Source organism: Oncorhynchus clarkii, chromosome 5 (assembly GCF_045791955.1).
Source record: "Oncorhynchus clarkii lewisi isolate Uvic-CL-2024 chromosome 5, UVic_Ocla_1.0, whole genome shotgun sequence".
Taxonomy (NCBI): domain Eukaryota; kingdom Metazoa; phylum Chordata; class Actinopteri; order Salmoniformes; family Salmonidae; genus Oncorhynchus; species Oncorhynchus clarkii.
In genome coordinates, this window is record NC_092151.1 from 63,410,222 (window position 1) to 63,471,169 (window position 60,948).

At 41.6% G+C, this 60,948-nt stretch overlaps 2 protein-coding genes across 2 annotated transcripts; one reads left to right on the forward strand and one right to left on the reverse strand.

The window, feature by feature from the left end:
- Positions 1 to 33,226: 33,226 nt before the first annotated feature.
- On the reverse strand, positions 33,227 to 36,457 carry LOC139409737 (insulin gene enhancer protein ISL-2B-like). The gene is made up of 6 exons (XM_071155125.1): positions 36,328 to 36,457; positions 35,699 to 35,918; positions 35,254 to 35,486; positions 34,813 to 35,099; positions 34,507 to 34,668; positions 33,227 to 34,294 (listed from the first exon to the last, which is right to left on the reverse strand). Exons 1-6 carry the CDS (start codon positions 36,455 to 36,457, stop codon positions 34,217 to 34,219), a joined length of 1,110 nt encoding a protein of 369 aa, XP_071011226.1. The 3' UTR covers positions 33,227 to 34,216.
- A 5,181-nt stretch (positions 36,458 to 41,638) lies between these two features.
- Positions 41,639 to 60,239, forward strand: LOC139410160 (mesoderm induction early response protein 2-like). The gene is given in 13 exon segments (XM_071155611.1): positions 41,639 to 41,897; positions 43,011 to 43,130; positions 43,133 to 43,161; positions 44,808 to 44,933; positions 45,461 to 45,575; positions 47,203 to 47,306; positions 47,418 to 47,487; positions 47,610 to 47,761; positions 48,747 to 48,828; positions 49,749 to 49,843; positions 50,099 to 50,229; positions 55,810 to 55,907; positions 58,131 to 60,239. Coding segments are annotated over 12 exon segments (1,605 nt in total). The 5' UTR covers positions 41,639 to 41,897; positions 43,011 to 43,018; the 3' UTR covers positions 58,622 to 60,239.
- The last annotated feature ends 709 nt before the right edge of the window (positions 60,240 to 60,948 follow it).

The following is a 60,948-nucleotide window of genomic DNA, read 5'->3' on the forward strand; positions in this document are numbered from 1 at the left end:
AATTTTATTGTCACATGCTTCGTAAACAACAGGTGTAGACTAACAGTGAAATGCTTACTTACAGGCACTTCCAAACAATGCAGAGAGAAAAAAAATATAAATAATAGAAAAAATAATAACACAAGGAATATAATGAGTAATGATAATTTGGCTATATCCACAGAGTACCAGTACCTAGTCGAGGTAATCAGAGGGATAAAGTGACTAGACGACAGGATAGATAAAACAGTAGCAGCAGCGTATGTGATGAGTCAAAACAGTTCAAAAAGGATCCATGCAAATAGTTAATCAATAGCTACCAGGACAAACTATTTAGCAGTCTTATGGCTTGGGGGTAGAAGCTGTTCAGGATCCTGTTGGTTCCAGACTAGCTGCATCGTTACCGCATGCCATGCGGTCTATGACTTGGGTGTCTGGAGTCTTTGACAACTTGAAGGGCCTTCCTCTGACACTGCCTGGTATAGATGTCCTGGATGGCAGTGAGCTCGGCCCCAGTGATGTACTGTGCCCTACACACTACCATCTGTAGCGCCTTGCAGTCGGATGCCAAGCAATGGTGCACCTGTCGATGGTGCAGCTGTACAGTATTCACCTTTGGAAAACAACACTGCCTCCCAAAAACAAATCCAAGTCTCTCGATAGAGAGACTCTCTCAGTAAAGACTCTCTAAACGATCAAAACGGTATCATTTGTCATCTAGTCATCTCATCATTCATTACACACAGCAATGGCACAACAGATATGTATTGTAACCATCCATAGACATGATGCATTATCTGTTTGTCAAAGAGGAATTGGTACGAAATGGCAATCAAACATTTTATAGAAGTGAGTTGTATTCTTGTTCTCCGAATTACAGAAATCTCTCAAAAGCAGTAATCATTTTCTACTATTTATCATTGCAAAAGTGTTCCTGATTGATAGAAGGATGCATAATTAATGTTATAAACATTTACTATAGGCCTAGGGTAAACATTAATCAAATGAAGTCCATCAAAAGTACTCAGGTCCAAGAAGGTAGTTATTACAACACAAACTGTGACATACGCACAGTAGTTAGACCTACAATACGTTGTGAGGCTATACTTGGCTAACAAACCACTCCAAAAAATTATCGGGTCTCTGCAACAGGTCGAGAGCGGTTTGAACAGAGAGGCTGAGAATGGAGGTAGAGGTAGAGACTGAGCAAGGGGAATTGAGGAGGAGAGGACGGATGGGACTGAGCGCAGACAACTGAATAGGAGGAGAGGGGGATGGAGAGAAGAGGGGATAGAGACTGCGAGAATGTGTTTGAGGCTGTGAGAGAAAAGGATTGGGTAAGAGAGGGTAGAGGCGTGGAGGGGACTGTGAGATTTGGCTGTGTCAGTGAGTGTGAAGTGTTACAGGCAGTCTGGCCCTCTCACATGTCAGCCCCAAGCCCTGCAGATTAATGAATGGCACCCAGCACTGTTGACTTTACCCTGACCGACGAGATGTGCAGACACTCTGACAACTAATTTATAACCATATTAAAACACACCAGAGCTCTTGTTGTTGCAAGCATAGTGATTTCCTGGATATATAGTATGGCGCCGTGGGGAGAGGAAATACAGCTATGGGTCAAGAGAAAACATTTAGGGTTTTCAAGAGTCTAGGTTTACAATCGTGTGCTTGTGTGTGCACGCTTATGCTTTTGTTGTGTACGTGTGTGGCACTGTGAGTTAAGGCTGTCTGACGCACAGTTTGGCAGCAAGTTAGCTTGTTTGGAATTTAAAGTTTAGTGGGAACTGGGGGGGTGGTTCTATGGTGGAAAGGGAGGCCCTCTTGTGCCTTCACCTTTCTGCCCCAGACCCCCCCCCCCAAACTACCCTCTCTCCTTTCCTCCTCCGCTCCTCACTGAAACAGTTACACAAGAATGAAACATACTTCTCAACCAACCCTCACGTTCTCAATGTTTACCCTTTGAGTTTGGATTTCATCAGACTTGTACAGGATATCCTGGAACTCTGACAAACACAACATTAGCACAAAAGATAGGATTTTATCAGATAAGTATTATTTTAGATCACTGTGAGGCCATCACATTTCAGTCAGTCTGATATCCCTCTATAGGTGGTCTTGATTAGAGCTCTGAGAGCTGATAGTCTATCTGGACCTGTATACCTAACTGTTATCTGGACAGTATGTGGCCCCTACAGGGTCCAGATGGCAGACAGTCTGAGGAGCAGCCCTGCTTCACTCCTGAGATAGCTATTTATATTGGTTGGTTGAAAATAGTGACATCAAAGGTACATAATGGAGAGGTATGTGTACGTGACTGCAGGTTGAAGTTTCCTGTAGGCACTTAGCAGTAGGCAGTGGCACAGATCTAGGATCAGCTTTCCCTCCCTAGATTCTAACTGTAAGCCTGTACGCGTTTTTTTTGTATGGGTGCAGAATGTCACTGAGATTTTCTTCGAAAAATCAAATTTTCTTAGAGAAAGTGGGTTGTCGAGGTCACTTCCTGTTCCTGAAAAGAAGTAGTCAGTTAACAGGAAATCTGATGAGAGAAACAGATGACAAGATGGATGAAAGTTTACTCAACTGAGCTGTGTAGATTTCCATACTGAGCAAAACAATCAGACAGCAGTTAAAAAGCACAATCAAGGTGAGCAAAGACATTGATTGGTTGATGATCTTACGGTGACAATGCCTTGTTCATGTGCTAGTCAGAACTAGGAAACTCTGACATTTCCGACTGTCTAACTGGTTGTAGTTCTACACGTGCTGCGTTCAACCAGTTGGCAAGTCGAAAATCCCAGAGTTTCCTAGTTCCAACTAGCTCATAAACGTTGCACAATAGACGGAGGAATGAAGAAAAAAATAATAATTGAAAAGCAGAAAATAATGTACTGATGAGAGTTTACTATGTTGAGTTTAATGCGGTAAGAAACCAGTGGAAACTGAGCTTTAACTTTAATGACCCAGCAGGGAGGTTTTAATAGCAAACCAAACATAATAATAAAATGTCCTATTACTCAAAAATGGACATTAAAGTGCTGGTGAACATGGTGCCACAATACATCAAAATACGTTTTTTATTTTCACTGTCCCGTTGTTCACCCATCTTTATCTTCTTTCACATGTCATCTGTTGTCGGTTAGAACATACATTTTTTGTGGCCTTCATTTATTTTCCTTGTGATCATGGCCTTAAACACTAAATAAAGTTCTGGCCTTTGCCTTACCAAATAACTTAAAAATAACTTGGACCTCAGTCATGTAAACAAGCCTGCCCTTTGATTCTGCCCGATTCTCTCAGCACTGCTACGCTGATGCCTGGGAATGCTTGTATATCAAATCAAATCTTTATTTGTCACACTTGTCACATGCGCCGAATACAACAAGTGTAGACCTTACCGGGAATTGCTTACTTACAAGCCCATAATCAACAGTGCATTTCAAGAAAGAGTTAAGAAAATATTTACCAAAAGTGACACAATAAAGTAACAATAACGAGGGTCCAAGTGGGTACCGGTACGGATTCAGTGTGCGGGGGTACAGGTTAGTTGAAGTAATTTGTACATGTAGGCAGGGGGGATGTTCCTATGCATAGATAAGCAGTTCAGCAGTCTTATGGCTTGGGGGTAGAAGCTGTTTAGGAGCATTTTGGTCCTCCGGTACCGCTTGCCGTGCGGTAGCAGAGAAAGCAGAGAAAACAGTCTATGACTGGAGTCTCTGACAATTTTTGGGGCTTTCCTCTGACACTGCCTGGTATATAGGTCCTGGGTGGCAGAAAGCTTGGCCCCAGTGATGTACTAGGCCGTTCGCACTACCCTCTGTAGCGCCTTACAGTCAGATGCCGAGCAGTTGCCATACCAGGCGGTGATGCAACCGGTCAGGATGCTCTTGATGGTGCAGCTGTAGAACCTTTTGAGGATCTGGGGACCCATGCCAAATATTTTCAGTCTCCTGAGGGGGAAAAGGTGTTGTCATGCCCTCTTCACGATTGTCTTGTTGAGTTTGGACCATGATAGTTTGTTGGTGATGTGGACACCAAGGAACTTGAAACTCTTGACCCGCTCCACTACAGCCCCGTCGATGTTAATGGAGCAAGGTCTTGTGCGTTATCACACAGTCATCCAGAACAGCTGGTGCTCTCGTGCATGCTTCAGTTGCTTGCCTCGAAGTGAGCATAAAATACATTTTGCTGGTCTGGTAGGCTCGCGTTACTGGGCAGCTTGCGTCTGGGTTCCCATTTGTATAAGCCAGACTCCTGCGTGTGTATAATGTGCAGTATGTCTGAGGGTACTGTAACTCGGTTGACTCCAGTCTGTGCACAGAACTATAGCCGAAATGTGACTTCAGTGAGTCAATTATGGACAGAAAAGTAGTTCAACTGCGTCTCTCGGGGGGGGGGGGAAATATTTTGGCTGTCTGTACAATATCTAGTCTGCTGCCGCATAGGCTGAGGTCAGAGCATGATAGTCCCATGAGGCTATGGAATGCTCAAATGTTCCAGTGTGTGTCTCTCCAGACTCCTCTTTTCCATAAGGAGGAGAGCGGGACCAGAGGGCCCCCTCACCCTGGGCCTGACCAGCTGGGCCTCCTGGGAATTGCAGCTGGAGCCTGAGAAAGGGCTTGCCCACCAACTAGACCCAGGCCAAGCCCAATTGCACTCCTTACCTATTACTGTGCAGTGGCTGGTTTCAGGGAATGCGTCGCAAACTCGTACAACTTCCTCACTGCACATCAATGCAGCTGCTTTGTTTGTTTGGTTTGGTAAAGCAATGCTGGGTGGGTTGGACAAGCAAGCAATGCTTTTGAGGGAGTTGTTTGTTGAATGAGCCTTTGATTTGGTTTGAGTCTGTATTTAAAGAGGGAGTTGTGAGGGAGAGAGAGGTTAGGTGGTGTGGAGGGTGTCTATGCTTGGCTGTGTATATTTGTACATAGAGTGTGTGTGTTTGTGATTGCGGCAGGGGTCTCCCAGAACGTGACCCTGCTGTGTGTGACTGTGTGAATAGAGCAGACCCCTGGCCTCTGGCTGCTGACGTTAGCTTCTCTGACTGGGAGTCACAGTGAGTGATTCACCAAACAAAGAGCTCTGGAGACCTGCAGAGGTAGCAGGCAGTGGCTCTGCTGATCCAGCGACAAGAATAAGACAGACTGGGTATGGAGCAAGGTTGCCTGAACAGACTCCATGGATTTTCAGTCTTTACAAGCCAGGATGTTGAATAAAATGTTTACAATTCAGTTACTGGTTGTCCGTGCTGTTGGTACTTTTGGAGTTAGGAGGTGGAGATCCACAGGAAAGTGTTGTTACCCGACATTATTGCCGCACCGGTAGGTGTTGCCACTTGTATTTTCAATCTCGACACATTGCACAATATGTAAACTGTAGCCGAATGTAACCGAACATAGTTGACCGAAGCACACGTTTCCTTGCAATCAGCTGTAAGTGTTTGCCAATCGGTCTGGGGTTCGGTTAGGCTCAGCCATATTGTGCAAGTGTTTGTCACCTGCAAATTGCATCAGCATTGAACATTTAAAAAAAGGAAATACAAACCGATTGTCACGTGTGCTCCCTCTCCGGTCTCTAGGTCACCAGGCTGCTTGTTATGGCGCACACCTGTCACCATCGTTATGCGCATCAGCGCATTATGACACTCACCTGGACTCTATCACTTCCCTATATATATGTCACTCCCTTTGGTTCCTTCCCCAGGTGTTATTATGTCTGTTCCTATGTCATGTCTGTGCGTTGTTCGTGTTTCTTATTTTGTATTGTATTGTGTTTATTTATTAAAACACTCACTCTGTGAACTTGCTTCCTGACTCTCAGCGCACATCGTTAAACCAATATATAGAACAGTGTCCTGAAGGTCAGGTTGATAACACTTCCCTGTAGATATTTTGGATTAGATGACCTTTGACATGGGGACAAAACAGGCAGACAACAGGTAAAGTAAGTTGAAATGTTTGTTCAACATTTTGACTTGTAATGGGACTGTTCAGGAATGCTGAGCCTACATGTTAGAGACAAGTGTGTAAGTATTTCACTCTTGGATTCTAAAAGAGGCTAGGAGCAGGGCTCCCCAAAGCTCTCTGGCACCAGAGACAAGCCTCCAGAACACTAGGCTAAAAACACACTTCACATCTAATTACCCAGCACTACTCTGACATCTGATAGCCCCAAACTAAACCACACCACTTACAGCAATGTGACCCAATTTAGGAAGGTGAGCGTAAGACTCATTTTCCTACTTCACAGGAGAGACGTTTGATAGGGGGGGGGGGGGGGGGGGGGTTCCACATCTTCCCTCTGCGGTTCCCATCAGATAAGAAATGTACACTTTTTTCCCAGCAAGATATGTTGTTTTGAATTTTATTGGCTTGAGAATTCCAGAGATTTGTGAGAAAGGAACTGGCTGTGAGAAAAAAAATCAGCTTTTAATGATCCATGTCGTAACCTATCAGTTTGGTTAGATTTGTGGTGATTGACACATGATTTAATTGCATTAGAGAGAATGTTTTAAGTGTTTTAATTGAAAACTTAACATATCCCAGACAGCAGTCTAATGATGTTAGCTACTGACTCAGCTGCCATTCTTCCAGACCCTAGCTGTCCTTTTGATGACAATCACAACATTGCCATCCTTCGTAACATATTAGATTTGATCAGGCAGTGTTGCTTGTGTTAAGAAACCAATAACTAGCCTGCTAATATTGTTGCACTCGCTAAGTCTAGTGGTCTTAGGCCTAGTTAACTGTTCGCTAACCTGATTTGATGTGTGCAAAAATGTGAAAAGTAAGCGTCTCAACCAGGTGTTGAGACAGCCAGGGTCAGATGTTCAACATATGAGGCTGTATATGGAGCCAATTTCCTAAATGGTTTGAAAATACAACAACAGCCATTCTACAGTAGCCTACAGCGATTCATAAAACCTTATTGTAAATGTCAAGGCTTGTAACTATACTGTGTAACCAGGCTGTGTTTTATATGACCCATTTCACTGGTTCCTTGCCTTCCTGTGGGCCCATGTAGGAGTTGATGGCATGGATAAAGGCCCCGGGGCATCTTGGTGGCACATGTACCTCCAGGTGTGCCTGTCTGCGGCCCGGTATTGGCTCGGTGTGGCCCATCTGTGTTTATGAGAGTAGGACAGCATGACAGGCAATGGTTATTGTTGAAATTACAGTGCCCAGCAAGCACCCTGCAGCCAAGCATCTGTTGGTGTCTATAAATGTGGCCTGTGCACATGTGTCAGTACTCTAGGGGTACAGTGGGCATCATGCCACAGTGCTTGATGAAAAAGAGCTGCAGTGAGCACGGTGCTGCTCTGTTTATTCATGGAGGTGGACGGGGACAGGAGAGAGGAGGACTGCAGGCGGAATTTGGTGTGAAAATAAACGAGTCTGGCCGCAGACAGTGGAGGGAACAATGATGTTTCAGAGCCGGACCGGCCTGCTGGATGCCCTCTGTGTAAACACAGGCATTATCTTCATGAGCTCATCCTTTCCTATTAGACTGGACTAGAGCAGCTTTCACTGTTCCCTACATAACATTTCAGACTTAGCACCATACACAGCCACACCCGTGCTGTTGAGGAGAGCTAAGTGAAATGTTCCTACTGCCCTTCTCACAGTTGGAATAATACTTACAGTACATCGTACTTACACTATGCACAGAGGATGTGCTCATACTAACACAACACAAAATGATGAATAACTAAGTAATAATGTTTTGATGGTGTTGATATGGATTGTGAGTACTGGCATGGGAGATATGCATCATAAATCACTTTGAGGAATGGTCATACAGTATTTCTGAAATCTCAACTTGTCACACTAGAACACTCTCCAGTAGTATTTGCCTACACACATCATAACTTGGGCATTTTCTCATCAACCACACGGGTGATGTGGCCATCAGGAAAGAGTTCATCAGCACTGAATAGCCTCACATTAAATCACATTTGTGTTTCTAAATGGGTCATTGAACCTAATAGTTTCCATATTGCATCAGGCCTGAAGAATTGTTTTCCATGGATGAGATCCAAAAGATGAAGAAGTGATGTGAGTGAGCTGCTCTCAGTGGACTGTGTCTTACAAGACGGCCACCATAGTACTTACTTTGCATTGTTTTTGCCTTTGAATGTTTCACTTCAAAAATAGTCACCGATGCTTATATTAAAGGAAAGGGTGCACTTGAAGAGTGACGACTACCAAAAATAATAAAGGTCTTATAACATCACTACCTACTGTATGGAATACTTTATTTTGGATTCTAAAATTAATGAATGGCTTATATCACAAACATCATTTCACATGACAGTACATTATTTGATACCAGCAGTGATGTATCTGACAAAGTATGATTGGTTCAATGAGTTAGTTTGCTTGGATTTTGTGTCTGTTCTTGACCATGTCTGTTCTTGAACTGAGGTATCATTTGAAAAGGATAAGGTGATTAACCTTGCTTTAACAGAAAGAAAAAAACACTGTTGTGGTTGATTAGTTTACAGCTTACAAGATCTGACAATCATGTAATGATGCCATGACCTGACTTGACTTACTTGACAAGCAAACCCAGTTTGAGAACATTTACATCTATATGCCTTAACCAGTTTGATTATGTTGTCAAGTTGTCATGTAGTTAATAATGGCAAACACGTTTAAGAGCCGCTAGAAGAAGCTGCTGAGCAGTGAGAACTCTTAAAGAGAAAACCGTTGAGAAGTGACATTTCTAACTGCTCATTCCAACCTGGACAGACAGCAGGTCATGTTCGATTAGGCTGATCCGAACAGGGGTGTGATTGTGTGCAGTATCTATGCCACATGTGTATACACAAGTCCTCTAAACGTTTCTGAAAGCCCTGTGTGTGTCTGTGCGTCACTGACTTAATGACACTACTTACTCTCTAATTCACACTCGGGTCGGTGTGCTTGCTTGAAAAAACAACATAGACATTGAGCCAACACAGAATCCGTTGTGTCACTCAGAGTGGAAGTGGATACATTCACTGGCGTGTTTGAGCTTTTTTGATATGATAAAAATGGAATTCAGGTGATCCTTTTATCGCATCAAACTCATTTAGCCTGTTTTCATAGCAGGACTGTGAAAAGTGTTACACATTTAAATTGATTACTTTCAATCCAATTCAACCCACGACGTGTGGAGGGTTTTGGGGGTAGAAAAAAAACAGAGTGGATGTAAAATAAATATTGAAGAGGGAGGAGTGGACCTACCTCACAGAAAGGACAGGGAAGGAGAGAGGGAAAGGCCAAAACAGGGCAGAGCCGTACACGTCTTTCCCCTCCAGTGGTTTTATTTGAGCCGATTGCGTCTCACAGGAAATGCCCTCCAATGTTTCCGCAAGTGGTCCTTCTAATAGCAACAGCTTATTAATACAACACTGATACACTAAGTACTGCCAAGTAGCACCACCCTAATATCATCATTGGTCCTCATCATTGGTCCTCAATGATCCCATAACCACTTAATTTTATCGCCACCATGAATCATTAATGATGCCTCCTCAGGTTGTTGACTATTTGAGTCTACTGCATTTCATGGTGACATTGCTGTGGCACAGTGACTCAAAATCCACAAGCAGCTGATCTGGCGTATGACATGTGGTTACCAAAGAATGGGCATGACTGAGATGTCTAAAGGTTTAACCCCTTTGTCTCTTCGTCAACAGAATGATGGTGACCTGTCAAATCTCTTTCCCAGTTACACAAAGGATGTCTCAGTCCTAGAAGTGATTGTTACTGGTGATAGCCCTGATATTGGTGTGAGTGTTTCTACGTAGGCTATGTGTATCTTAGAGTCCCTGACCTGCTGTGACGCTGTTTGTAATAAACATGGGCTGAGCAATAATGATCGGGGGGGCTTGATCGTCACGGCAACAGAGGCCAGGCCAAAGGAAGGGTGAGCGTGCGGTTGGCTGGGTGACCTCCTGTGCTGTCTCAGGCTGTGTGTTGCTTTAGTGGCCAGCGGAATGAAACCTTTAAATCCCAGTTAATCTGCACTGGGAATGGGAGAGGAAGGGAACAGCGGGAGCTGAGCTCTCTACTCCTCTATGCTACTATCAGATCATCAGTGTTGTGCTCTTCTGACTGCGGCCCACAGAGGCATTAACATCCTGTTTATACTAACACAGTCAGAGCGAGAGAGGCTTGATGTGGGGAGAACAAGGGATGGGGGGACCTAAGAGGGGGGAGAGGGAATGGGGTAGAGGAGGAGAAAAATAGGAAGATGGGGGGACCTAAGAGAGGGAGAGGGAATGGGGTAGAGGAGGAGAACAATAGGAAGATGGGGACCTAAGAGGGGGAGAGGGAATGGAGGAGAGGAGAAAAATAGGAAGATGGGGGGGAAGTGTGATGAGAAATCTCATTAAATTTTATTTGTCACGTTTCGTAAACAACAGGTGTAGACTAACAATGAAATGCTTACTTACGGTTAAAGATACAACAAATAGTGACATAAGGAATAAATACATAGTAAGTAACGAATAACAATAATGAGTCAAAATAACATGGCTATATACAAGGAGTACCAGTACTGAGTCGATGTGCAGGGGTACGAGGTCATTGTGGTAGCTATATACATATAGCTAGGGGTAAAGTGACTAGGCAACAGGATAGATAATAGACAGTAGCAGCAGCGTATGTGGTGAGTGTGAAAACGTGTGTCTGGTGTCAGTATGCATGTGTGTGAGTGTTATGTGTGTGTGGGCATACAGTGCCTTCAGAAAGTATTCAGACCCCTTTACCTTTTCCACATTTTGTTAGGTTATGGTGCCAGGTTTCCTCCAGAAGTGACGCTTGGCATTCAGGCCAAAGAGTTCAATCTTGGTTTCATCAGACCAGAGAATCTTGTTTCTCATGGTCTGAGAGTCTTTAGGTGCCTTTTGGCAAACTCCAAGCGGGCTGTCATGTGCCTTTTACTGAGGAGTGGCTTCCGTCTGGCCACTCTACCATAAAGGCTCTTATCTTACCCTTATCTCAGCTCACTGGTCACCATAGCAACACCCACCCGTAGCACGCACTCCAGCAGGTATATCTCACTGGTCATCCCCAAAGCCAACACCTCCTTTGGCTGCCTTTCCTTTCAATTCTCTGCTGCCAATGACTGGAACGAATTGCAAAAATCACTGAAGTTGGAGACTTATATCTCCCTCACTAACTTTAAGCATCAGCTGTCAGAGCAGCTTACCGATAGCTGCAGCTGTGCACAGCCCATCTGTAAATAGCCCATCCAACCAACTACCTACCTCATCCCCATATTTTTTATTTTTTTTGCTCTTTTGCACACCAGTATTTCTACTTGCACATCCTCATCTGCACATCTATCACTCCAGTGTTAATTGCTAAATTGTACAGTGCCTTGCGAAAGTATTCGGCCCCCTTGAACTTTGCGACCTTTTGCCACATTTCAGGCTTCAAACATAAAGATATAAAACTGTATTTTTTTGTGAAGAATCAACAACAAGTGGGACACAATCATGAAGTGGAACGACATTTATTGGATATTTCAAACTTTTTTAACAAATCAAAAACTGAAAAATTGGGCGTGCAAAATTATTCAGCCCCCTTAAGTTAATACTTTGTAGCGCCACCTTTTGCTGCGATTACAGCTGTAAGTCGCTTGGGGTATGTCTCTATCAGTTTTGCACATCGAGAGACTGCATTTTTTTCCCATTCCTCCTTGCAAAACAGCTCGAGCTCAGTGAGGTTGGATGGAGAGCATTTGTGAACAGCAGTTTTCAGTTCTTTCCACAGATTCTCGATTGGATTCAGGTCTGGACTTTGACTTGGCCATTCTAACACCTGGATATGTTTATTTTTGAACCATTCCATTGTAGATTTTGCTTTATGTTTTGGATCATTGTCTTGTTGGAAGACAAATCTCCGTCCCAGTCTCAGGTCTTTTGCAGACTCCATCAGGTTTTCTTCCAGAATGGTCCTGTATTTGGCTCCATCCATCTTCCCATCAATTATAACCATCTTCCCTGTCCCTGCTGAAGAAAAGCAGGCCCAAACCATGATGCTGCCACCACCATGTTTGACAGTGGGGATGGTGTGTTCAGCTGTGTTGCTTTTACGCCAAACATAACGTTTTGCATTGTTGCCAAAAAGTTCAATTTTGGTTTCATCTGACCAGAGCACCTTCTTCCACATGTTTGGTGTGTCTCCCAGGTGGCTTGTGGCAAACTTTAAACAACACTTTTTATGGATATCTTTAAGAAATGGCTTTCTTCTTGCCACTCTTCCATAAAGGCCAGATTTGTGCAATATACGACTGATTGTTGTCCTATGGACAGAGTCTCCCACCTCAGCTGTAGATCTCTGCAGTTCATCCAGAGTGATCATGGGCCTCTTGGCTGCATCTCTGATCAGTCTTCTCATTGTATGAGCTGAAAGTTTAGAGGGACGGCCAGGTCTTGGTAGATTTGCAGTGGTCTGATACTTCTTCCATTTCAATATTATCGCTTGCACAGTGCTCCTTGGGATGTTTAAAGCTTGGGAAATCTTTTTGTATCCAAATCCGGCTTTAAACTTCTTCACAACAGTATCTCGGACCTGCCTGGTGTGTTCCTTGTTCTTCATGATGCTCTCTGCGCTTTTAACGGACCTCTGAGACTATCACAGTGCAGGTGCATTTATACGGAGACTTGATTACACACAGGTGGATTGTATTTATCATCATTAGTAAATTAGGTCAACATTGGATCATTCAGAGATCCTCACTGAACTTCTGGAGAGAGTTTGCTGCACTGAAAGTAAAGGGGCTGAATAATTTTGCACGCCCAATTTTTCAGTTTTTGATTTGTTAAAAAAGTTTGAAATATCCAATGAATGTCGTTCCACTTCATGATTGTGTCCCACTTGTTGTTGATTCTTCACAAAAAAATACAGTTTATATCTTTATGTTTGAAGCCTGAAATGTGGCAAAAGGTCGCAAAGTTCAAGGGGGCCGAATACTTTCGCAAGGCACTGTAATTACCTCTCCACTATGGCCTATTTATTGCCTTACCTCCTTACTTCATTTGCACACACTATTTACAGATTTTTCTATTGTGTTATTGACTGTATGTTTGTTTATCCCATGTGTAACTCTGTGTTGTTTTTGTCGCACTGCTTTGCTTTATCTTATCACAGTTGTAATTGAGAACTTGTTCTCAACTGGCCAACCCGTTTTTTTTAAAGTCCTGATTGGTGGAGTGCTGCAGAGATGATTGTCCTTCTGGAAGGTTTTCCCATCTCCACAGAAGAACTCTAGAGCTCTGTCATAGTGACCATCGGCTTCTTGGTCACCTCCCTGACCAAGGGCCTTCTCCCCCGATTGCTCAGTTTGGCCGGGAGGTCATCTCTAGGAAGAGTCTTGGGAGTTCCAAACTTCTTCCATTTAAAAATGATGGAGACCTTCAATGCTGCAGAATGTTTTGGTACCCTTCCCCAGATCTGTGCCTCGACACAATCCTGTCTCTGAGCTCTACGGACAATTCCTTCGATCTCATGGCTTGGTTTTTGCTCTGACATACACTCCCAACTGTGGGGCCTTATATAGACAGGTGTGTGTCTTATCAAACCATGTCCAATCAATTGCATTTACCACAGGTGGACTCCAATCAAATTGTAGAAACATCTCAAGGATGATCATTGAAGACAGGATGCACCTGAGCTTAACCTCGAGTCTCGTAGCAAAGGGTCTGAATACCCAGGTATTTGGGTGATTCTGCAACTTTGGGCACTTTGGCCCTGCAATAGTTTAGATTTAAAAAAAATTGAAACACCATTTTACCAGTATTATAATTATCTTTGATTTGTCAAGACATAATATCTGATCATGGCTGCGATCATATTTATATATTTTTGTTATTTTTCTCAGACAGCCATAGACAAATGTCATTTACATCACATCATTAAACATCCATTTTTGTTGAAAATTAAATATCATACAATTAATTTATAACACATTTCTTATACATTTGTACATTAACTTGCATCGAATATTATTTTTATGCTTTTTAAGGTTTTCCTAATATTAATAATTTAACACAACGCCTGTTTATATAAACTTGCCTTTGTGACACCTGAAAACATTTATTTATCATAAGAAAATAAGATATTTCCACCCAACCTTTCTGTGAGATTATGATAAAACCATATGATTTCCCTATCTAAAACAAATCAATCAATGTAAATTATACATAATTGTAATGCTCCGGGTGTCGTGGGTGTGGAGTCAAATGCAGGAGACAGAGAGTTCAATGCTGCGCGTCCTTTAATCGCACCAATGCACCACAGGGTGCTCACAAAAACGTTACGTTCCCAAAACACAGGGAATCAAAATGTACAAATGGGACACAACGTGCCTATACCACAGAGCCGAAGGTTTACAATGAAATAATCCCGCACAACAACCAGGCGGGCCGGCTGTCTAATAAAGACAAACTAATTACACATTCACAGGTGCTACCACTCAACATACAAGGAGGGGAAGGAAAAACAATCAGTGGCAGCTAATAGGCCGGTGACGACGACCGCCGAGCGCCACCTGCCCGGGAAAGGGAAACACCCTCGGTCGGACTCGTGACAATAATATACTAATTTACCAAAAACAACTTATGAAAACAATATTTTATTGCAAACATATGGAACAACAACCCCTGTTAAACATTTAATTAATTTAAGACAAAGTAAGATTCCAAAAGTAGCTGATGGGCAGAGCTCAAGAAAGTAGGCCAGTGTTTTTGAGAGATGAGCCCAGATGGGGTAATCTGCATAGAAGCAAAGTTTAACTGTACCGTTTGTGGTATACCCAACACAGGTGTGGAGGGTCACCTGCTTATGAGAATCACCAAAGTGAACTGCCTGGATTTCAATGGTGTATTTACACAGGTAGTTCTCTCAGGGGCGCAACTTTGGTTTTAGAAGTGGCAGATTCTCTTTTAATTCTCTGTTTGGAGTATTGGTGTTGAATGTTGTACACGTGTTTCCCTAACTTCTCTTTCAATCCTTTGGAGAAGTACTCCAGTAGAATATGCAGTTTTACTGTCAAATGTACAGTGAACTTCTCCATGTTTCCCTCTTTGTTTTTCTTCTCTCTCTCTTCAGCTTTGTTTTAGGGAGAACTCTGTCTACATGCACTCTTTCTTCAGGTTCTCATAGCACAAAGACTCAATAAGGTTGTCATTGTTGCTGCAGCTGATCACTTTGTGATGCTGTAGTTTGTCCTCCATGAATTGGAGGTTGGCGTGGGTTTTGCAGAGCCATGTGTCCCTATCCTGGACTGTTGACTTGACAACCCAAAAGGACGTCTTTTGCAGAATTCACAGTAGGACATTTACATTTCTGAATATTCCCTCTTAAAATTCAGATCAAGGTTCTGAATTGTGCCAATCAAGAAGCGCTTCTGCTTTTATTTCTTGTTCCTCGTTAGTGTGTCCTTTTTCCCTGTTTGCTCTACTGTTGACATCCCGTTCATAGAATCTAGTGATTTTCTCTTCTGTGGCAGTAGTTCTGTTCTGTAATTCTGTAATTCTGTTACACTGATTGTTCCTGCAGTATTGAAGACTTGATGGACTGTTTTCATTTGCCCTCATTTCTTTTGCTGAAAATCCAAATTGTCTGTTTGGGGCTTTGACCAGGCCATACTTTCTCAGGATGTTGCATCTGAGCTTTTTTGAAGCCACTTGTTTGTCTTTTGCACTGCGCATTTAAAAAAATACTTTTGCTTTAACTCTGCAATGATGACATTTTGAAACAATAAAATCCTTCTCAGGTTCTTCGGAGTTCCCTTCATCTGGTGTTTTGTCTTTGTCTTTGGGGAATCTTGTCTCTCCATTTTATTCATCCGTCGATCAGACCTTTTTTTGTATTTCTCAGCTTTCCGTAAAGATTTATCAAGTTTGACATTTGTCATACTAAGATCTCTGTATGCTTTTGAGCGACCTCTTCCAACCTTTTTCCTTCCAGCAAGTATTCGACTTCTCCTTCCTGTTGCAGACAATGAGGAAGGGGTATCAGGGTGTGCATCAGGGGCAGGTAAGTTAGGGGCAGGTATGGTGGCCTCATGTTCTGGCTGCAGGTCATCTGGTGACTGAGGTGATGTGTTGCCTGATAGGTAGGTCTCCATTGCAACTGTTCTCTTTAAAGTCTGTCTTCTATTCCGTTAGTTGCATTTCCATTGCCATCTCTTGCTTCTTTGTTCTCGCTTTGTAAGCTCAGAGATAGATTTCACTTCTCCCTTCTCTTTTTTCTTCCAGTATCTCTCCCTGTCTATCAAAAAGAAAGGAGGACCAAGGCACTCTTCATATAATTAATTAAAATACCTTTGTTTGTATAGCATGTTCAATGGAAACAAAGTTTTAAAAATCCGACATGTTTCGGCTGCATGGCTTTTGTCAGGGAGTACAAAGAAATTCTAATACAATGTCCTCTTTTGAATTTTTTTTCCCAATCAGATCTAATTTGAAGAAGGAGTGGTTACAAAGTTGATTGGACAACACCTAGTAAGCAATACTATACACATTACAATGTGAAATACTGTAGATATGTTATCAAAAAAGTCAACTCCAAGCTAGAAGCATCAGAACGCCTAGAAAGGTAGTTCTATTCTTGGCAAAGTGCCACGAATAGGAAAACAATCTATTCCACAGTACACTAGAACATAGCAAACATGGACAACAGCAGTCTTAACATAGCTGAGGGCAGCAATAGAGCAAAATGTCCACTAGATGACAGCAAATGGACCTATCACGACCCTACAGGAAAGGTGAGAAATCCATATTTTAATTTAAACCAGGGTACTTAGTGGCCTGTAGTTTGTAAATCCAAATCTTCATTTAAACCAGGGTACTTAGTGTCCTATAGTTTGTAAATCCAAATCTTCATTTAAACCAGGGTACTTAGTGTTCTGTAGTTTGTAAATCCAAATCTTCATTTAAACCAGGGTACTTAGTGTCCTGTAGTTTGTAAATCCAAATCTTCATTTAAACCAGGGTACTTAGTGGCCTGTAGTTTGTAAATCCAAATCTTCATTTAAACCAGGGTACTTAGTGGCCTGTAGTTTGTAAATCCAAATCTTCATTTAAACCAGGGTACTTAGTGTCCTGTAGTTTGTAAATCCAAATCTTCATTTAAACCAGGGTACTTAGTGTCCTGTAGTTTGTAAATCCAAATCTTCATTTAAACCAGGGTACTTAGTGTCCTGTAGCTTGTAAATCCAAATCTTCATTTAAACCAGGGTACTTAGTGTTCTGTAGTTTGTAAATCCAAATCTTCATTTAAACCAGGGTACTTAGTGTCCTGTAGTTTGTAAATCCAAATCTTCATTTAAACCAGGGTACTTAGTGTCCTGTAGTTTGTAAATCAAAATCTTCATTTAAACCAGGGTACTTAGTGTCCTGTAGTTTGTAAATCAAAATCTTCATTTAAACCAGGGTACTTAGTGTCCTGTAGTTTGTAAATCAAAATCTTAATTTAAACCAGGGTACTTAGTGTCCTGTAGTTTGTAAATCCAAATCTTCATTTAAACCAGGGAACTTAGTGTCCTGTAGTTTGTAAATCCAAATCTTCATTTAAACCAGGGTACTTAGTGGCCTGTAGTTTGTAAATCCACGAACTTTCCCTTTGGTTTAGCTGTTTAAGACGGTCCCCTTTTCTAATTGAGGCCGGAACATGATCAATACCCATAGCTTGTAGGGAGGCAGGGTTGCCATGGTGTAGGGACTTGTGGTGCTTCATTGTTCTTCATTGCCTACCCGTATGGCGTACTTGTGTTCCGCTAAGTGGTCTTGAGGCATCTCTTTGTTCGTCCAATGTAGAACACCTTGCACTGTGGACATTCCAATCTGTAGATGACATGAGTGGTTTTGCAGTTAATGAAATGCTTGATGTAATACTCCATTTTAGAAGCTTTGTCAACAATTTTTTTTTCTGTGCAATATTTCTGCACAGTTTGCATTTAAAAGAGCCTTTGGGTTTGTGGTCTAGCCAAGTTTTTTGAGAGTCACCAGGAAGATAGCTGTGGACTAATTTGTCATTTAGGGTCGGACATCTCTTAAAGCGTGGTGGCTCTGGGAAGACTTGGCGTGGTAGAGTATCACTTTGGATGATTCCCCAATTATTTGTAATGATTCTTTTAATGTTCTCTGCTTCAGTGCTGTATTTTGTAACAAAGTACACTCTCTCTGATGTATCACGAGGCACTCCCCTTCGCAACAAGTTCTCTCTGTCAAGTTTTCCTGCCCTTATACCTGCATCTTTCAGGGCCTGAGCTCTGTAGCCCCGATTCCAGAAGCGATTCTGCAGATTTGACACTGTAATCTGTTTCCTGATCGCAAATTCTGTGGACTCTTTGGAATTGGTCATATGGAATGTTCTCTTTTAGCCTTTTGAGGTAAAAGCGGTCTTTTTGCAGATGTTCCTGGTATCATATAGGATCACTTTTTATTTTGTTTCTATGTCTGTGAGCTCTGTGCTGTTTTTTATGGCATCTTCTAAGAACAAAGAAAAATACTACTTAAGTTTTCAAATTGTGCACAGCTTGGAGCATTTTCTAGATTAAATCAATTTAATGCATGATTAAATAAGACTAAAGTAATTAATAGTAATAATATAATGGATTTTTGTGATTTCCAACAAGTTCTGTTATTTCCTCCACAATTAAGTTTGTGATGGAAATGACTGTGATGGAAATGATGCTTCTACTGTTTTGGGAGAAAAATGACAGACTGCTTAGCATGCTTTGGCTAGTATTACTGCTAGCATATAGTTTACACTAAATACATAAAATATATATATATTTTTTTAGAATTCTACCACAAATTAAAGAATTTATAGTCTGTTTGCAAATGACTGACAATAAAAAAATATTCTCTACACAAGCGATATTTACCTAGATTTTTCATCATCTTCTGGAAATAACTGTCTGCTGCAGCCATCTGCTTTTGTCACAATACGTTTCCATGGTAACTAAATTAACATTCTCTTGACAAAACTTTATTAATGAGGAATTTGCCCTCAGTGGTGGAAATGACACCACTACCAAATGACAGGCATTTTTTGTGTAAATAACAATATAAAGGGCATACTCACAATAAATATTGATATAGATTTAATTGAATTGACTCTTTCTCTAGAATACAACATTATATAATGTGTAATTATTACTTTTTTCTTATAGAAAAACATAGTAGAAACTCAAAAGTCTGGGTCTGGGACAAGTGCAAAACAGTGAAATGTAGGTATAAAATGCATCTGAAAAGTAGCTAGAATACTTGATAGAGAGGTGTTAAAAGTCTGGGGTGATTGTAGTGTGAACCTATAAAGAATAAAACCTATTTTTAAATAAAATCCCAAAAATGGACCCTGAGTACATAGAAGTTCCCGTAGTTGCAGGATAACGGGTTCCAGGGGTCTGCCAACTTTCCCGAAGGCACTGTACATAGTGTGTGTGTGTGTGAAATCAGCCAAGGCCTCAGAAAAAACATTGTATACCCCCACAATTTCCAAATGCCTGAAGGTACCACGTTCATCTGTACAAACAATAGTACGCATGTATAAACACCATGGGACCACGCAGCCATCATACCGCTCAAGAAAGAGGCACGTTCTGTCTCCTAGAGATGAACGTACTTTGGTGCGAAAAGTACAAATCAATACCAGAACAACAACAAAGGACCTTGTGGAGATGCTGTAGGTAATGAAAATATCTATATCCATAGTAAAACGAGTCCTATATCGACATAACCTGAAAGGCCGCTCAGCATGGAAAACTCTAGAGCTCTGTCATAGTGACCATCGGCTTCTTGGTCACCTCCCTGACCAAGGGCCTTCTCCCCCGATTGCTCAGTTTGGCCGGGAGGTCATCTCTAGGAAGAGTCTTGGGAGTTCCAAACTTCTTCCATTTAAAAATGATGGAGACCTTCAATGCTGCAGAATGTTTTGGTACCCTTCCCCAGATCTGTGCCTCGACACAATCCTGTCTCTGAGCTCTACGGACAATTCCTTCGATCTCATGGCTTGGTTTTTGCTCTGACATACACTCCCAACTGTGGGGCCTTATATAGACAGGTGTGTGTCTTATCAAACCATGTCCAATCAATTGCATTTACCACAGGTGGACTCCAATCAAATTGTAGAAACATCTCAAGGATGATCATTGAAGACAGGATGCACCTGAGCTTAACCTCGAGTCTCGTAGCAAAGGGTCTGAATACCCAGGTATTTGGGTGATTCTGCAACTTTGGGCACTTTGGCCCTGCAATAGTTTAGATTTAAAAAAAATTGAAACACCATTTTACCAGTATTATAATTATCTTTGATTTGTCAAGACATAATATCTGATCATGGCTGCGATCATATTTATATATTTTTGTTATTTTTCTCAGACAGCCATAGACAAATGTCATTTACATCACATCATTAAACATCCATTTTTGTTGAAAATTAAATATCATACAATTAATTTATAACACATTTCTTATACATTTGTACATTAACTTGCATCGAATATTATTTTTATGCTTTTTAAGGTTTTCCTAATATTAATAATTTAACACAACGCCTGTTTATATAAACTTGCCTTTGTGACACCTGAAAACATTTATTTATCATAAGAAAATAAGATATTTCCACCCAACCTTTCTGTGAGATTATGATAAAACCATATGATTTCCCTATCTAAAACAAATCAATCAATGTAAATTATACATAATATACTAATTTACCAAAAACAACTTATGAAAACAATATTTTATTGCAAACATATGGAACAACAACCCCTGTTAAACATTTAATTAATTTAAGACAAAGTAAGATTCCAAAAGTAGCTGATGGGCAGAGCTCAAGAAAGTAGGCCAGTGTTTTTGAGAGATGAGCCCAGATGGGGTAATCTGCATAGAAGCAAAGTTTAACTGTACCGTTTGTGGTATACCCAACACAGGTGTGGAGGGTCACCTGCTTATGAGAATCACCAAAGTGAACTGCCTGGATTTCAATGGTGTATTTACACAGGTAGTTCTCTCAGGGGCGCAACTTTGGTTTTAGAAGTGGCAGATTCTCTTTTAATTCTCTGTTTGGAGTATTGGTGTTGAATGTTGTACACGTGTTTCCCTAACTTCTCTTTCAATCCTTTGGAGAAGTACTCCAGTAGAATATGCAGTTTTACTGTCAAATGTACAGTGAACTTCTCCATGTTTCCCTCTTTGTTTTTCTTCTCTCTCTCTTCAGCTTTGTTTTAGGGAGAACTCTGTCTACATGCACTCTTTCTTCAGGTTCTCATAGCACAAAGACTCAATAAGGTTGTCATTGTTGCTGCAGCTGATCACTTTGTGATGCTGTAGTTTGTCCTCCATGAATTGGAGGTTGGCGTGGGTTTTGCAGAGCCATGTGTCCCTATCCTGGACTGTTGACTTGACAACCCAAAAGGACGTCTTTTGCAGAATTCACAGTAGGACATTTACATTTCTGAATATTCCCTCTTAAAATTCAGATCAAGGTTCTGAATTGTGCCAATCAAGAAGCGCTTCTGCTTTTATTTTTTTGTTCCTCGTTAGTGTGTCCTTTTTCCCTGTTTGCTCTACTGTTGACATCCCGTTCATAGAATCTAGTGATTTTCTCTTCTGTGGCAGTAGTTCTGTTCTGTAATTCTGTAATTCTGTTACACTGATTGTTCCTGCAGTATTGAAGACTTGATGGACTGTTTTCATTTGACCTCATTTCTTTTGCTGAAAATCCAAATTGTCTGTTTGGGGCTTTGACCAGGCCATACTTTCTCAGGATGTTGCATCTGAGCTTTTTTGAAGCCACTTGTTTGTCTTTTGCACTGCGCATTTAAAAAAATACTTTTGCTTTAACTCTGCAATGATGACATTTTGAAACAATAAAATCCTTCTCAGGTTCTTCGGAGTTCCCTTCATCTGGTGTTTTGTCTTTGTCTTTGGGGAATCTTGTCTCTCCATTTTATTCATCCGTCGATCAGACCTTTTTTTGTATTTCTCAGCTTTCCGTAAAGATTTATCAAGTTTGACATTTGTCATACTAAGATCTCTGTATGCTTTTGAGCGACCTCTTCCAACCTTTTTCCTTCCAGCAAGTATTCGACTTCTCCTTCCTGTTGCAGACAATGAGGAAGGGGTATCAGGGTGTGCATCAGGGGCAGGTAAGTTAGGGGCAGGTATGGTGGCCTCATGTTCTGGCTGCAGGTCATCTGGTGACTGAGGTGATGTGTTGCCTGATAGGTAGGTCTCCATTGCAACTGTTCTCTTTAAAGTCTGTCTTCTATTCCGTTAGTTGCATTTCCATTGCCATCTCTTGCTTCTTTGTTCTCGCTTTGTAAGCTCAGAGATAGATTTCACTTCTCCCTTCTCTTTTTTCTTCCAGTATCTCTCCCTGTCTATCAAAAAGAAAGGAGGACCAAGGCACTCTTCATATAATTAATTAAAATGCCTTTGTTTGTATAGCATGTTCAATGGAAACAAAGTTTTAAAAATCCGACATGTTTCGGCTGCATAGCCTTTGTCAGGGAGTACAAAGAAATTCTAATACAATGTCCTCTTTTGAATTTTTTTTCCCAATCAGATCTAATTTGAAGAAGGAGTGGTTACAAAGTTGATTGGACAACACCTAGTAAGCAATACTATACACATTACAATGTGAAACACTGTAGATATGTTATCAAAAAAGTCAACTCCAAGCTAGAAGCATCAGAACGCCTAGAAAGGTAGTTCTATTCTTGGCAAAGTGCCACGAATAGGAAAGCAATCTATTCCACAGTACACTAGAACATAGCAAACATGGACAACAGCAGTCTTAACATAGCTGAGGGCAGCAATAGAGCAAAATGTCCACTAGATGACAGCAAATGGACCTATCACGACCCTACAGGAAAGGTGAGAAATCCATATTTTAATTTAAACCAGGGTACTTAGTGGCCTGTAGTTTGTAAATCCAAATCTTCATTTAAACCAGGGTACTTAGTGTCCTATAGTTTGTAAATCCAAATCTTCATTTAAACCAGGGTACTTAGTGTTCTGTAGTTTGTAAATCCAAATCTTCATTTAAACCAGGGTACTTAGTGTCCTGTAGTTTGTAAATCCAAATCTTCATTTAAACCAGGGTACTTAGTGGCCTGTAGTTTGTAAATCCAAATCTTCATTTAAACCAGGGTACTTAGTGTCCTGTAGTTTGTAAATCCAAATCTTCATTTAAACCAGGGTACTTAGTGTCCTGTAGCTTGTAAATCCAAATCTTCATTTAAACCAGGGTACTTAGTGTTCTGTAGTTTGTAAATCCAAATCTTCATTTAAACCAGGGTACTTAGTGTCCTGTAGTTTGTAAATCAAAATCTTCATTTAAACCAGGGTACTTAGTGTCCTGTAGTTTGTAAATCAAAATCTTCATTTAAACCAGGGTACTTAGTGTCCTGTAGTTTGTAAATCAAAATCTTCATTTAAACCAGGGTACTTAGTGTCCTGTAGTTTGTAAATCAAAATCTTAATTTAAACCAGGGTACTTAGTGTCCTGTAGTTTGTAAATCCAAATCTTCATTTAAACCAGGGAACTTAGTGTCCTGTAGTTTGTAAATCCAAATCTTCATTTAAACCAGGGTACTTAGTGGCCTGTAGTTTGTAAATCCAAGAACTTTCCCTTTGGTTTAGCTGTTTAAGACGGTCCCCTTTTCTAATTGAGGCCGGAACATGATCAATACCCATAGCTTGTAGGGAGGCAGGGTTGCCATGGTGTAGGGACTTGTGGTGCTTCATTGTTCTTCATTGCCTACCCGTATGGCGTACTTGTGTTCCGCTAAGTGGTCTTGAGGCATCTCTTTGTTCGTCCAATGTAGAACACCTTGCACTGTGGACATTCCAATCTGTAGATGACATGAGTGGTTTTGCAGTTAATGAAATGCTTGATGTAATACTCCATTTTAGAAGCTTTGTCAACAATTTTTTTTTCTGTGCAATATTTCTGCACAGTTTGCATTTAAAAGAGCCTTTGGGTTTGTGGTCTAGCCAAGTTTTTTGAGAGTCACCAGGAAGATAGCTGTGGACTAATTTGTCATTTAGGGTCGGACATCTCTTAAAGCGTATGACTGGTGGCTCTGGGAAGACTTGGCGTGGTAGAGTATCACTTTGGATGATTCCCCAATTATTTGTAATGATTCTTTTAATGTTCTCTGCTTCAGTGCTGTATTTTGTAACAAAGTACACTCTCTCTGATGTATCACGAGGCACTCCCCTTCGCAACAAGTTCTCTCTGTCAAGTTTTCCTGCCCTTATACCTGCATCTTTCAGGGCCTGAGCTCTGTAGCCCCGATTCCAGAAGCGATTCTGCAGATTTGACACTGTAATCTGTTTCCTGATCGCAAATTCTGTGGACTCTTTGGAATTGGTCATATGGAATGTTCTCTTTTAGCCTTTTGAGGTAAAAGCGGTCTTTTTGCAGATGTTCCTGGTATCATATAGGATCACTTTTTATTTTGTTTCTATGTCTGTGAGCTCTGTGCTGTTTTTTATGGCATCTTCTAAGAACAAAGAAAAATACTACTTAAGTTTTCAAATTGTGCACAGCTTGGAGCATTTTCTAGATTAAATCAATTTAATGCATGATTAAATAAGACTAAAGTAATTAATAGTAATAATATAATGGATTTTTGTGATTTCCAACAAGTTCTGTTATTTCCTCCACAATTAAGTTTGTGATGGAAATGACTGTGATGGAAATGATGCTTCTACTGTTTTGGGAGAAAAATGACAGACTGCTTAGCATGCTTTGGCTAGTATTACTGCTAGCATATAGTTTACACTAAATACATAAAATATATATATATTTTTTTAGAATTCTACCACAAATTAAAGAATTTATAGTCTGTTTGCAAATGACTGACAATAAAAAAATATTCTCTACACAAGCGATATTTACCTAGATTTTTCATCATCTTCTGGAAATAACTGTCTGCTGCAGCCATCTGCTTTTGTGTCACAATACGTTTCCATGGTAACTAAATTAACATTCTCTTGACAAAACTTTATTAATGAGGAATTTGCCCTCAGTGGTGGAAATGACACCACTACCAAATGACAGGCATTTTTTGTGTAAATAACAATATAAAGGGCATACTCACAATAAATATTGATATAGATTTAATTGAATTGACTCTTTCTCTAGAATACAACATTATATAATGTGTAATTATTACTTTTTTCTTATAGAAAAACATAGTAGAAACTCAAAAGTCTGGGTCTGGGACAAGTGCAAAACAGTGAAATGTAGGTATAAAATGCATCTGAAAAGTAGCTAGAATACTTGATAGAGAGGTGTTAAAAGTCTGGGGTGATTGTAGTGTGAACCTATAAAGAATAAAACCTATTTTTAAATAAAATCCCAAAAATGGACCCTGAGTACATAGAAGTTCCCGTAGTTGCAGGATAACGGGTTCCAGGGGTCTGCCAACTTTCCCGAAGGCACTGTACATAGTGTGTGTGTGTGTGAAATCAGCCAAGGCCTCAGAAAAAACATTGTATACCCCCACAATTTCCAAATGCCTGAAGGTACCACGTTCATCTGTACAAACAATAGTACGCATGTATAAACACCATGGGACCACGCAGCCATCATACCGCTCAAGAAAGAGGCACGTTCTGTCTCCTAGAGATGAACGTACTTTGGTGCGAAAAGTACAAATCAATACCAGAACAACAACAAAGGACCTTGTGGAGATGCTGTAGGTAATGAAAATATCTATATCCATAGTAAAACGAGTCCTATATCGACATAACCTGAAAGGCCGCTCAGCATGGAAAACTCTAGAGCTCTGTCATAGTGACCATCGGCTTCTTGGTCACCTCCCTGACCAAGGGCCTTCTCCCCCGATTGCTCAGTTTGGCCGGGAGGTCATCTCTAGGAAGAGTCTTGGGAGTTCCAAACTTCTTCCATTTAAAAATGATGGAGACCTTCAATGCTGCAGAATGTTTTGGTACCCTTCCCCAGATCTGTGCCTCGACACAATCCTGTCTCTGAGCTCTACGGACAATTCCTTCGATCTCATGGCTTGGTTTTTGCTCTGACATACACTCCCAACTGTGGGGCCTTATATAGACAGGTGTGTGTCTTATCAAACCATGTCCAATCAATTGCATTTACCACAGGTGGACTCCAATCAAATTGTAGAAACATCTCAAGGATGATCATTGAAGACAGGATGCACCTGAGCTTAACCTCGAGTCTCGTAGCAAAGGGTCTGAATACCCAGGTATTTGGGTGATTCTGCAACTTTGGGCACTTTGGCCCTGCAATAGTTTAGATTTAAAAAAAATTGAAACACCATTTTACCAGTATTATAATTATCTTTGATTTGTCAAGACATAATATCTGATCATGGCTGCGATCATATTTATATATTTTTGTTATTTTTCTCAGACAGCCATAGACAAATGTCATTTACATCACATCATTAAACATCCATTTTTGTTGAAAATTAAATATCATACAATTAATTTATAACACATTTCTTATACATTTGTACATTAACTTGCATCGAATATTATTTTTATGCTTTTTAAGGTTTTCCTAATATTAATAATTTAACACAACGCCTGTTTATATAAACTTGCCTTTGTGACACCTGAAAACATTTATTTATCATAAGAAAATAAGATATTTCCACCCAACCTTTCTGTGAGATTATGATAAAACCATATGATTTCCCTATCTAAAACAAATCAATCAATGTAAATTATACATAATATACTAATTTACCAAAAACAACTTATGAAAACAATATTTTATTGCAAACATATGGAACAACAACCCCTGTTAAACATTTAATTAATTTAAGACAAAGTAAGATTCCAAAAGTAGCTGATGGGCAGAGCTCAAGAAAGTAGGCCAGTGTTTTTGAGAGATGAGCCCAGATGGGGTAATCTGCATAGAAGCAAAGTTTAACTGTACCGTTTGTGGTATACCCAACACAGGTGTGGAGGGTCACCTGCTTATGAGAATCACCAAAGTGAACTGCCTGGATTTCAATGGTGTATTTACACAGGTAGTTCTCTCAGGGGCGCAACTTTGGTTTTAGAAGTGGCAGATTCTCTTTTAATTCTCTGTTTGGAGTATTGGTGTTGAATGTTGTACACGTGTTTCCCTAACTTCTCTTTCAATCCTTTGGAGAAGTACTCCAGTAGAATATGCAGTTTTACTGTCAAATGTACAGTGAACTTCTCCATGTTTCCCTCTTTGTTTTTCTTCTCTCTCTCTTCAGCTTTGTTTTAGGGAGAACTCTGTCTACATGCACTCTTTCTTCAGGTTCTCATAGCACAAAGACTCAATAAGGTTGTCATTGTTGCTGCAGCTGATCACTTTGTGATGCTGTAGTTTGTCCTCCATGAATTGGAGGTTGGCGTGGGTTTTGCAGAGCCATGTGTCCCTATCCTGGACTGTTGACTTGACAACCCAAAAGGACGTCTTTTGCAGAATTCACAGTAGGACATTTACATTTCTGAATATTCCCTCTTAAAATTCAGATCAAGGTTCTGAATTGTGCCAATCAAGAAGCGCTTCTGCTTTTATTTTTTTGTTCCTCGTTAGTGTGTCCTTTTTCCCTGTTTGCTCTACTGTTGACATCCCGTTCATAGAATCTAGTGATTTTCTCTTCTGTGGCAGTAGTTCTGTTCTGTAATTCTGTAATTCTGTTACACTGATTGTTCCTGCAGTATTGAAGACTTGATGGACTGTTTTCATTTGACCTCATTTCTTTTGCTGAAAATCCAAATTGTCTGTTTGGGGCTTTGACCAGGCCATACTTTCTCAGGATGTTGCATCTGAGCTTTTTTGAAGCCACTTGTTTGTCTTTTGCACTGCGCATTTAAAAAAATACTTTTGCTTTAACTCTGCAATGATGACATTTTGAAACAATAAAATCCTTCTCAGGTTCTTCGGAGTTCCCTTCATCTGGTGTTTTGTCTTTGTCTTTGGGGAATCTTGTCTCTCCATTTTATTCATCCGTCGATCAGACCTTTTTTTGTATTTCTCAGCTTTCCGTAAAGATTTATCAAGTTTGACATTTGTCATACTAAGATCTCTGTATGCTTTTGAGCGACCTCTTCCAACCTTTTTCCTTCCAGCAAGTATTCGACTTCTCCTTCCTGTTGCAGACAATGAGGAAGGGGTATCAGGGTGTGCATCAGGGGCAGGTAAGTTAGGGGCAGGTATGGTGGCCTCATGTTCTGGCTGCAGGTCATCTGGTGACTGAGGTGATGTGTTGCCTGATAGGTAGGTCTCCATTGCAACTGTTCTCTTTAAAGTCTGTCTTCTATTCCGTTAGTTGCATTTCCATTGCCATCTCTTGCTTCTTTGTTCTCGCTTTGTAAGCTCAGAGATAGATTTCACTTCTCCCTTCTCTTTTTTCTTCCAGTATCTCTCCCTGTCTATCAAAAAGAAAGGAGGACCAAGGCACTCTTCATATAATTAATTAAAATGCCTTTGTTTGTATAGCATGTTCAATGGAAACAAAGTTTTAAAAATCCGACATGTTTCGGCTGCATAGCCTTTGTCAGGGAGTACAAAGAAATTCTAATACAATGTCCTCTTTTGAATTTTTTTTCCCAATCAGATCTAATTTGAAGAAGGAGTGGTTACAAAGTTGATTGGACAACACCTAGTAAGCAATACTATACACATTACAATGTGAAACACTGTAGATATGTTATCAAAAAAGTCAACTCCAAGCTAGAAGCATCAGAACGCCTAGAAAGGTAGTTCTATTCTTGGCAAAGTGCCACGAATAGGAAAGCAATCTATTCCACAGTACACTAGAACATAGCAAACATGGACAACAGCAGTCTTAACATAGCTGAGGGCAGCAATAGAGCAAAATGTCCACTAGATGACAGCAAATGGACCTATCACGACCCTACAGGAAAGGTGAGAAATCCATATTTTAATTTAAACCAGGGTACTTAGTGGCCTGTAGTTTGTAAATCCAAATCTTCATTTAAACCAGGGTACTTAGTGTCCTATAGTTTGTAAATCCAAATCTTCATTTAAACCAGGGTACTTAGTGTTCTGTAGTTTGTAAATCCAAATCTTCATTTAAACCAGGGTACTTAGTGTCCTGTAGTTTGTAAATCCAAATCTTCATTTAAACCAGGGTACTTAGTGGCCTGTAGTTTGTAAATCCAAATCTTCATTTAAACCAGGGTACTTAGTGTCCTGTAGTTTGTAAATCCAAATCTTCATTTAAACCAGGGTACTTAGTGTCCTGTAGCTTGTAAATCCAAATCTTCATTTAAACCAGGGTACTTAGTGTTCTGTAGTTTGTAAATCCAAATCTTCATTTAAACCAGGGTACTTAGTGTCCTGTAGTTTGTAAATCAAAATCTTCATTTAAACCAGGGTACTTAGTGTCCTGTAGTTTGTAAATCAAAATCTTCATTTAAACCAGGGTACTTAGTGTCCTGTAGTTTGTAAATCAAAATCTTCATTTAAACCAGGGTACTTAGTGTCCTGTAGTTTGTAAATCAAAATCTTAATTTAAACCAGGGTACTTAGTGTCCTGTAGTTTGTAAATCCAAATCTTCATTTAAACCAGGGAACTTAGTGTCCTGTAGTTTGTAAATCCAAATCTTCATTTAAACCAGGGTACTTAGTGGCCTGTAGTTTGTAAATCCAAGAACTTTCCCTTTGGTTTAGCTGTTTAAGACGGTCCCCTTTTCTAATTGAGGCCGGAACATGATCAATACCCATAGCTTGTAGGGAGGCAGGGTTGCCATGGTGTAGGGACTTGTGGTGCTTCATTGTTCTTCATTGCCTACCCGTATGGCGTACTTGTGTTCCGCTAAGTGGTCTTGAGGCATCTCTTTGTTCGTCCAATGTAGAACACCTTGCACTGTGGACATTCCAATCTGTAGATGACATGAGTGGTTTTGCAGTTAATGAAATGCTTGATGTAATACTCCATTTTAGAAGCTTTGTCAACAATTTTTTTTTCTGTGCAATATTTCTGCACAGTTTGCATTTAAAAGAGCCTTTGGGTTTGTGGTCTAGCCAAGTTTTTTGAGAGTCACCAGGAAGATAGCTGTGGACTAATTTGTCATTTAGGGTCGGACATCTCTTAAAGCGTATGACTGGTGGCTCTGGGAAGACTTGGCGTGGTAGAGTATCACTTTGGATGATTCCCCAATTATTTGTAATGATTCTTTTAATGTTCTCTGCTTCAGTGCTGTATTTTGTAACAAAGTACACTCTCTCTGATGTATCACGAGGCACTCCCCTTCGCAACAAGTTCTCTCTGTCAAGTTTTCCTGCCCTTATACCTGCATCTTTCAGGGCCTGAGCTCTGTAGCCCCGATTCCAGAAGCGATTCTGCAGATTTGACACTGTAGTCTGTTTCCTGATCGCAAATTCTGTGGACTCTTTGGAATTGGTCATATGGAATGTTCTCTTTTAGCCTTTTGAGGTAAAAGCGGTCTTTTTGCAGATGTTCCTGGTATCATATAGGATCACTTTTTATTTTGTTTCTATGTCTGTGAGCTCTGTGCTGTTTTTTATGGCATCTTCTAAGAACAAAGAAAAATACTACTTAAGTTTTCAAATTGTGCACAGCTTGGAGCATTTTCTAGATTAAATCAATTTAATGCATGATTAAATAAGACTAAAGTAATTAATAGTAATAATATAATGGATTTTTGTGATTTCCAACAAGTTCTGTTATTTCCTCCACAATTAAGTTTGTGATGGAAATGACTGTGATGGAAATGATGCTTCTACTGTTTTGGGAGAAAAATGACAGACTGCTTAGCATGCTTTGGCTAGTATTACTGCTAGCATATAGTTTACACTAAATACATAAAATATATATATATTTTTTTTATAATTCTACCACAAATTAAAGAATTTATAGTCTGTTTGGAAATGACTGACAATAAAAATATTCTCTACACAAGCGATATTTACCTAGATTTTTCACCATCTTCTGGAAATAACTGTCTGCTGCAGCCATCTGCTTTTGTGTCACAATACGTTTCCATGGTAACTAAATTAACATTTTCTTGACAAAACTTTATTAATGAGGAATTTGCCCTCAGTGGTGGAAATGACACCACTACCAAATGACAGGCATTTTTTGTGTAAATAACAATATAAAGGGCATACTCACAATAAATATTGATATAGATTTAATTGAATTGACTCTTTCTCTAGAATACAACATTATATAATGTGTAATTATTACTTTTTTCTTATAGAAAAACATAGTAGAAACTCAAAAGTCTGGGTCTGGGACAAGGGCAAAACAGTGAAATGTAGGTATAAAATGCATCTGAAAAGTAGCTAGAATACTTGATAGAGAGGTGTTAAAAGTCTGGGGTGATTGTAGTGTGAACCTATAAAGAATAAAACCTATTTTTAAATAAAATCCCAAAAATGGACCCTGAGTACATAGAAGTTCCCGTAGTTGCAGGATAACGGGGTCCAGGGGTCTGCCAACTTTCCCGAAGGCACTGTACATAGTGTGTGTGTGTGTGAAATCAGCCAAGGCCTCAGAAAAAACATTGTATACCCCCACAATTTCCAAATGCCTGAAGGTACCACGTTCATCTGTACAAACAATAGTACGCATGAATAAACACCATGGGACCACGCAGCCATCATACCGCTCAAGAAAGAGGCACGTTCTGTCTCCTAGAGATGAACATACTTTGGTGCGAAAAGTACAAATCAATACCAGAACAACAACAAAGGACCTTGTGGAGATGCTGGAGGAAACAGGTACAAAAGTATCTATATCCACAGTAAAACGAGTCCTATATCGACATAACCTGAAATGCCACTCGGCAAGGAAGCCACTGCTCCAAAACCGGCATAAAAAGCCAGACTACGGTTTGCAACTGCACATGGGGACCAAGATTGTACTTTTTGGAGAAATGTCCTCTGGTCTGATGAAACAAAAATAGAACTGTTTGGCCATAGTGCCCATAGTTATGTTTGAAGGAAAAAGGGGGATGCTTGCAAGCCGAAGAACACCATCCCAACCATGAAGCACAGGGTTGGCAGCATCATGTTGTGGGGGTTATTTGCTGCAGGAGGGACTGGTGCACTTCACAAAATAGATGGCATCATGAGGATGGAAAATGATGTGGATATCTTGAAGCAACATCTCAAGACATCAGTCAGCAAGTTAAAGCTTGGTCGCAAATGGCTCTTCCAAATGGACAATGACCCCAAGCATACTTCCAAAGTTGGCAAAATGCCTTAAGGACAACAAAGTCAAGGTATTGGAGTGGCCATCACAAATAAAATGTAAAATTTGTGGGTAAAACTGAAAAAGCGTGTGCGAGCAAGGAGGCCTACAAACCTGACTCAGTTACGCTCTGTCAGGAGGAATGGGACAAAATTCACCCAACTTATTGTGGGAAGCTTGTGGAAGGCTACCCGAAACGTTTGACCCAAGTTAAACAATTTAAAGGCAGTGCTACCAAATACTAATTGAGTGTATGTAAACTTCTGACCCACTGAGAATGTGATGAAGGAAATAAAAGCTGAAATTAGTCGCTCTACTATTATTCTAACATTTCACATTCTTAAAATAAAGTGGTGATCCTAACTGACCTAAGACAGGGAATTTTTACCAGTACTAAATGTCAGGATTTGTGGAAAACGGAGTTTAAATGTATTTGGCTCAGGTGTATGTAAACTTCCGACTTCAACTGTATACATGTCTAGTTAGATACCTTGCTTTGAAGTAACCTACCTTATCCATTTCATCCCTGATTTAAAAAACTATTTGGTTGTAATGTTGAAAAAGCGTGCACACCCAGGAGCTCACATGTTGACATGTGAGCCTTGATCAAGGGCAAACCGGCAGGAGGTGTTAGGTCTACATGGGATCAGACACAGCAGCTTTCCGGTGTCAATATTGCTTACTTTTTCATGTAGGCTATAGTAATAGTCATGAAAATGTGGTTAAATGTCATGGAGAGTAACAGTGAACAATCAAAGGTCTCTATAGTTTTATGTGAATTTCGGTGAACATAGTCTAATGGACCGACTTGGAAAAAGACAGCTCCTGTACTTCTTCCATCCCAAGTCAAGCACTGCCAAGCAGTGATGCAGCTGGTCAAGATGCTCTCAATGGTGCAGCTGTAGAGTGACTTTTGGGATAAAGTGACAAAGAGAGATGAGGTAGCACTCTATTCTTCATACAAGAAGTGTATGAAAGAGTTAAAAAGTTATAGATGAAATTGAGTGAACATGTATTTGTTTGTTTTGAGTGGGAAGTGATATAATGTCTGAAAGACATTATGGGAGAACGCATGCAGTGGTAGTGGGAGCTGTGACGTTGAGAGGGCATGTGGACATGTAAAGCAGACAGACAGATTGTACTAACAGAGTCCCTCGAAGATGTCGGTCTGCAATTTTCACACAGCCTAGATGGATTTTAGGGTTATTGTGTCAACTTGTTGTTCAATCTTGCACCTTTGCCATTGAAGAACTGAAAAAAGTTGCCCCCTTGTGGGGTGAAATGGCCATTAACATTATCTGCCTGCAGCAGGATTTTTAAAACCTAAATGCCTTTTCAGTCAAACAGGAAGAAGGAACAAGTTGTTCAGATTTGCTTTCTACAATAATAGGTTTCACACTGGAGTTGTTGTAAAGTGGATGTAGACAGAATGAATAATCATGTCCAGGACAATCAATCAGAAAATATAAATCAGTTCAGAATACGAGTTTCACATTTAGGAATGAAATATGTTCCAATAGAGATGACATCTGGCGGCTTGGTTTTGTGGAGATTTAATTAATTCCCAAACGCAAACTCCCAGACTGTGACTATGCAAACAGACTGTGTTTAAATCACATGTTGACAGATCACACCATAGTCTGCCAGAAGTTAAGGCTTCATGTGATGACTGGCGGCCTGGATGAAACCTCATGGTCTAAAACCACTGTGTGCTGCATGGGCCATAGTATAGTGGTGCACATTTTGTTCTGTCTCATTGACCCATAACCTTTAATCCATTTACCCATACAGAAAACAGAACATGCAGAACTGGGACCCAAATGATGTAATCTTTTTTCCCCTAACACAACATTCTCCTGTTTGGGAACTATTTTAATAATTATAGCATACATTAAATAACTAATTACATGATTTAAAGCTGCTTGAAGCCCCTTCAGATTAGACACAGGGTCTTGATAACTCAGTTACAGTAACAGTTCAGTGAGGATGTTGGGATGGTGGCTGTCTAGATAGTCCGAATGGTGGCGGCGTACTCATCACCCTGCTGCGGTGGAGACCCCAGGTCTTCTGAAAAACACGTTCTCTGAGGGGAAGTGAAAGAGAAATGATGAGTGTTGGCCACCACAGTCAGGGCTGACAAATGAAACTGGATAAAGGAGTAGCTAATACCAATCAATTATAGTCTCAATCTACAGTATAAGGTGTAGGTCTAAGGTTAGCTTGTTGCAGTCATAATCAGGGTCTGATATGTCACACAAAGGGACATTACACTACCTGATACACACTCTGATTTACCTGGGAAATATGAGTGAGGGTCAGCTCGTCATGGTCAGCTGAGAGCTTGATTTGGCCGTCAAGTGGTTGCCATGATGACTCATAGACGTAAATCTGGAGGGCAAAGTCAGGGGGCTCAGGAGAGAGGACCACCATCGGTCTGGCTGCAGTACACAGCAAGGCCTGGAACATAGTGAGTGATGATCAACTGTGTTCACAGACAGACAGACAGACAGACAGACAGACAGACAGACAGACAGACAGACAGACAGACAGACAGACAGACAGAGAGAGAGACACACACACACACACACACACACTACTCACTGTAAAGTCCAAGTCTGACACTGGTCTGCCTCCTTTTTTGGCGTGGCTCTTCTTGTCCTTGCAGCGTTTGTTCTGGAACCACACCCTGATGACCCGCTTGTTTAGGCCAGTCAGCTGACTCAGCTGGAGTTTGACCTCTGCGTCAGGCCGGGGGGTCTGGGAGTAGCAGGTGCACAAGGCTTTCAGCTGGGTGTCACTGAGGATGGTACGCACCCGCACCCGCACCCCTCTACTCCTACCCCTGTCCAACCCCCTTCTCTCCCAAACTCCTCCTCTTCTCCCTGACCCTGACATAGGTGAGAATGGTTCAACTTAACTTAAAGAACATTAAACTTACCGATTACAGGGAAAGATGAGACAGACCTTTGAGACAGTTTCATAATTATCATTAACTCTAAAGGGAAAAACATCTATTTTATTATGCATATAAACTTCACAGACCTTTTCTTTTCTTTAGTGAGTCTGCTTTTTGGATCTGTTGCTCTGGCATCGTGTGCTCTGCCTGGCAGCATGGTCCTCCTGGTCCCAGGGTGAAGCTATCCCCAGGCATGAGTAATGCACCACAGAGCGAGCAGTGCAGACAGTCAGGGTGATAGTTCTGTCTTCCTGCCCTCACAACCAGGTCAGAGGACAGTACTGCCTCCCCGCAGCCTCCACACTTCTCTGCAAATAGTCTAACACACACACACACAATCAATAACAAAGACATTCACATGGTTAAAAATGACAGGTTGGAAGCTGTTCACAAACACACACACACACACCATCAACAAACACATTCAAAGAGTAAAAAAATAGAAACATAATATACACACAAAGTTGACCGTACAATGTTCATCTTTATCATTACAACTTCTCTACTGTCCCACCAAAGCTGCTGACTCACCGTGCATAATCTGTCCTACACAAGGTCCTCCCGTCCCTCAGGAAGCAGCTGACACTCTCTCCCAGGGGACAGTGGCACTCGTCACAGCACAGGCACCCTGTGTGCCACTGCTGGTTTGACCCAACCTGTAGCACCACAGGGTCTCTAATGGACTCTCCACAGCCAGCGCAGGGCCATACCGCCCCCTGTGGACATGACTCCTCATTGCACCCTGGCCCCACTGGAATTACAGGGAATGCTGTACTGAAAATTACCTTTCCATGGCATCAACATAAACATTGTGAAGTTTTAGTCTTTTTTACAGCATGTTCATGATAAGAGACTTAAATATTTTTTTCATAATCAACAGTAATCAAGAATAAGTCAATGAGGGAACATTAAACGTTTAATCTTTACATGTCTCAGCAAAAACGTTCTCATCTCACTGGTGTGTTTAGGTTACAGGTTTTATCTAGTAACATTATTTGTATCACAACGAATGATGAAAATACTGAATTTGATGTATTCAAAACCAACTATAGCAATCAAAACTTTAACCTCTACCATAAGACAATGATTATAATAAAACATAATTATGTGTACATAATACAATATAAACATGTAAATTACAACACGTTTATCAAACTCACATTTGCTGGTATTGCTGTGGTCCTCCAAGGTTTCCCCCGGTAACATCAGGGTGTATTCTGACAAGACATCAACTGTCCCCACTGAGTGGAATTCTGTCTGAGCTGGACTCAGTAGGCTCTCTCCTGACATTGGTCCGTCACAAAGCATGGCTCTGCACAAGTGTCTTGGAGCAACACTCAACCCTCTCAATTTTATAGAGATGTGCAACGCCCCCACAACCACCACATGTTGGCAAACACACACACACACTTACTCTTCAAAGCAATCTATTAAATTAACTCTCAACAAACACTCCTCCTCCCTATTAGTAAAACAATGCAACAGTTCCCTTCCCTTGGGTTATTAAAATCAGACCTAATTTGCTCTGGGCTCTGAGTAGAGGAGGCTGGTGGGCACAGATGGGCTGAGATGGGGGAGGGAAGGATGGGGGCATTCATACCACAGATAACATTGACACCAGTGCCAGACACCAGCCTGTGCACTGATGAAAATTCAAGGTCTTTATTTTTTTCCCTATTAATTAACTTTCGTTTGCCACCTGGATTTGCACCTTAACTAAAATGTATACTTTTTATTTTCAATATAAGTGTTGATTTTTGTACTCTCATTTTTTAAACTCTCATCAGGGGCAGGAGTTTTCTGACCATTTGACCTGTCTGGGTAAATCCCTACAGGAACGTGTATATCCTGTAAACTTCTGTGTCCTACCATTTGACATGTCTGGGTAAATCCCTACAGGAACGTGTATATCCTGTAAACTTCTGTGTCCTATCATTTGACCTGTCTGGGTAAATCCCCACAGGAACGTGTATATCCTGTAAACTTCTGTGTCCTATCATTTGACCTGTCTGGGTAAATCCCCACAGGAACGTATATATCCTGTAAACTTCTGTGTCCTATCATTTGACCTGTCTGGGTAAATCCCCACAGGAACGTATATATCCTGTAAACTTCTGTGTCCTACCATTTGACCTGTCTGGGTAAATCCCTACAGGAACGTGTATATCCTGTAAACTTCTGTGTCCTACCATTTGACCTGTCTGGGTAAATCCCTACAGGAACGTATATATCCTGTAAACTTCTGTGTCCTACCAAGCAAGCACCATTCAGTGCTGCAGTAGTTACACTGTCACACAGTCCTTCAGATAGGACTCCGCTCTCAGAGTTAATACAATAGGCCCCCTTTGCTGTTGCACCTCTGCTGTGCTACTGCAGGCATGGTCTCTATTGTTAGGGCAGTGCTTTGTCCTTGGATCCTCCCTCTCGTAATGAATCTGTCCCCATAGGTCAGGACCACTAAACTTGTTGCTGGTGTCTGTGGGCAATTTCTCTCCCAATTTGAGTCAACACATACACACGTAACACACCCCCAACAGTTGTGCATCTGCACCAAAAAAACTAAATTGACAGCTTGTCTCGCTCTCTCCCTCTCTCTCTCACACACACACACACACACAAGGCAAAGGAAGCCTCTCCATGTCCCACTCTGTAACGCCTCTTAAAGTTATTTTACCAGGAGCAATTAAAAGCATCCAGGGCGTGTGTAAGGGAGGAGCTGCCTCTTGATGAATACTCTACATACTGTACTGATCAAGCCCTGGGACACGCCCACTAATTTACACAGCCAGGCTGCCACCAGCGTCATCCCTAACCTGGTCCTCCCATTCCCCACACTCTGGCTAATGGAAACACGAAGCAGCGGAATGAAGTGGCCAGCTCTTTTAATTTGCCGGCCGTATAAAATAACAGAATTAGGTATGTATATTAATCAAGTCAGAAGACATTTGGCCGTGTCTCTGTTCCTCCTCCTTCATATCCTCCTGTGTCCTGCTCATTACTAATGAAAGTCATCTACAGGGGCAATGAGACTGAGTGGAAGGGAGGGAAGAGGGACCACATATACTTGTTGTGATTTACTCACGTTTGTATACATGGCAATTTGGCAGAGCTGGGTAATCTGTAGGTGTCCTGTACAGAACAAAGAAATGAATGAGAAACATGCAAATCTCTCACTCCTTCTGATTAATTAACCCTTTCTGTTGTTGGCTGGATTAATTGGACCGTGTGTGCGTGTGTCCGTCCTATGGGCAGTATAGTATCAGCAGCCCTATATTGCCCTACAAAGGCAAACTACGAATGTGGTCAAAAATCTTTGATCTGTTGTAATGGCCATGTATATTGTCTGATGAATGTGGTATTTCGTTTCCTGACACAAGAACAAGCCAGTTGATTAGAATATATCATGGAGTATCATGGGTCCGGTACTGTTCGGTTTATATATGTTACCCATTTGCACCATCATCAGAAAGCACAGAATTATTTTAACTGTTTACATAGACCATACACAAATTTACATTTCTGCGTCACCAGAGGATTTTAGCTCCACGGATAAATTATAACATTGTATTAGGGATTTAAATACTTGGATGGCTCACAACTTCCTCCAGCTAAATCAAGACAAGACAGAGGTACTTATTGTTGGAGTCAAAGCACAGAGAAAGAATCTAGCCGCACATTTTAATTCACGGGCAATAAAGATAAAACACCAGGTAAAAAGCCTAGGTGTTATTTTAGATTATGAACTAAATTTCAAATCACACATTAGGAATGTAACCAAAATATATTTTTACCACCTGAGGAATAGTGCGAAGGTGCAGTACGTTTCTCTCTCAGGCTGATACAGAGAAACTCATCCATGCTTTTCTTACAAGCAGACTTGACTACTGTAATACTCTCCTGTCTGGTCTACCCAAGAAAGGCATTGGTCAACTGCAAAGCATGCAGAATGCTGCAGCACAGGTACTGACGAAGACCAAACAGAGAAACACATTACACCGGTTTTAAGGTCTCTGTACTGGCTGACTGTGAGTTTTAGAATACATTTTAAGATTGTTTTTTAAATCAATCAGCGATTGTGCACCCCAATGCATGTCTGACATGTTTTTAGTTATGTACCCAGTAGGTCCCTCAGGTCCTCTGGCACTGGCCTTTTAACTATCACAAAGCCTAGGACCAAGAGGCATGGAGGGGCAGCCTTTAGTTACTATGCCACCAGCCTCTGTAATAGCCTGCCAGAGAACCTGAAGGGGGTTCAAACGGCCGGCGCCGACAGAGATGGCCGCCTCGCTTCACGTTCCTAGGAAATTATGCAGGATTTTGATTTTCACTGTGGACATTTTTAAAAGAGATCTTAAAACACTCATTTTTAGCTTTGCTTTTCCTTAGGGTGCTTTTTAGTTATTCAGTTTTTATTGTTATTCTTTAGTTTTTTTATCCTCTTATGTTTGATGAGTAGTAAATGTTTAATTTTGTTTTTTCCTGTGAAGCACATTGTGTTGCATTCCATATCTGAAATGTGCTGTATAAATGCAGCTTGATTTGTTCTGATTTGCTGAAACATTTCTGTCTGTCTAGACAGAAAAATACTTTGAAGTCCGATTTTGCAACAATAAAAAAAACAGTAGTCACTGCGTTTGCCTTTGTTAACCATTTTAACCTATCATGTCAGCACTTGTCACAGTGACAAAGGACAGCATGTGGCCCTCTACCATATACGCACACGCACACGCACACGCACACACACACACACACACACACACAAATACAGATTCATCACAGCCCCACACAGCACACTTACATAGAGGACATCAGGATACCTTATACCAGAGGCATTCAAAGAATGACAATCTGTGGCTGTCACAGAGTGCAAGACAATTTACTAAGTTATGATTGAAATGATAGAGTTATTACAGTACATGAAGAAAAACCTTGTCTCCTCCTTATCAACTGAATTCGTATCATACCTGCTGGAATTTTGCCCACACAAGGGAATTGAAGGAAAACAAAGAGGAGACAAATCAAGAATACATGCTCATGGTCACCTTTATTTCTCTTTGAAATTCCGTCCTTTCTCCCCCATTGCTCTTTGTTTAGTTTTGCCCCTTTACAGAGCATGTACAACACACTGTCTACCTCAGCATATTTATCTTCACGTTGCCTCTCGATTTTGGCGTGTAGCAAAGGTTTTGCCTGGTAATTTTTGACTTGCTGATTCCTGTCAGATCCCGACTGGTTAGTTGACACTTTGTGATAGGCTCTTCCTCCTTCCATTTATTATTGTTTGAAGTAGTCTACTTTCAGCCTTGTCATCCAGTTACTGTTGGCTCATCTTATTTAGTTGACTATGTCATTCTATATATACCACAATGCAGTTTTCACTTTCTAAGTTTGTGTAGTGTCACCATTTAGGACTTATAAATGGGTCATATTGCTATGTCATACATTCACATACATGTATTTGTCTTTCTCTATCTCATGGAAGCACTGGGGACTGGGGAAGCCCTCATATTCCCTCTTATACCTTTATCAGCTCTGACCATTTCTGCCCCCTCCCTTCATACAGTATCTATCTCCCATCCAATGAGATCAAGGCAGTGACTATGTAACATTGGGTCACACACACTCTAGCAAACATTTATGTGGGAGTCAAACAAAGTTTTATGTTGTCTGTTGTCTTTTTCTGCTATCTAGAGTGACCATGATGTTCCTTATAGCTTGTCTGTACAGCCTACTGGAGCCTACTCACATGGGTAGACCATCATTCTTTACTAAACTAGATGACTGTCAATTCAATTATTGGGAAAATATAGCCCATGATAATCAGATTGGCTACATTGGCTATTCAGGGTCATAGGTGAACAAACATGTGATATCAATTTCAAAGGACTACTTTACAAACATCTGAACTGCAATCATTGTGCTTTGTTCGTTATTTTCAGCAAGACTGATGTCAAGTTTATGAACGCTTGTAACAATACCAGACGTCTGTGTGAATAGTACACGGGGTACTGTCTCATTTCTTTATTTTTTCATGTAGTTGACTGTCATCGCGGTTGCTGAAATGTTGCAGCAATAAAATAGGGCTGCTGTTGCTGAGGCTCAGCGGCTGGCTGTACATAGGCTAGACTAGAGCCATAGCTCTACAACATCCGGGCATTCCTCAGCCTGCGCAGAAACGGAATGGCGGAGGTAAGTGAGCAAAAAGGCTTGGGGAGGAACATGAGGACTAATGATTTTGAAACAGCTCCGCATTTGAGAGCCTCTGTCATCCTAGACGGCAGATATCGATGTTGGCAATCGTATCAACGGGTTACGCAGGGTTGTGAGTTAGCTAGCCATGGGTTGATAACTAACGAAGTAAAATGGGGGTATTTTGTCCGTCTTGCCTCTCCGCGTTCTTCGCGTTAAAAAGCCATTCCCAATTTGCCAGATCGTGCGCTATAGAAAACAATGGGAGACCGGCTAGACGGTGGTGCTGAAGAAGTGGTCCAGGTGTGCTCCGTTATAGCAAGGCATTTTGACTACAAACTTTGAGAGAAGTCCGACTTATTTCAGATACTTTCTTGGTGTCTTTTCGGGTGAAAACGCAACCTCTAGAACTATTTCCTCTCTCGGGTCATTCGTGTGTCAGAGGAAGGAACGTTCAGCACCAAGTTACAGGAAAGCGCCCTGGCCCTGGTCAACGCGTCCTAAAGTGGAGTGGACCAAGCTTTACAAAGTGGCTGTAAACGTAGGGCTACCAGGCTGTCACTAATGTATTGTTTGTGAAAGTATCCGACCAAGAGTTTTAAGTAGACCACTGCTCTATTTACTTAAGGTCAAAAGTAACTCTTAAAAGTTGTTGTAGCCCTGAACTAGCTCACCTGATTGACCAACTCAAAGCCTTGATGATTAGTTGACAAGTTGAATCAGGTGTGCTAGCTTTGGAATAGATCAAATAAAATAGTGGAATGTCTAGGGGTCCCCCAGGAGATGTTTGAGAACCACTGTCATAGGTCAACTCGTCCTATCTTCATGGCTTGTCTTTTTGGCCAAACGGTTACATTTTTGTAATACCATTAGTTTCCACTGTTGGATAAACTTTGACCGTTCTTTAATTCATGAGTGGCTGTAAGGCAAGTAGAAAGACTGGTAACACTTTACTTAATATGACAGTTGGGCCTATGCATTATTGGCTTGAGCCCTGAATGCTGATTGGCTGACAACCATGGTATATCAGACCATATACCACAGGTATGACCAAGCATGTATTTTTACTGCTCTAATTACGTTGGTAACCAGTTTAGAATAGCATTAAGGCACCTTGGGGGTATTTGGTATATAGCCAATATGTGTCCAGGCACTCCACGATGCTTTGTGCATAAGAACAGCCCTTAGCCGTGGTATATAGACAATACACCACACCCCCCCGGGCCTTATTGCTTTATTATAGCTCTATAATGCATTTGAGGACTTCTCGTAAGCAAGTATGACAGGTCTTATGTCTTATTATCATCTCACAATGATCCTGCCTAAATAAAAGTAATTTCGAGTTGACAATTGACAATTTGCTACATTAAGACATACCATTATAATAAGGCATGAAAAAGACTTATACATGCTTCAACAAGTAAGAAAGCATAATATCTGTGGGCATTATACCTGTACTGTTGCTCCTCAGTCTGTGGGTGTGTCCAGCTGTCCACTGTAGAACCAGTCATCAGCTCTCAATTTCAGTTGAAAAAGGGTGGTTCAGAAGAAGCCAAGGGTCAGCTGATCTATAATGGGATGAACAGGCACCTCTTGATCCTCCAAGATGGTAACTGTGTGTGTGTGTGTGTGTGTGTGTGTGTGTGTGTGTTAGCTGGTTCGATGGGCTCTGGAGATCACAGACGCAGCCTAGTGGAGATCCTGAGGCAGGGCTATGAGGGGCCGGAGGAGGAGTCCAGGGCCCTAGTGGAACTGGAGAAGAGCCTAGGTGCCGCCCAATGAAGATGGCAGCATGCCCCCACACTGTGAGTACACATTCTACAAGATTGATTGTCCTTTCAAACAATTTAAAAGTAAATGCTACAGCCCACACTTCTATGCAAAATACAAATTGTTCAATATTTTGCTGATCAATAGATGATTTTGTTTCCTTGGTGTAGGCTCAGAGATTAAATGGGCTATGTTGTGCTTCTTTCTCACAACAATGCTGTATCCTACACATACTTTCAAATACTTTAAATAGGCTACCAGTCTATTTACTTTTGAGCATCCATGGCTAATATTTGTTGTTTAGTGGGAATAAACCAGTCATGTCAGAAAAGGAGAGACATGTCCTGCAATATGATTATGATTTAGGCCTATATAATAAAAAATAAAATAACCTATGTGACCAACCGGCTTGATTTGGTCTTAAGTAGCAACATTTGAATTTATTTTGTATTTTTTACATTGGATAAAAGTAAAGACTCAGAGCTAGAAAATGATATATCATACACTACAGTCGAGGAACAATGGGAAAGTAATTCTGCTTTGAAAGTTGATAAACTTGTAACCACACTTTTGAGAAAATGGCCCTTGAATGTTTTGGTACACCTACTGGAGAGCCCTGCATTGTCTACACCCATTCAGCATTGTTCACACCCTTTTAAGCCTTAGCCCAAACCATCTATTTAAGGATTCACGTGAGTCCATATGCTAAACAGAGTGAGTACGACGGTAGTGTACTAAACAACCAAAGATTTCAAGACGGCTGGTTTATATTACGTCTATTGACATGTCTGTATCCAGTTGTCGCAGGGTCATCATGAACATTCTATTGTCGTCCGACATTAAACTTGTCTTTGTGAAAAAGTATAAACACAAAAACGACAGGCTGCATGACATCAGTAGCCTGGTAGTCCAAAATAGCATAACTGGTGTATGTTAACCTCCCTGGGAAATGTGGGATGCTAGCGTCCCACCTGGCCAAAAGCCAGGGAAAATGCCAAATTCTAATAAATTACTATAAAAATCACACTTTCATTAAATCACACATGCAAGATAGCAAATTAAAGCTAAATCCAGCCAACATGTCAGATTTCAAAAAGGCTTTTCGGCGAAAGCAAAAGATGCTACTATCTGATGATAGCACCCCAGTAAACAAAGAGAGAGAAGCATATTTCACCCCTTCAGGCGTGACACAAAACGCAGAAACAAAAAATATAATTCATGCCTTACCTTTGACGAGCTTCTTTTGTTGGCACTCCAATATGTCCTATAAACATCACAAATGTCCATTTATTTGGTGCGTTTGATCCAGAAAAACACCGGTTCCAACTTGCACAACGTGACTACAAAATATCTCAAAAGTTACCTGTAAACTTTGCCAAAATATTTCAAACTACTTTGGTAATACAACTTTAGGTACCAATCCGAACTCATATCTAGGCATGTCCAGCCCAGGTATTACCTCAGTCAATCATGGCTAGCGGGAAGGTTCCTGTATTTTTCCGTGGCTAAACCAACTAGGTTCAAAAGCTTGACCACACTGCACCCCTCCAGACCAGTAGGGAATAACATTATTCTATGTAATAGATGATCAATTATTTAATAATTCCAAATTATATCGCCCAATCCCACATTGACCCAGAGCGATCACTCTCTCTCTCTGTCCCCCTTTCTCTCTGTGTAGGGCAGTGAGATGCCCCTGGAGGAGCTGCTGGCGCTGTATGGCTACGAGGTGTCTGACCCCCTCCTACAGCAGGACAGGGAGCCCAATGAGCTGTCAGCCAGTCTGCCTGACATGACACTGGACAAGGTGAGACCTGGGTATACCTAGACATAGCTGAGACAGATAACTGAAAACACAGCCAGAAAAGCATCAGATCAAGGGTGCTGAGACCCTCAAATTCCACAGTCCAGACAGTTTCTGTTTCTTCTTAGTACTTCGTTGATTAATTGGTAATTGGTGCACCTACCTGGTTTTCCAGGCAGAAGTCAATCAATAGTTAAAAGGCAAGGTGGAAAACCAGCATAGAGTACACTCTAATTGTCGTGGAGCTGTGTACTCCTGCATTCAAAAGCATTGCATGATACATGTTTTGGCATTGACATGATGTCTATTGATTCTTTCATGGATTCATGGATAATCATGACTTGGTCCGTAAAGAAATTAGTTAAGATTGCTTCTTGATGGCCTGTCTTATCTATAAACACTCAGAAAACATGACAATTACAGAATTACTTTCATATATCATAAATGCCATTTACTTTACTGTGTGTGATCCTGAGAGAAGGTAGTGGACTGTTCCATTGAGACAGTAATGGACTGTTCCATTCTTCCAGGACCAGATAGCTAAGGATCTGTTCTCAGGAGAAGATGAAGAGGAGTCATCAGCTGATGACCTCACTCCCTCTGTCACCTCCCATGCCTCCGACCTCCTCCGCCGCCACCTAAGAGGTACAACCACTGATGTCCTATACAGTATCATACTATATAATGGGTATGACACACTTCCTCCCTTCCCAGCACAGCTACCACTTTCCATTAACAGACCTCCACCCACCCAGCCGACCACTCAGGAGAATCCCCTTCCTGTCATATCACATCAATATATTTTTTAAATGGTCCGAGTGCTCTTTTATGGCAAGACTGATTTGTTGTACCGGGAAGGTGTTATTGGGTAGTATTATGAGAATGCTACATATTGGCAGTGGTGTAAAGTATTCAAGTAAAAATACTTTAAAGTACTACTTAAGTTTTTGGGGTATCTGTACGTTACTTTACTATTTATATTTTTGACTACTTTTACTTTTACTTCACTACATTCCTAAAGAAAATAATGTACTTTTTTCCTGACACCCAAGAGTACTTGTCACATTTTGAATGATTAGCAGGTGAGGAAAATGGTTAAATTCATACATTTATCAAGATAACATCCCTGGTCCTCCCTACTGCCTCTGATCTGGTGGACTCACTAAACAGAGAACATCCCTGGTCATCCCCTGCCTCTGATCTGGAGGACTCACTAAACAGAGAACATCCCTGGTCATCCCCTGCCTCTGATCTGGAGGACTCACTAAACAGAGAACATCCCTGGTCCTCCCTACTGCCTCTGATCTGGAGGACTCACTAAACAGAGAACATCCCTGGTCATCCCTACTGCCTCTGATCTGGAGGACTCACTAAACAGAGAACATCCCTGGTCATCCCCTGCCTCTGATCTGGAGGACTCACTAAACAGAGAACATCCCTGGTCCTCCCTACTGCCTCTGATCTGTCTGACTCACTAAACAGAGAACATCCCTGGTCATCCCTACTGCCTCGGATCTGTCTGACTCACTAAACAGAGAACATCCCTGGTCATCCCTACTGCCTCTGATCTGTCTGACTCACTAAACAGAGAACATCCCTGGTCATCCCTACTGCCTCTGATCTGGAGGACTCACTAAACAGAGAACATCCCTGGTCATCCCTACTGCCTCTGATCTGGAGGACTCACTAAACAGAGAACATCCCTGGTCGTCCCTACTGCCTCTGATCTGTCTGACTCACTAAACAGAGAACATCCCTGGTCGTCCCTACTGCCTCTGATCTGTCTGACTCACTAAACAGAGAACATCCCTGGTCCTCCCTACTGCCTCTGATCTGTCTGACTCACTAAACAGAGAACATCCCTGATCGTCCCTACTGCCTCTGATCTGTCTGACTCACTAAACAGAGAACATCCCTGGTCCTCCCTACTGCCTCTGATCTGTCTGACTCACTAAACACACATGCTTTGTTTGTAAATTATGTTGCAGTGTGCCCCTGGCTATCAGAACATTAAAAACACAAGAAAATGGTGCTGCCTGGTTTGCTTAATATAAGGAATTTGAAGTGATTTATACTTTTACTTTTGGTACTTAAGTATGTTTTAAACCAAATACTTTTAGACTTTTACTCAAGTAGTATTTCACTGAGTGACTCACTTTTACTTGAATCATTTTCTATTAAGGTGTATTTACTTTTACTCAAGTATGACATTTGTGTACTTTTTCCACCACTATATAGTGGTGTAACAAATGTTCCCATTTTTATTCTCCAGCCCATTCCCTAGCAAGTGGAGACAAAGGCACCTTAGTCAGCACCTCAGAAGAAGACTCAGACAATGATGACGACACCTCCATTCCCTCCAATGATGGACGCAAGGTGAGACACTGGGAACTACTGAACAGCGCTCAAATCCCCTACAATTACTCTAGAGGTAAATATAAAAACCTGTTTTCTGTGTGACTGAAACTGTGGTTGTTCTTTTACCAGGACATCATGGTGGGCTCAATGTACCAAGCCAAAATCCCTACTCTCAGCCTATACTCAGACCAGGAGAGAGGTAACCCCAAATTTCCCCTTTCAGAATCAGTGCTTATTTTGGATTAGTGTGTTGACACTTTTTGATTCGCCTCTGTCTCACAAACATCCTTATACCTGTGTCTCTCCATCTCCTGCTCCCAGTCTATGAGAATGAGGACCAGCTCCTGTGGACCCCAGACATGCTGTCAGGCCATGCTGTAGAGGAGTTCTTACTGAGTGCCCAGAGATGGGGAGGCCAGGAGGGCACTAAAGACACCCTTATCACTGGGGAAATAATCAAAGACAATGATCAGGTACTGTAGCGGGTTGGGGACTAAAGCAAGAACAGAGTGGGACTTAGTGGGGCTAGAGCTATACTGAACAAAAATATGAATGCAACATGCAAGAATTTCAATGATTTTACTGAGTTACAGTTCATAAGGAAGTCAGTCAATTGAAATAAATTCATTAGGCCCTAATCTATAGATTTCACATGACTGGGCAGGGGCGCTGACACGGGTGAGCCTGGCTCCCAAGTGGGTGGGCCTATGCCCTCCCAGGCCCAGCCAATCAGAATAATATTTCCCTGCCAAAAGCCTTTATTACAGACAGAATACTGCTAAGTTTCATCAGCTGTCTGGGTGGCTGGTCTCGAATGATCCCGCAGGTGAAAAAGCCGGATGTGGAGGTCCTGGGCTGGCGTGGTTACATGTGCTTTGTGAGGCAGGTTGGACGCACTGACAAATTCTCTAAAACAACATTGAAGGCGGCTTATGGTAGAGAAATTAACATTACATTCTCTGGCAACAGCTCTGGTGGACATACCTGCAGTCAGCATGCCAATTGCACGCTCCCTCAAAACCTTAAACATCTGTGGCGTTGTGTGACAAAACTGCTAATTTTAGAGTGGCTTTTTATTGTCTTCAGGACAAGGTGCACCTGTGTAATGATCATGCTGTTTAATCAGCTTCTTGATAATCCATCCACCTGACAGGTGAGGCATATCTTGGCAAAGGAGAAATGCTCACTTAACAGGGATGTAAACCAATTTGAGCACAACATTTTGGAGAAATAAGCTTTTTGTCTGTATGAAACATTTCTGTGATCTTTTATTTTAGCTCATGAAACATGGGACCAACACTTTACATGTTGCGTTTATATTTTTATATTTTTGTCCAGTATACATTTGTTGGCCAATTAACTTTGTTTGAATGTTGAGTAACTTCTACAGAGTTCACATTGTGGTCGACGTCACAGATTTCAGTCACAACTGTTTCCCTGTTTTTCTCTTTCCCTCAGGCTCTGTATGAGCTGGTGAAATGCAGCTTCAATGCAGAGGAGGCACTGAGAAGACTGCGCTTTAATGTGAAAGTATTCAGCGGTAAGACCTTTCACTACACATTTACTACTGCTGTCTAGTATGCATTGGCATCTTCTTGCAATACCTTACTAGTAACAACAACTCTATAAACTTATATCAATAATAACTCACTAGTGGAAGCGAATGATTAATTCAACTCAAGGCAATGTTGCCGTTGAGGTACTAACCACCAGGGGTGGTGGGTGGGGTGGTGGTGGTTGATCCCCAAAAACAAAATTGTATTGAGTTGAATTAAGATCCTTCAACTCAATAACCACCCCTGTAAATCAAAAATGTGTTGTTAATGCTCTCCAGCTGTTTAGTCTCTGGATGCTACTAGTATTTTCAATTTCAGAGCATTTAAAAAAGATGTCCCAAATTTCTTGTGGGATCATGGAACTTCTTTGCTATCTTTGGAACTTCCTCTGCTTTCCCTTGGAAATGCAATTATTTGATAGACCTAACATGAACCCATGTTACCAACAACTTGAAAACACACTCATTCTATATAATGGCCTAGGTCAAATATTTAGGCTAAACCTCGGGGCTCACAAGAGTCTTATATCTTATTCGTATCAGCAGTCCTACCCTGAAACCCTTTTTGAATATGGGAAATGGTCTGCCATCTTGACTAAGGCTATTAAATGTTTTTGATCCTGCATTTCCAGTTGTGCACATCCAAGCTGGGAGTGTAGGTGAAAATGTAGCCAATTGTGCCCGCTCCAGTGTAGGCTGACAAATGATTAATTGTCTTGCAGTATTCTAATATAGATAATGGAAATCATTGCATTCAAACTTTGTGGCGCTTATGGGGTGAATGGATTTACAGTTATCATCTTGACATGGTGAGTTACTGTAATAGGGCTGTAGTATGAGTTACACATAATTCAAGTCTGTTTTTAGGGTGTATTCCCACCTAACTGCTGTTGTCTTCTGTGTAGAGGAGCTGTGTGCCTGGAGCGAGGAAGAGTGTCGAAACTTTGAACATGGCTATCGAGTTCATGGGAAGAACTTCCACCTCATTCAGGCCAATAAGGTGAGCAAGAACCGAAACTTCCATCGTCAGGTTTGGGGAGAACCTGATTTGCTACAAAGCTGGAATTCTCTGTTTTTCAGTCATGACATTGACTGGTATCATACATTACCCCTTAAATGCAAATGTTGACAGCTGCTTCATCATAACATGTACAGGCGCACCTGTACAAACCTGCTTGTCTGCATTGATCAGACAGGAAACTCACTGATCTCCATACTGCAGCAAACAGTAAAGCACACTGTGTTTACATGTCAGGTACGCACACGGTCGGTGGGGGAGTGTGTGGAGTATTACTACATGTGGAAGAAGTCGGACCGCCATGAGTACTTTACCCAGCAGACCACCAAGCTGGGTCGCAAGAAGTACAGTCTGCAGTCAGGGAACATGTAAGTAGCACTGCAGATATGAGACGGTCTATCTCAATGACCCTTTCTCAGGGATGCAAACTAGTCACCTTTCAGCAGAATTCTCTGTTTTGAATCCAAAATAGGTGACCTACGTGATTCGTGTAGATCCGTCGAGGAAAGTTTGGGCGAGGGGTGGGGGGGGGGCTTTGGATGACTACTGGCTGTATGCGAACGAGTGATGAGTGTTTGGAGCAGTACTGGCTGTATGCGAACGAGTGATGAGTGTTTGGAGCAGTACTGGCTGTATCCGAGGCGTTCACATAACAACAGAATGCAGGACGCGACTGAAGAGAGAACATACGACCAATGTGCTAGTTGCAGCGTCAGCGTGCGCTCTGGAAAGAGGCGTGGAAGGCAGTTTGACTGTTCATTTACAGCGGTGGGTCCCCTGAACTATAACGAAGAGGTAGGTAAGAAGCCTACTTCATGAGCTCTAACCGGAAACTGTCATTTGGAAAGTTTGAGGTGAGCGAGAAAGTGTGGTGGAACAAGTATTGTTAGCATTGTTAAGTATTTTGCTAGCTGGATCGAATGATCCGTTATAGCTTTCCAGAGAAATGTTGAGCAACATTAGCCAACATTAGGTCAAATAATTGAGTTTATGGTGTGAAAATTAGCTGGCTAAAAAAGTCAGACAGCTAACGTTACAACATCAGATGAGCTAACGTTAGTAACCTAACCAATTCGCTATAGTAATAACTGGTAACGTTAACGTTATACGACTCCTTGCCGTTCCTCAAGTTATAACGCGTTAGTTACTTACTGGACCCTGGCAATCTGTGTGAAATGTTAACTTTAACTAGCTAACAAACTAACTACTATCTGTGAAGTAATGTTTTCCCTCTACAGTAAGTTATGTGGTTAATTTTCAGAATGAGAGAATTAGGGGAAAATGAGGTGTTGCTTGTTAAACAGTTAAGTGGAGCTGGGCCTGGCTTAAACTGGATGCCACTATAGAGGTGAAAGGAACACCACACACTTCCCTCTTTCTCATTTGTTCAATACAGTGGATAAAAAGGGGTATGCCAGGTGTACTCTGCCTGAAAGAGATCAATTATGCCAACAAAGGGTATCATGCTCTGCTGGCACATTGTAGAACAGATGTCCACAGGCAGAAAGTGTACAATGTAATAATGTGCAGTGTAGCCCAAATATATTGCTTTTGTTGTGTTGAACTTGACAGTAACACTTGTGTGTGAGTGACGGGGGATTATTAAATTTTTTACTCAGTGAACTTTATTTTTGCACACATGTAGCCTTATGAACTTGATCGATGTCTACTATAGTGACCACTAGAATAGAGCAAAAATAGAATGCCTGTTTGTTTCATTCTATTTCTACTTAACCTCTTAACTTGTTTCAATTTCTGCCTGAAGACATACCCAAATCTAACTGCCTGGAGCTCAGGCACAGAACCAAGGATATGCATATTCTTGGTACCATTTGAAAGAAAACACTCTGAAGTTTGTGTAAATGTGAATTGAATGTAGGAGAATATAACACAATAGATCTGGTTTAGATAATACAATGAAAAAAACATACGTTTTTTCTTTTTATTGTTGTATCATCATCCTTAAAATTAACAAGATAAAACAAACATTCAGATAGGATGATGGGGACAGTTTCAGAATGATAACTTCCAAAATGAGTGTGCTACACGACATTTATCATGAAGTCCCACACAAGTAGGCCAAATGTACCCAAGTGGCCAAATTGGTGAAGTTATGGAATAACTATATACAAAATACCAAAATGGTATTCTAACACCCCCCCCCCCCCCCCCCCCCCAAAAAAAATGGAGAACAAACATGAAAAAAAATATATACACATTTACAAAATAACAATTTCAATATTTGGAAGACCCTCAGCCCTCTACACAATATTATGCTGCTGATGCCAGGTGCCATAGCACATCCATGCCTGCAGAAATACATTTGGGCAGATGTACACCACTTGTGGCAGGAGCTGGATGAACCAGCTTCAGTGGTGGATGGACTCAGTGTCACTGTGAAAGAAAATGTTCAGTTAGAATAGTTTCACATATGAGCCCTGTATCAAGAGGTATAATAAACAGATATATATAGAGTACAGGGAACATAAGGTTGAATATATTATTTTATATATATATATTTTTTTTAACCCCTTTTTCTCCCCAATTTTCGTGGTATCCAATTGTTGTAGTAGCTCCTATCTTGTCTCATCGCTACAACTCCCGTACGGGCTCGGGAGAGACGAAGGTTGAAAGTCCACCGATACACAACCCAGCCAGCCGCACAGCACACATCCAACCCGGAAGCCAGCTGCACCAATGTGTCGGAGGCTACACCGTGCACCTGGCAACCTTGGTTAGCGCGCACTGCGCCCGGCCCGCCACAGGAGTCGCTGGTGCGCGATGAGACAAGGACATCCCTACCGACCAAGCCCTCCCTAACCCGGACAACGCTAGGCCAATTGTGCGTCGCCCCACAGACCTCCCAGTCGCGGCCGGTTACGACAGAGCCTGGGCGCGAACCCAGGGACTCTGATGGCACAGCTGGCGCTGCAGTACAGCGCCCTTAACCACTGCGCCACCCGGGAGGCCCGAATATATTATTATAGACCTGCTAGATCTACTGTCTCATTTATATTAAGACATTTCAGCTAGATCTACTGTCTCTATTATATTATGACAGACCAGCTAGATCTACTGTCTTTATTATATTACAACAGACCAGCTGTATCTACTGTCTCCATTTCACTTTGGCCATTGTTGTGGTCTCAAATAGGCTATTTCATTTCACAAATAATATTTTATATTATTAATTTCAAACAACGGTATTAGCATGAGAAGAACTTACCAGTCCAAAACAATGTCCTTTCCGTTCAAAACATATTCCTCCATTTGGGAATCGCTAAATGAATCGTCCTCATCAATTTCTTCTAAAATTGTATGTACATCTGTATATCTAGACTTAGATTTAGCGTTTCCTGACTTAGTCGCCATACTGATTGATATATAAACAGCTGAATATGCTCTTTACCAAAACAATGCTGTGTGCAACATGCGTTGCTCCTTCCGGTATGAATCGTCAATGGCGAATTAACCTCTTTACACCGGAGTTTACTACATGGGTTGGTCTTCCACATTACATCTTGCCATTTACCTCAGCTCATTGGCTATCTACCCAGCTAGATTTCAAGACGATCAGTGGTCATTGGGTTAAAATACAGTCAATCAACGAAACAGCGGGCAAATCATTGGTGCACAATGATGTCATTACTTGTTGTCTTCAAATCGGTTTCTTTCAGTCAATACGTCCCGCGAAATGACCCATCAGGTTTGGTTGTGTTACAAACAAACCAGTTGATTGCAATGAAACCAAACATGACTGGAAAAGTCACGTTCTGTTTGTGTATTTACCTCGAATGTGTTGTCGAAAATGGAATGAGACGGAATTCACGACACCAGCGGTTCACAAAATGTTTCGTATTAGGCTATAAAAATGGATTTTATCAAACAAAAAACCATTCATTGTGTACCAATGAGCATTTGGATTGCAAACCGAGGAAGATCGTCAAAGGTAAACTATTTATTTTATTGCAGTTTGTGATTTTGTTACGCCTGTGCTGATTGAAATAGTTGTTTTTTATGGGGCTCTATCCTCAGATAATCTTCGCAGTAAATCCTTTTTTAAATCTGACAACGCAGTTCAATTAGCAAGATTCTAGACTTTCGAAACATGTGAGACACTTGTATTTTCATGAATGCTTAATATGACTATTTATGTTGTCGAATTTCATCCCGCTACCGGGTTCCGTGTGCAGAACCTCTAGTGACTCCCCATCCCGCATGCGGGAGCGTAATCATCGCCTGACACTAATTAGCATAACGCAACGGACATAAATATCCTTAGAAAATATTCCTATTCATGAAAATCACAAATGAAATATATTGAGACACAGCTTAGCCTTTTGTTAATCACCCTGTCATCTCAGATTTTCAAAATATGCTTTACAGCCAAAGCTAGACAAGCATTTGTGTAAGTTTATCGATAGCCTAGCATAGCATTTTGTCCAGCTAGCAGCAGGTAACTTGGTCACGGAAATCAGAAAAGCAGTCAAATTAAATCGTTTACCTTTGAGCTTCGGATGTTTTCACTCACGAGACTCCCAGTTAGATAGCAAATGTTCCTTTTCTCCAAAAATATTATTTTTGTAGGCGAAATAGCTGTCACGAAAACGGCAGAAAATATTCCAAATTAGCTCCATAATATCGACAGAAACATGGCAAACGTTGTTTAGAATCCATCCTCGAGGTGTTTTTCAAATATCTATTCGATAATATATCCATCGGGACAATTCATTTTTCAGTAGGACCGATTGGAGTAATGGCTACCTCTGTATTTTACGCGAGAATCTCTCTGGCAGCATCAGGTGACCACTTGCGCAATGTAACCACTTACAGGTATTCTTCAACATAAATGCGTAAAACTACGTCACAAAGCTGTAGACACCTTCGAGAATATGGAGAAAGAGTAATCTGGTTGATAGCCCATTCACTGCTCAATAGGGACTCATTGGAACGCAGCGCTTTCAAAACATGGGGCACTTCCGGATTGGATTTTTCTCAGGCTTTCACCTGCAACATCAGTTCTGTTATACTCACAGACAATATTTTTACAGTTTTGGAAACTTTAGAGTGTTTTCTATCCTAAGCTGTGAATTATATGCATATTCTAATATCTTGTCCTGACAAAATATTCCATTTACTACGGGAACGTTTTTTTTCCAAAAATGAAAATACTTCCCCCTAGTCACAAAAGGTTTTAAGATGTTTTTATCCCCTAGTGCAATATTTAGTTGTGTGTGGTCACAATCATTCTATTATAAAGGCTGTCATGGCTAACTCCAATAATAGTTATTTTTTTTCTTCTTAAGACTTGAGTGTCATTTGCAGTAAAGTCTAGGCAACACATATCATTGGAACGCTTCCTTTACATTTTATTAACTGTGAGTTAGGTTCACATTAACTACTTTTTATTTTACACACACAGACTGATCATGTAGATCATATTCTTTGTTTACTTAGTTAAAACCTGCATTTCCCCCTGGCAGGGATTTTTTTCCATGTTTCAGTTCGAAAAAGTGTCACCTTTTTGGGCCCTCACCAGTTTGTATCCCTGCTTTCTAGACTTGACACTCAAGCTGCATTTAAATGCCGGCTAAATTAGCACATGCCCCCATCATGTTGGTTGTTATGATCTTCTCCTTGGCATGACATTGTTCTCAGAATATATTATTTAAATATGGTGTAGGAAAAGGAAATGTGGACACAGCAGACATATCTTTACCATGATGGGAATGTGACAGGATCATCTTTATCAGAACAGGAAAGCTGCATGTAAACAACAGGTGTAGAGACAAGTAAACAATATAACCTCCCAATTATTATTTAGTATTATGTTTAGCTGATATCATGCTGGGAGTTTGAAACTCAAAATGGAAATGAATGTTCTTCTTGGACAAGTTATTGTGCAGTTGGGACTGTTTACACAAGTTTCCTACTGTGTTGTCTTCCAGGGAGGATGGAGAGCAGGATGGAGAAGTTGGGGAGATGGAGGGGTGTTCCCAGATTGAGCCCCACTCACCCCCACCAGTCACGGACCTGGACAAGCAAGGTAACCCCTGGTCCCTAGCCTTAGTCCCAGCCTTAGTCCCAGCCTTAGCCCCAGCCTTAGTCCCAGCCCCAGTCCTATACCTCAGCCCTGGCCCTGATTCCCGCCCCAGATAATTTTACTGAGACCGACAGACCACAAACACTACAGCTTGTTTGAAGGACTGAGGTCATAAGAGTTAGCTAGAACCATAAGTGATAGTTGTATGCCCTTGCCTCTGAAGTCGCAGGAATCCACCCACAAGCTGTACCATTTCAGAGATATGTCATGCCAAATCACCCCATATCCACCTGTCTCTGTCTTATTACATGAGTCTTATTATTTATTTTATTTATTATATTATTTGTCTGTTTGATTGGTTGTGTTTATTAACATATGATTTAAAGCATTTTTATGTATTGTTTTATGTGTCTGTTTTCCCATTGCTTTGTGTGTGTTTGTCTGTGGTGTTTCTACCTGTGTGTTGACATGGCGGTGCAGAGGAGGAGGGCCGACCCCGTCGCAGACGAACGCCCCGCTTTCTCTTAAAGCCCTGAGCTCACTACACACAGGCCACTCTAATCAGGCAGGGCCACCAGGTAAAGATTCTAACCAGACAGGGCCACCAGGTAAAGACTCTAATCAGGCAGGGCCACCAGGTAAAGATTCTAACCAGACAGGGCCACCAGGTAAAGACTCTAACCAGACAGGGCCACCAGGTAAAGACTCTAACCAGACAGGGCCACCAGGTAAAGACTCTAACCAGACAGGGCCACCAGGTAAAGACTCTAACCAGGACGGGCCACCAGGTAAAGATTCTAACCAGACAGAGCCACCAGGTAAAGACTCTAACCAGACAGGGCCACCAGGTAAAGACTCTAACCAGACAGGGCCGCCAGGTAAAGACTCTAACCAGACAGGGCCGCCAGGTAAAGACTCTAACCAGACAGGGCCGCCAGGTAAAGACTCTAACCAGACAGGGCCACCAGGTAAAGATTCTAACCAGACAGGGCCACCAGGTAAAGACTCTAACCAGACAGGACCACCAGGTAAAGACTCTAACCAGACAGGGCCACCAGGTAAAGACTCTAACCAGACAGGGTCACCAGGTAAAGACTCTAACCAGACAGGGCCACCAGGTAAAGACTCTAACCAGACAGGGCCACCAGGTAAAGACTCTAACCAGACAGGGCCACCAGGTAAAGACTCTAACCAGGCAGGGCCACCAGGTAAAGATTCTAATCAGGCAGGGCCACCAGGTAAAGATTCTAACCAGACAGGGCCACCAGGTAAAGATTCTAACCAGACAGGGCCACCAGGTAAAGATTCTAACCAGACAGGGCCACCAGGTAAAGACTCTAACCAGACAGGGCCACCAGGTAAAGACTCTAACCAGGCAGGGCCACCAGGTAAAGATTCTAATCAGGCAGGGCCACCAGGTAAAGACTCTAACCAGGCAGGGCCACCAGGTAAAGACTCTAACCAGGCAGGGCCACCAGGTAAAGACTCTAACCAGGCAGGGCCACCAGGTAAAGACTCTAACCAGACAGGGCCACCAGGTAAAGACTCTAATCAGGCAGGGCCACCAGGTAAAGACTCTAACCAGACAGGGCCACCAGGTAAAGACTCTAACCAGGCAGGGCCGCCAGGTAAAGACTCTAACCAGACAGGGCCACCAGGTAAAGACAGACAGATAGAGGGATGGAGTGAGGGAGGTCTGGGGACAAGCTTCACTAACCCTACCTAGCTTATACTAACCCCACTGGAGTGCTTGATATGAGGTCAGGTTTTCATGAGGTCAAGTTTCATGTGGTCAGAACTAGAGGGTCTTTTCCAAAATACTTTTGAGGGCATTATGATTCTCAGGCCAGGAAGTTATGGTATTATGGTAAGGTATGAATTATAAAATCCTAAACCATAATCAAATCTCAGGGCTCATGAATTTTTTTTTTTTAGAAATGTTGTAATGGCTTCCTCTCAATACTTTCTGAATTGTAACCAAAAATGATTGATGAGTAGTTTATTTACATTATTTTTTAAATTATGTTCTAATTATCTTACCATGTTTACCTGCCTTGTTAAATTGTACCTTGTCTGAAACTAAGATTTTGTGTAGAGCTGATTGTAACATTAAGGAGAAAAAAAGGGAACCACTGCCCAATGTCAATGCCAGTGATGACTCGGTCAGTTACCATTGAGGTAGTGCTTGTTCAAGTCCCTCTTTGTAATTCTTCTCTCCTTGTCTAGATGCTGAATTGCAGATGGAGGTGTTGGAGCTGTGTGGTGCTCCTTGTCCCAGTCCAAGCCCACAGAGGGAGCAGCTGTTCAGCCACTTATCTCCACTCCCCTCTCTGAAGGACCTGCAGCAGGAGCCCTCTCTGAACTGTCCTAGCCCGGTCCGCTGTCCCACCTCTCCCCATGCCCAGCTCCACCCCTCCCCCCGGCCCAGCGGCAGCCCCACATCCTCCCCAGCAGAGCCTCATCTCCTGGGTTCTGGCTTCTACCAGCTGCAGCTGGGGCCCTTCCTTACAGACGGCCTGTCCATGGGGCCAGAGGGTGGGGCCTCTCAGAGGCTGAAGGTGGACTTCTCCATGCCCTCCGTCCCCCAGCCCCCACCCTTGCCTGCCATTGCCCCATCCTCCTCCGTCACTTCTGACTTTGGGGCCATCAGCAGTTACCTGTGTCCCTCGGCCCTGTGCCCCCCTCCCGTCCAGCACTCCGGCTCTCTCACCAAGTGAGGGGAGGAAGAAGGGTGTCTTTACCCTGGAGAACATTCCAATAATGCCTGGGTTGTTTGTACTTCTAAGTACTGCCAGTTGAAGCTAACTTGGACCAGAGCTCACCCATGTGATGGTGTGAAGCTCCCCAGGAGAGAAACTGTCTTTTTGCCCGGGAGATAGGCCTACCTGTATCAGTATTTACTAGGGGAGTCCCACTGCTCACAAGCAACATGGCTTACCTACCTGTCTATTCTGGAAGGGCAGTAGTTCTACGGAGACGTTCTTAGAGAATTCTTAGATATAATGCTGGGACTGGAAAAGCTGGTGGGCTCGTTGATGGCTCCAAGGCCAAAACAGTTAGCCTGATGTTTGTTGCAGTGGCCTCATTCAGAGCAGAACTAGAGACTGTGATTTAACCTCCCTCACTGGTTTCCCAACTTTTACTGGGAACAGTGAGCAGCAGACAGACCGCATGACCTGGAATCCATCATGCTGTATTATAGCAGATGTCCACGAGATGTTCTCATTCTCTATCAGTTCTGATAAGGCTGTTTTTAGAAGCAGGGTTCAGTCTGCACTTGTATGACATCACCAATCTGACTGTGGACCTCTTAGGTAGGATCTGCCTCCCTGGTTCACTGTGAGAGCTTCCACCTCTCTTGAACATCTACAACTGAAACTGAAGGTGTTGTATACAGTACGTTTCAGAGGAAAGATCTGTATAGGAATACCATGAAACTGCTTTTGAGATTGTCACAATGTTTTTATTTTATTGGTCTTTGTTCCCAGTTCAGGTATTCATTGGCGGGTTTGCAATAAGGAACCTGAGTTTGTGATGGGAGTCCTTGTGTTCTCTCTTTCCAGTTTATGTTGACATTTGAAGGTCTTGTACAGTACCAAACTCCCACAATTGCCTGACAACCACGGTAGGCACATTAGCCTGTGTTTTGCGCATTATTGTACATGCTACTGTAGGTAAGTCACTGAATACACAGGTACTGTAGCCTGTATCTCAACTCCAGTTTTTGTGTGATTTAAGGTTTGAATATTGCCCTGAACCACCCATCCGACCTTGTGGAAAAAGCCCAACGGCATTGAAGGACAAAGACCCAAAAGGGGTGTGTTCAGAAGGGTGAAACCTTATGAACGTTGCAGATGGAGAATGTGATATACAGAGCTAACGCGCTTGCTTATTCCGTACCGTTGCACCCTCCTGAACAGACCCCAGGTTTCACTGATGCTGTACTGTATTCTGCCACTAGAGGACCTTGGCTATCGCCTAGTCTGAAGAGAGCCTGCCTGCTTCGTTCCCCCTGCTCAGGGGGAGAGAATCTGTCCCCTGTGCTCTCTGTCCCGATGGCAGGAAAACTCGATTTCTTTATTTATTCCCCATTTTCTATTTTTATAGGTGGGGTTTTCCCTCTACTCCCTGCTCTGACCTTAGCTGTTCTAGATCGGTTTGTTTTTGTTCAACCGTTTACAGGAGGTTCTGGACGTTGACTATCGGGACAGGAAGGGGAGTAGAAACACTGCCTTTTGTTTATTTTTTAGCATTTATATCATACTGCTTCTGTTTATATTGGTTTGTAATTATAATTGTTATATTTTGTAAAAAAAAATATATTAAAAATGTTGACAATTAATGAAAGTCATTGCGCACATACACACACCGGTACTTGAATCTTGTGTGCAACTCTGTTGAAAGAGACTTTAGTACTTCAATTTCCAACAACATTGTACCCACATTATTCTCTTGTGGACAGACTATGTATCTGACCAAATTATGCAAGATTTTAATTCTGGGCTAACCAAGATTGTACTAAAATGTTTTCACATATCCTGTGATTGGGTGGTGCCAGTATAGTAGCTGAATAACCCACACTGTGGAGATCTGTAGTTGTTCAGAAACTTGGTTAACGCAGAACTCACACTGAATAACCCAGTAGCTGAATAACACATACCCAAACAAATCTCCACAGTACTCATGTACTGGCCTTACACTATGCCTACGGTATAACCAGGCTTCAAATTCAACTGGATATTTTGTACATTTCTGCATAACATTATTTTGAATCAGGGTCTGGTTTATTTGAACTGATGCAACAGAGAGCAAGAAATTACAGGCTTACTTCCTCAAAGGTAAACTCATTAATTATTCTGAATTCCTTGGAAAGTGACTAAGTGACTGACAGGTGAACACTAGCAAGGAGTGATAACCATTCATTAGGAAATGCGGGAGGGATATGGCATCCACTAATTCCCATACATTGTTTTTCTAATGTGAGCTGTGATCCACAATTTGATAAACAAGATAGTGAGCTTGGCATGTGTAGCCTATTGGTCCA

Bases quoted from the DNA above. Each gene is read 5' to 3' on its own strand.
- LOC139409737 (XM_071155125.1), bottom strand. From the start codon at position 36,457: ATGTCAGGAGAGAGCCTACTGAGTCCAGCTCAGACAGAATTCCACTCA. The intron at 35,919-36,327 runs GTGAGTTTGATA...CTGTAATTCCAG, and splicing joins CCACAGCAATACCAGCAAAT to TGGGGCCAGGGTGCAATGAG. The intron at 34,669-34,812 runs GTGAGTAGTGTG...ACTATGTTCCAG, and splicing joins TGTCAGACTTGGACTTTACA to GCCTTGCTGTGTACTGCAGC.